The following is a 72,089-nucleotide window of genomic DNA, read 5'->3' on the forward strand; positions in this document are numbered from 1 at the left end:
GGGTATATAAGTTGTGGGAATTGAATTGGAGGTGTGGGACAAATTTGGTTAAGTTTTGGCTGGGTTCAGTTGAAGAGAAACCCATAAATTTCTGGGTTGGTGGTGGTGAGCCGCGGCTCTTTTGAGCCAGCAGGGCTCAGATGCAGGGGCAGGCCGCGGCGCCTCAGGGGCGCGCCACAGCGCACGTTGGAGTCTCTGGATTTAGAGGCGGGTCGCGGCTCGGGTGTGAGGGGCCGCGGCTCTTAAGGGGAAATTTGTCTTAAATGGGATTTTTAGATTGGGAACTTAACCATTTGGGCTCGGGATCGATTTTACTTCCTTGTTAAGTGGAATTCGATGTCCCGGAGGCTAGGAGTTGCTCTGGAAGTTGTTATTTACATGTTATTGATGGGAACTTCTTTATCGCGGTTGTGACTAGGTTTTCGCTAAGGGCTTGAATCGGGGATCGTACTCAGAGGCTTGTCACTAGTAACATGCATACAGACCAAAGGTAAGAAAACTGCACCTGTTATGCGAATGCATGATTAGAGCTTAGTTAAGGTGATGAACATGATTATAATTATGTTGCGAATGTTTGATTAGGTATGCTGTAACATGCATAATTATGATTATGGTTATGACTGTTGAGTGAATGTATTATAATGCATTGTGTGACTATTTGTTAAGTATGCTATATGGAACATGTGACTGTCTGTTATGATTGTGAGGCTTAGTTTATAAGCTAGGGTATCACTAGGATGTTAAGTGGAGATCAACTTATTAGTTGAGAATTCCAAGGCTTCAACTTATAAGTTGGAGGCACGTGGTGGCTTGACTTATAAGTCAAGGGCATAAGGACTTGGTTTATAAGCTAAGATTGGCATATTGCACGTGGAGTGCAGGCCACTATGGCTGGGCCACCTTGGGAGTGCAACATGCACTTGACTGGCTCGGATGCCAACAACTTGAAAGAAAGTGCGACATGCACTCGTGTGACTCTATGGTCCCCAATTGGGGTTAATGAATGCACTGGATTCAGCTATTACTGTTTGATGGTTGTTTTATTCACTGAACTGTTGATTAAGTTTTCTTGCTTAGTCTTCTAGCTCACGGGTGCTTTGTGGTGCAGGTAAAGGTAAAGAGAAGCTCAACCAGCCATGAGTCGGAGGGCATTAGTAGTGGTATGTACATATGCAGTCCACTCGACCACCACGGTCGAGATGCTCAGAGGAACTAGGGTTAAACCCAGCTTTTGCCACTTAGGACGGCTTAGTGTGTAATCTGAGTTTTGTAATAGACTTTTAAACTAATGTTTTTGGGATCCCGTGTAAAGAACTGGTTATTAACCAAATGGAAATGTTTATGAAATGATCAAAAGTTTTTAATACCCAAACCTTAGTGGCTTAATCACATGTTTAGTTCAAATGACTTGTTAGTAAGTCCAGCACTGGTTTCAAAACACACCTGGTAATGGACCCTAATTAGCAGGGCGTTACAGTACCCCTGCTGCAGTGTCCTTAGTGTTTAGGAACACCCTCATGAGTACTAAGTCTCCAACTTGGAATTTTCAATCTTTCACTCTTGAATTGAAGTATCTGGCCACTTTTTGTTGATGTCCTGCTACTCTGAGACTTGCCTTTTCTCATCTTTCTTCAATTAAATCGAGTGACTCTTCTATTAGTTTATTTTATGTCTCTCGTTTATGCGATGGGGGAGTGAGTTCAACTGGCAACATGGCTTCATGACCAAACGCCAAAGAAAATGGGGTATGGCCTGTCGCTGTTCAAGCCGTCTTTCGATGTGACCATAGGACCTTCGGAAGTAATTCTGGCAAGGCTCCTTTGGCTTGTTCAAGGCGTTTCTTCAGAGTGTCTTTGATAGTCTTGTTCACTGCTTCTACTTGACCATTAGCTTGGGGGTGTGCTACCGAGGAAAAGCTCTTTGTGATTCCATGCCTCGTACAAAATTCGGTGAACGTATCACTGTCGAATTGAGTCGCATTGTCCGAGACTATCTTCTTTGGTAGACCAAATCGACATATGATATTCTTCACCACAAAGTCTAAGACTTTCTTCAAGGTTATGGTGGGGAGCAGTTCTGCTTCAGTCCATTTGGTGAAGTAGTCTACAGATACAACAACAAATTGGACTCCTCCCCTTCCCGTGAATAGCTTTTTGATCAGGTCGATTCCCCATACAACGAAGGGGCGAGGGCTTTGCATTTGTGTTAATTCATTAGGTGCCACCCGAGGTATCTTGGAGAACATTTGACACTTATGGCATCTTCTGACATACTCCATCGAGTCTTCATTCATCGTTGGCCAAAACTATCCTTGTCTTAGGATTTTCTTTGATAGGCTCTGCCCCCCAGCATGATCTCCACAGAACCCCTTGAGTACCTCGATCATTAACAACTTTGACTGGTTGGGTGTAACGCACCTTAGCAGTGGTAGGGAGTACCCTTGTCAGTATAGGACCCCTTCGACTATCATATATCGTGCAACTTGTCTCACCAATTTCCTTGCTTTTTTCCGATCACTGGGTACTACTCCTTGGTTGAGATAGTTAATAATAGGGGTCATCCATGTATCTCCTAACTCAACAGGTAGTGCCTCCTGCTCGATTATGCTTATTTCAGCCAAGTATTCAACGGGAATGACATTCAGGGTGTCCGCATCTTTGGCACTAGCAAGCTTTGCTAAGGCATCAGGATTGGCATTTTGCTCCCTTGGGACTTGTATAATTGAGTATTTCTTGAACTGTGTCAACAAGTCCTTCACCTTGTTCAAGTATTGCACCATCCTAAGTCCCTTGGCTTGATACTCCCCCAGTACCTGGTACACCACTAGCTGGGAATCGCTGAATATCTCCAAGGACTGTGCATGCACATCTCGAGACAAGTGTAATCCTGCTAATAATGCCTCATACTCAGCCTCGTTGTTTTAAGCGTTGAATCCAAATCGGATAGCGCAATGGATTCGGTGATTCTCCAGGGTGATCAGTATGATTCCTGCACCTGAGTTGTGTTCATTGGATGCTCAATCAACATATAGCTTCCATACAAGAGTATCTCCTTCCTTCTTGGTATCTCTATTCTCCGATTGGTAGGAAGGGTCTTCAAGGTTGGTGCCTTCGACTATGAAGTCTGCCAATACTTGTCCTTTTATCATCGTCCTTGAATGATAAGTGATACCAAACTATCCTAGTTCCACTGCCCACTTGAGTAATCATCCCGAGGCCTCTGATGTAATGACCTAAATTTCCTAATAAGGCTTAGGGCCTTGATTAGGGGGCCAGGATGGAAAATTTTGGAATTATGTGATTATATGATATTTATGTGTATCCTTATGTGATTATGTGAGTTATATTATAATATGACTTGATATGCATGTTTATGTGTATTAAATATGCATGTGGGTCCATTTTTGTTTAATTGGGTAATTTTCATAATTTGGCCCGTTATGGGTATATTTTGCATATATGTGGTATGTGTGTGGTACTTCATTATTATTTGGTTATGCTTGGGTTACTCAGCACGATACAATCCTAGGAGGCAAGCCAGTGGGAAAGTCACAACAGGATCCATACTTGACTCGGAGTGAGTCAAGGGGTATTTAACACATTACCGGGATATTGGGTAATGGAAATAAATATTTGATGATAAATTGGGAGTTAGTGAGAATAGAGGAAATTATGAGAATTTTGACTATTTTACCCCGGGGGTCGTTTTTAGGACCCTAAGCATTAGGATTTGCTTGAGGTTACTTAAGCTTGAAATAACCTGCCCGAATTATAAAAGAACATTCTCTCTCTCTCCTATTTCCTTTTCAACACTCATTCGCATTTTCAAAGGAAACTCGAGTTTTAGGACTCAGATTCAAGCAAGGATTGAGGCATAGCGATTCTAGGGAAGATTAGAAGCTGAGGATTTAGTTGGGAAACAACATAATTGGAGGTAATCTAAGTTTTTAAAGTTTTTAAGCTTTGATTGAATTTTATGTTTTGATGAGTTTTCAGATGGATTGAGACTTGGGTTTTCATGGTTTTAGGAAATTAGGATGTTTAGGCACTTTGATTTTGGGATTTGGATATGTCTGGATAGGTTTTTGGAGGATTTTAAGTGGGAAAAATCGTAGAAAATGGCTGGTTTCGTGGTCAAGTCGCGACCTTGTTCTAACAAGTCGCAACCAGGAGCCAAGGAGGCTCTGCTTAGGGGGGTGGGGGGGCACGACCCAAGAGGGGCCAAGTTGCGGCCCGCACCCTGAAGCCCAGGCAAATGCTCTCTGACTTGGGGGAAAGTCGTGACCCTCAGGGCCAAGTCAAGACTGGCTTGTGCATTTTTGCCCAGATTTGTTTTTTAGCCGTGGGAACTTAATTCTAAGGGCCTGGGATCGATCCTACTACCCAATTGAGTAGGATTCGACATCCTAGAGGCTAGGTTTGGGTCTGGAAGTATTTATTTACTCATTTTGATGGGGTTTTATATTATGGTTGTGACTAGGTTATCGCCAGGGGCTTGGAAGCAGGATCGTGCTAGAGGATCGTTTATTGGTAACCTGTGCTTGGACTAAAGGTAAGAAAATTGCACCCAGTATATGACATGCATGGTTATTGATGAAGCATGTTGAGTGCTCTACATATGGACATTGATTGCATAGTAAAGGCATATCAACTTTGCTTATCTGTGTATGGCACTGACTTATTAGTCAGGGAACAGCAATGGTGTTTAGTATTGATCGTGAAGCTGTGACTTATCAGTCAAGTTCAGCGGTGATACTGAGCACTGGTCGTATGGTATTGGCTTAAGAGTCAAGAATGACATTAATGTGTTTAACACATGCCGAAATGATTAGATCTAATCAACATAAGCATTAAAGGATTGACTCACCCCAAGGTCGAAGAAAACTAAAGCGCTTGTCTAGTCTAAAGGCTAGCTACGTAGAGCTAGGGCCAAAAGGCTCAGTGACTGAAACATCACATGGATTAGGGAGCGGATCCCCAGAGATAGACTTATTAGTCATCTATCCAGAGATAGACTTATTAGTCATCTATTCAGAGAGTGACTTATTAGTCATCTATCTAGAGATAGACTTATTAGTCATCTATCTAGAGAACTTATTAGTCATCTATTCAGAGAGTGACTTATCAGTCATCTATACAGAGATAGAATTATCAGTCATCTACCTCAGAGAGACTTATCAGTCATCCACCTCAGAGAGAGACTTATTAGTCATCTACTCCGAGCACAGAACTCCCCAATCATTTATTTGTACCTTCCTGCATGCATGAATAGGGTTATTGCTGCTAGGCATGCTTGTTATGATTTGGCGACATGTTATTATCTACTTATAAGCATGTGTTTGAGTTTTCTTGCTGAGCTTTGGCTCACTGGTGCTATGTGGTGCAGGTAAAGGCAAAAGAAAGCTGGACCATCCTTGAGTTGGAGAGCTTAGGTGACGATGTGTACATATGCGGTTGCTCGACCACCACGACCGAGGGTTTAAAGAGGAACTAGGGTTAAACCCTATTTTTTCCGCTTAGGTCGGTTGGTTGTAAATCTTTTATTGTAATTAACCTTTAAAATATATTTTGGGATCCCAATGTATACAGTAAATGTTTTAGTGAAACGTTGTATCTTTAACCAAAATTTTTAACCCTAAACCGTTAATCGTATTTAGTTACACGATTATGGCCAAATGACTCGGTTAGCGAGTTTAACACTATTTAAAATGCACAACGTAACGGTCCTTGGGTAGTAAGGCGTTACATCTGGTTTCTGAAGAACTTGTCTCAACGGTTGATCGGTCAGGACTCGGATCGAGTGAGCTTGGAAGTATGGATGCAGCTTTCGAGAGGCGATTACTAAACAGTAGGCTAGCTTTTCAAGAGGGGGATACCTAGACTCCGCACCTACTAGCCTTTTACTGATATAGTACACAGGGTGCTGTACCCTGTTCTCTTCTTTCACCAAAGCAACGCTTATTGCATGCTTGGTGATAACCAAATAGATGAATAGTACTTCACCATCTATTAACTTTGCTAGGACGGGAGGTTGAGCGAGATGTTCCTTGGAAGGCTTTCTCATATTCCTCGGTCCATTGGATCTTCTTACTTCCCCTCAGTAAGTTAAAGAAGGGGACGCACTTGTCCGTAGACTTTGATATGAACCTACTGAGGGCAGCTACTCTCCCTGTTAAGCTTTGCACTTCTTTGATTGTGGTAGGCGACTTCATGTCGATCAATGCTTTGATATTCTCAAGGTTAGCCTCGATTCCACATGAATTGACTATGTATCTGAGAAACTTACCAGAACAAACTCCAAATGAGCACTTGAGAGGATTTAACTTCATACGATAATTTCTATGTATTGCAAAGCATTCCTCAAAGTTTTGAACGTGCCCTCCAACTTCTTTGGACTTGACCAATATGTCATCGACATATACCTCCATATTTTTGCCGATCAAGTCTCAGAACATGCCATCACTAAACGCTGGTAGGTGGCTCCTGCGTTCTTCAAGTCGAATGGTATTACCTTATAACAGTACAATCCCTTGTTTGTCCAGAAGCTGGTATGTTCCTCATCGGGAGTGTGCATACTTATTTGATTATACCCAAAATATTCATCCATGAATGAGAGTATTTCATGTCCTGCAGTTGCATCGACTAGTTGGTCTATTATGGGTAGTGGGAAACAGTCTTTAGGGCAGGCCTTGTTCAGATCTGTGAAGTCCACGCTTGTCCTCCACTTCCCGTTTGGTTTTGGGACTAGCACGAGGTTTGATACTCAATCTGGGTAGTAGGCCTCCCTTATAGAACCGTTTTCCTTGAGTCGCTCGACCTCTTCCTTCAGGGCTTGAGATCAGTCTTTGTCAAGCAGTCTCCTTTTTTGTTGCACCAGTGGGTAATTTTTGTCCACATTAAGGGCATGGCTTATTACAGACAAAGAAATTCCAACCATGTCCTTATGTGACCAGGCAAAGATGTCCTAGTTCTTTTATAAAATTTCTACCAACCGTGCATTAATTTCTACCTTTAGCTTCTTCCTAACTTTGATTACTCTAGTCGGGGCCTCCCCATCTAGTAGGACTTCGTCAAGATCTTCGACTAGTCCTACCCCCACGACGTCATCCCCAAAGCGAGGATCGATGTCGTTTCCCTCACTTTGGGAAACTTGCTATAATAACAAATCTTCATTAAAAGGAGCCCTGGCTCCAGTAGAGTGTTTCTTTCAACGTCAACTTCCATGTTGACAACCTCATCAGTTCCTTCATTCCTTTCGCAGTAGGTTACTACCATGTTGTTTACACATGGTCCTTTCTTTTCCTTGACAACTGATGCATTATAGCATTAAGTGCCTCCCTTTGGTTACCCTATACGCATCCTTGCCCTGGGCTTGTGGGGAACTTCAAAGACAAATTCCAGATAGACATTATTGCATGTGATGCCATCAGGAGGGGTCTCCTGAGCACTACATTGTAAGCCGATGAGAAATCTACCACCAGGAACTCTGTCATCACAGTCTCATGCCTAGGGGCCTTCCCCTACTGTGACCGGTAGTCTGATAGTTCCTGTTGGTGCTAGGCATTCTCCCGTGAACCCATATATCACTTGGGAACATGGTGTCAGGTCCTTAACCGTGAGCTTCATCTTCTCGAGGGATGATTTGTAGATGATGTCTACTGAGCTTCCCATATCCACCAAGCATCTCTTCACTCAGGCATCATCGATTTGAATGGTAAGGACCGGAGGGTCATCGTGGGGGTACCTCACGTGCCTGACATCATCCTTCGTAAAAGTGAGAGTTTCACTTTCATACTTCAGATTTTTTGGAGACTGCTCCTCGACTGCCATGCACTGGGAAGGCTCCCCTACCTCATGTCTTAGGGTCCTTGCATATCGCTCACGAGCATTGTTATTGTTGCCTGCTATGTGGGCCCCCCCACATATGATATCCAATGTGAAGTCTACGGCCGCTGGCTCTAATGGTGGACTCATTTGCCTTCGGAACTCTGGATTCCTGCTAGAGGTTTCGGTCTTGAATCGGTACCTCGAGAGTTTTCTAGATCAAAGGAGAAACTCTATCTCATCCTTCAATTGTTTGCACTTATTTGTGTCATGCCCATAATCATTATGGAAACGACAAAACTTATTCTTGTCCCTCTTTCCTTCTGAACGCAAGGGTGGTGGCTTTCGATATGGTACCTCCCGGTATGTTGCCAAGTAATTCTCGGCCCTTGATGTAGTCAAGACAGTATAATTGGTGAACCTAGGCTGGTAGGGCTGATCCTTAGACTGTTTGTCAGTTGGTGTTAACTTAGCCTTCTTTTCTCCACCCTGCTCGGCCCCTGAGGTACTTCTCTTTTTACCGTTGCCCCCATTGCTGCCCTGAGGGTTTGCGCCGTTCTTGTTTGCCTTGATAGTGGTCGAATGGTTTATGCCTTTTTGTTCCTTCATGATAGCGTCATCTAGCTTCATGTATTTGTCTGCTCGGTCTAGGAACTCCTGTAAGGTGTTGATGGGGTTCCTGTGTATGCTATCCCACAAGGGACTACGATAGATTATTGCCTCCGAGATGGCAACGAACTTCCTTTCATCTCCTACTGTGGGTGCTCAGTTTGCCTCTCTCATGAATCTTTGGATGTAGTCCTTTAGGGATTCATCCTTCCCTTACTTGATGTCAGCTAGTTGGTTGGCATAAACTGGTTGAATCTGTCCGACACTGAAGACTTTGCAAAATTCCTTCCTGAACTGCTCCCAGGAAGTGATGAATCCATGTTTTAATTTCCAATACCATTTCTGAGCTGAGTCAGTGAGAGTGGTAGGGAATACCCTGCACCTATAATCATGCTCTACACCGAGTAACTCCATCTGATCCTCAAACTTTCAAATGTGTCGTAGTGGGTCCTCCTTCCCACTGTATGTTGGAAGTTTCAGGGTCTTGTATTTCGATGGTGGTTGAGAAGCTTGGATCTTAGCACTGAAAGGACTCCCACTTCTATGAGCTAGCTCGATATCGGAAGGTTTCTTTATCAGACCTTGGACAACCATGACAAGTGCATCTATTTGAGCCTGCACTACTGGTGGGATCACTGCTCCAGGTGGGGTAGACGTCCCTGTGACGCCCCACTTCACTATGGCTGCTTTCTGGAATGACGACTGGCCCTACAAACCAACACAAATCTTTTCAGCGTGCTTTGTACTCACTCACATGCTTCCAAGGAAAACTTCCCAGGAGGTCACCCATCCCTAGATTACCCCAGGTCAAGCATGCTTAACTTTGGAGTTCTCAAGTGATGGGCTACCGAAAAGAAGATGCATCTTGTTGATATAGGTAGTACCCATCAATCCATTTAAGCCATCTTCAACTGTGTAGTCCCATACCTACACAGTCTTAGAATTATCACACTTGACCTTTCCCAGGCGGTGTGGGATTGCACAGCTTACCCGGTCTTTCCCCTTACGGATCACGGGATTCTGACTATCACAATCACCCCCCCCCTTACGGGCCCGACGTCCCCGTCGGCCACACTTCTGGCTGGGTCAAGGCTCTGATACAATTTCTGACGCCCCACTTCACTATGGCTGCTTTCTGGAATGACGACTGGCCCTACAAACCAACACAAGTCTTTTCAGCGTGCTTTGTACTCACTCACATGCTTCCAAGGAAAACTTCCCAGGAGGTCACCCATCCCTAGATTACCCCAGGTCAAGCACGCTTAACTTTGGAGTTCTCAAGTGATGGGCTACTGAAAAGAAGATGCATCTTGTTGATATAAGTAGTACCCATCAATCCATTTAAGCCATCTTCAACTATGTAGTCCCATACCTACACAGTCTTAGAATCATCACACTTGACCTTCCCCAGGCGGTGTGGGATTGCACAGCTTACCCGGTCTTTCCCCTTACGGATCATGGGATTCTGACTGTCACAGTCCCTGGTACCCCCTCCTCAGCGTTGGCCCTCCTGTTGATGACCTCCCTCAAATCCTTAGGTTGTGCATCTTTCCTGAGCCCATCGAACACGATATTGGTGTTGTTCATCGGTTCCTTTCCCTTGTGAGACTAAGGGTGTAGGGGTGGTAGGTCTGCCTTGCCCTTGTCAGTGCGACCCTGCCCCCAAGCCTCTCCTCCTACATGACTTTGAGACTTTGAGCGGCCCTTTCCATTCCTGTCATGCCTCTCAGATGTTTGACCCTCATCTCCTACGTTGTTTCGTTTGTCCCCCTAGGAGGGGGCCTTTTGGGTTGGTAAAACTCTTACTTCGAGATGAAGTGTTATTCTTCTTAGTCATGGAGGAGGCAGTCTTGGACTGTGCCTCTTCATCCTGTCTCTGGGAAAGTGGCTCTGAGAGTGTCCTTGGGGTTCGACTCCTCCCCTGGGACTCCCTGTTACTGGTGTCTCACATTCCTGCTGCTTTGGTCTGAGCCTCCCTCACTGCTTGAGCAGTGGCTCGGGCAAACTGGGTAGCTGCCTTAAGCGACACAACAACCTCCTGCTGCCTCCAGTCAGTTTCATGCTCCCTCTGGACCTGCTCATCTATCTCCCATCGTTGCTGTTACATAGTCACCCTCTGGAGGGAAATTTCCGCAGCAAAGGCCTCAAGCCTCGCCAGAAATTGCACCATCTCCTCCTGGTGAGCATCCTGTGGATCTTCTGCATCAGGTTGGTCTCCAACCTCCACCCGAGGTTCGTTAACGGGATCGATGGGATCCTGAGTGGTGGAATCCCTAGGAGTCGTCTTCTTTGTCTGACTGAATTTTGGAGGCATCGTAAAAATGATGAAAGTGTGTTTCTTGATTTTGCACTCTCAATGAAAGCACCAAAATGTTGATCTGTGAAATTGGCCAATGGTCGTATGTACAATATAAGACACCTTTTGAACGGAATGAATCTAATATACGACAAAGTACAAATATCTTAAATAAACAAACATAAATTTTATAGTGGTTCAGCCCTGTTCTTATGAACAGTAATAACCTAATCCACTTAGTATTTAGTATTGAATCACTCGATAGACAATTACGAAGATCAACTCAGAGTTCACTCCTCCCAAGTTCCTCCAAAAGATCGATAAAAAAAGTCCTTTGAAACAAAGCCCTGGGTTCTTTATTTATAGTACCCAAGGGTTGTTACATGATCAATAAGAGTGGGATCGTGGTTTGGTACACGGTCATTGGGAGTGGAGATACGTGTCTACCCATGATTATGAGAGTGTGGGTCTTCCCATTGTCTTCTTTGGATCGTGGTCAATAATGCACGATTGATACCTTCGAGAAAACATTAAGTCTTGATTGGTCTATGAGACTTAGGTGCTAGGCTCGATGACCCTTTAGAGCTTGGGTGCTAGACCCGTTGGTCCTCTGGGTGCTAGACCTGTGATCTTCTGGGTGCTATGACTGTTGATCTGTTGGGTGCTAGGCCTGTTGATCTTAGTTTGAACGAGTGTGAGTTTTACCCAGTGAAGTGTCTTTGGGGGTGTAGGCCGACCACCCTATGAAGGATTGGGTGGGTCGACCACCCTAAGGGGTTCTTGTGCATGCTTAGGCTGACCACCCCTAGGGGGCCAATGCCAGGCCAACCACCCCTAGGGGGTTTAGGCCATGTTGACTTTCTATAAGTCTCGGACCTATCTTTTTTGCTCATCGGTCTTTTTTCAATACTTCATCATTTTTCCTTGATTTGTGATGCCACATGCCGCTTTCTCATTTTCCATGTCATCTCTGGATTTTTGAGGGATAATAGGGAGGTTCATACTGATGGAGCTTTAAGCAATCATGTCCATATGACATTTCGCCATGAAATTCCCAACCGACACAAGAGTAGGGTGTGCCTTTGGAAATCAAAGGGAATCTCAAGAGTGTTACAACTCTTCAATTACTAAAGCAAAGAAGGGTGGCGAGCAAGTCATCATCTATTGGTCTCTCACCTCTCCACTAGTCTTGCATGAATATCTCAGAAGAAGAAGGAGAAATGAGAATCTAATTTGACCAATAGAGTATATTTTTTTTATATGATTAAATGTATGATGGTCGAGGATAAACCTTATAGTTTATCTGAACAACGATGATTAAGGACAAATAAGATCATTCATGCGACCAGTAGAGCTTTTGATTAAAATGTACGCAAAATGTGGGGTTTTCAGAGATGGGCTCAAGGTATTTGATGAATTGACTGACATAAACCTTGTTTCTTGGACTTTGATGATCTCAGGCGCGGTTCAAAATGGAGAGCATGAGTTGGGTTTTAAGTTTTATGTGAAATTGGTAAGAAGTGGGTTCAAACCAAATGAATTCAATCTCGGAAGTGTATTGAAGGCATGTGCTACAGTGGGAGCCTATGAATTTGGTTTATGTGTTCATTGTTTAGCTGTGAAAGTGGGTATTGAACAAAACTTATATATGGGTGGTTCTATTTTAAACATGTATGCTAAGTTGGAAGACATTCAATCGGCTGAAAAGTGTGTTTGGGTCTATGCCCAATCTTGTTGTTGGTTGTTGGAATGCTATGATTGGAGGATACATGCATTGCAGACAGGGAATTGAAGCCTTAAACATTCTTTCTTTAATGCTACATAGAGGTATAAGCATCGATTGCTTTACCTTTGTCAGTGCTCTCAAGAGTTGTTCTGTTATGGGAAATGTGGATTTTGGAAAACACATTCACGGATTGATAATCAAAAGTGATGTAGAATATAGTAGTTTATTAGTGAATTGTCTCATGGAAATGTATTTTCAGGAATGATAGGCAGGACTTTGCTTTGAAGGCTTTAAATATGATAAGAAATAAGGATGTTATATCATGGAATACTATGTTTTCATTCCTCGCTTAAGGTAAGAATGGTGGAAAAGATATTGCGAGCTTGTTCCACTCTTTTTCTGCTAGAAGGAATGAACCCTAATCACGGAACTTTCTCGGTCCTGTTCCGACTATGTGGAGAGGTGTTTGGCATTGATCTTGGACTTCAATTCTACTGCTTTGCTATAAAATATGGACTTCAAGATAGAGTGAACATTACAAATTCGCTTATCAATATGTTTTCTAGACGTCAGGCTATGGAGAAGGCACGTCTATTATTTGAAAATATGCTTTCTAAGGACATAACCATGTGGAATCAGTTGATTTTGGGGTATTTTTAAATCATTGTTACGAGGAAAGCCTAAAGATTTTTGATAAATTATGGAGCTTAGGAGTTGAATAAAATGAATATACCTTCTCAAGCATATTAGAAGCTTACTTTAAAAGTGAAAACCAATGGAATTTTAGGCATATTCATTGTGCCATTATTAAGTGTGGTTTCTCTTCCTATGGATACTTGTGCAGTTTACTAATTAAGGGGTATGTTGATTTTGGGTTATTAGATGATTCCTTTCAATTTTTTAACGAGTGTGATAGACTAGATTATGTGTCTTGGGGGACTATGATATCTGCATTGGTGCATCAATAACATATTTGTGAAGCTATAAAACTGTTAAACACTCTAATGAAAGATGGTGGAAAGCTTGATGAGTTTATTTTGGGCAACATTCCGAATTATTGCATGAGTTTATTTTGGGCAACATTCCGATTTATTGCGCTACTTTTTCTGGTTATAACCTAACGAAAACTATCGATTCTCGTCATCAAAATTGGATTTGAAACACATGTATTTTTTGCTAGTGGCCTTATAGATGCTTATGCAAAATATGGGGACATTGGTAGTGCAAAAATGACATATAGCAAGTTGTTTGGACTCAATGATGTGGTTGTATTCAATACCGTGATCATGGCTTATGCTCATCATGGTCTTACAACAGAAGCCATGAAAATCTTTAAGACAATGAAGTCAGCTAACCTACAACCTAGCCAAGCTACATTTGTCTCAGTTATATCTGCTTGTAGTCACATGGGTCTTGTTGACAAAGGCCTTGTCTTGTTTGAGTCTATGCTCTTAGATTATAAGATGGAACCATTTCAAGATGTTTATGGTTACGTAGTTGATTTTCTCTCAAGAAATGGATACCTCGAAAATGCTAGACACATAATCAAAGAAATGCCCTATGATCCATGCCCTACAATATTGAGATCCTTGCTTAGTGGTTGTAGGATACATGGGAACAAAGAGCTAGGTGAATGGTATGTTGAGAAGTTAATTAAGTTGCAGAGGATGATGCGTCATACAAACTATTGTCGAATGTTTATTCTGAAATGGGTCTTTGGGAAGATGCTAGAAAATCAAGGAGTATGGTTGAAAGGGGTGTTTCAAAAGAGAGAGGAAGTAGTTGGATTGAGATATAGCAAATGAATTAGATGAAATTTTGACATGTTCATATCTTTTTCTTACATGATTCTTTAGTGTAGATCCTTAAATAGAATAAGAATGTTTATATATTAATATACACATAACCAAATAAAAGCATAATTCTTAGCAACATAATTCTATTGTTTGCATAGATATAAGAATACACAACGCATGCATGGGAAGAGTATACATGTTAAAGTAATAATACATTTTTAAAATATGGGGTAATTAAAATGAAATACCATGAATCTTAATATAGGAAATATATTTCATCCCTATTTAAAATTTAAACATAAAAATAATTCAAAGCATAGTCTTCATAATTTTAATGTAAAATTTAGATTCAAAATGATCTTCACTAATAAAAAAATAACTATATTTTTCTTATTTAATTTATTTAGTAAACAATGAGTGGGAAGTGAATATGCTTATAATGGTTTAAAATTACCAAGTAGGATAAATTTTGTTGTTTTATAATAACAATAATTACCGGTCATAGTATAATATATAGTAATACATTTCTTCTTACAAATAGGAAGTTCAAGATCAAAATTTCCACTCCCAATATCCAAAAAAATAAAAACCCCAAAAACAAAAAGTCAATTTGCCCTTCAGTATAAGTTGTATGGAGCCTATATTATCCCATCACATTTTGTCTTCAAATATTTTTTTAATTATCAAAATCATTTTTCTTTTAACCGGAATTAATTATATTAGTTTGAATTTATTCTCCAAACTTTTTCATCAATAAGGTTGTCTAAATAATTTAAATTATTTGGTGAATAATTGGTGAATGAGATGTTACATAATTTAGTATTGAAAATACAATAAACTCCTAGTGAAAATGATGTGGGTATACAAGTAGGGTTGACAATTTATGGAAACGTGTCAGATTCGTGTCGACACGATTATGACACGACATGATTAAGGTAAACACGAACACGACACGATTATTAAATGTGTCAAAAATACGAACACGAACACGACACGATTATTAAACGAGTCACGACACGAACACGATAACACGATTATGACACGATTAATCATAATTATATGAAAAAAATCATAAAACCTATGCAAATTATTCATGTTATCGTGTCTGACACGATTATGACACGACACGATTATTAAACGGTTCAACACGATTATGACATGACACGATTATTAAACGTGTCAAAAACTCAAACTCAAACACGAACACGACACGATTATTAAACGTGTTGTGTTCATATTTACCTTAATCGTGTCGTGTCGTGACCCAAATTACCACCCCTATATACAAGTTAGATAAGCAAGATGCCATAATGAACTTTAGTACATGTAAGAAAATTAAAAAACTCATGACTTGATTTGTTAGTGACATTAAATTTTTTTATTGTGACACTGTGAAAGTTTAATTGTTATTATTATTAGGAAAATTTGTTGTATAAATTAGTAAGTTGTTTAAAAAGGTTTTTGCGACAAAAATTAGTAAGTAGTATAAAATGTTGTACTTAAGTAATTTTTTTTTGTGGCAAAAGTCAATAAGCAATCTAAAATGAAATGTTGCACTTAAATCACTAAGTAATTTTTTTATCTTACAAAAGTCATATTTTATACCAATTTTATCTTAATTTTAATTAATTAATAAAAATCTAAAAAGTACATTTCTAATTGAAAAAATATTTGAAATAAAAAAATTCTAACATTATTTAATTTTATTTAGGCTAAGTTTTAGAAAATTATACAACTTAAATTGAATTAAAACTTAGTTTAATTAAAATTAAATAATTTTTTCATGTTAACACATTTAAAATGATTTTTTTATTTTAAAATAGATTTTAAATCATTTTTATTATTTTTTTTTATCAAGAAGGAAAAAAAACTTCATTGAACAAAACAGACATATACAAACAAGGCCATAGCCCAAACCGAAACCAACTAACAGTCAAGAACCCACTCTCACATTACATATAATTGGAGCTTCTTCAAGAAGAGCTTGAAAAGAGGGGCATCTTTCCTAGTATGAACCATATACAATCTATACTTCACTAAGGTAATAATTTCTTTGGCTATACTATAAGTTGTCAATGAAAAACCATCATATAAGCACCTATTCCTATTCCTCCAAATACTATATACCACAACAGCAAGAATCATGTTCAAAGTGAGACTAAAACGGTTATAAATCTCAGCACCTAAACTGACTGTCCAGGCCGAGTACATAGAAGACCAGGCAGGAAAACCAATCTAGGTGAAGATGAAACCCAACACCTTCAAGGATAAGCAACAGTCGAAAAAAAGATGCTGGTGGCTCTCCAAATGCTCATTACAGACCGGACACAGCAAGCTAGATATCTGCAGATTAGCTTTAGCAAGATTATCTCTGGTTAACAAAAATGAATTGACCACCATCCATAGCACAAATCTATGCTTAGGAAGAATAGATCGATTCCAAATAGTTCTTTTATAGGCTACTATTTGCTGGTTTAAACTACTGATATACAGCAAGGCAGGTTTAAAATTCCCAGAAAAACCAGCTGCCATCACCTCATCTTTGCTGAATTTATTTCTCAAATGGCATAGTTTTTGCCAATACCAGCTAGTGTCCGACTTCAACCCATAGCTCCAAAAGTCAGCCCCCTTCAAATAGACATGTTGAATCCATTTGACCCACAATGTATCCTGTTTATTCGTGACTGCCCAGACATACTTAGCCAGCAAAGCTCTATTCCATCTAGACCCATCTCTAAGACCAAGACCTCCAAATGCCTTGGGAAGACAAACCTGCTGCCAAGAAGCAAAGTGCAGCTTACTGCGAGTCCCCGAAGCCCCCCAAAGGAATTTTCTACACAGTTTGTCGACCTCCTTGATAATGCTCTGAGGAAGAATGAACACGTTCATCCAGAAATTTCGCAAACCAAACAGAACAGAGTGGATGAGAAGCAGCCGGCCAGCATAAGAGAGGTGCTTACTAGACCAGGTGAAAAGTTTAGTTCTCATTTTTTGAACAATGATCTCACAGTCCGAGTGCTTCCATTTAGTAGGCCTAAGAGGGACCCCAAGATAATGAAGAGGAAAGAACCCTTCAGAAAGAGTCAATAGCTGACAAATCTCTCTTTTATCCTCTATAGGAACTCCTCCAAAATAGACCATAGACTTCAAGGAATTTATTTGTAACCCAGAAGCCTCACTAAACAATCCAAGAGTACCCTTAAGAACGCTAACAGCCCCAATAGTGCCTTTGCAAAATAGAATTATGTCATCAGCAAAACACAAGTTAATCAAATTTATGCTCTTACACAATGGATGAAACCGGAAATGAGGGGACCTGGATGCCCATTGAATGCTTCTAGTCAAATATTCCATAATGATCACAAAAAGGAGCGGTGACATAGGATCCCCTTGATGTAAACCTCTTTTCCCCATAAAACTGCCCTGAACCCGGCCATTTAACAGCAAGAAATAATTGGTATTTCTGATACAGTTCATCACCCAACCTATAAACTTCATAGGAAAACAAAACGACTTCAAGAGGTTTTCCAAAAATAACCAATCAACAGTATCGTACGCCTTGCTTATGTCTATCTTTATAGCACAGCGAGGGGAAGTTATCGCTCTACCATAATTCTTAATAAGATCTTGAAGAATCATGATATTATGAGCAATAGTCCTACCACGAACAAAAGCACCTTGGTTTGACTGTATAAGAGAAGGGAGCACCAAAGCCAACCGAGAACAAAGTAATTTAGCCATGACCTTATAAAGAGTTGAACAACAGGCAATGGGCCTGAAATCAGACGCCTTAGCTGGACTTGAGACCTTAGGGATCAAAGAGATAGTCGTTTCATCCAGCTCCTTAGGAACCTTTCCTGTAGTAAATCCATGCTTGACAACTGAGCAGATGTCTTGACCAATTTCCTTCCAAAGCAGCTTGAAAAAACCTGATCCATATCCATCAGGACCGGGAGATTTAGTGCTAGGAATACTGAAAAAAGCGTTCTTTATTTCCCTGTTAGAGAAGGGAGACAAAAGAGACAGCTGTTGATCAACAGACAACTTGGGACCCAAATCAACACAGCACAGGTCCACTGAACCAGAGGCCGGTCTGGAGGAGCCTAAATGATTCTTAAAGTGCTCAACAAAATGGTCCACTACCATCTTAAAGTCATCAATTAGAACACCATGATCATTTATGTAAGAAACGATAGTGTTCTCTGTCTTACGTTTCTTTAGAAAAGCATGGAAAAAAGATGAGTTCATATCCCCCTTCCTAATCCAGTTAATCTTACTCCGTTGAGCAAGAAAACTATGATACATCTGTTCTTGTTTATGGAACTCAGCAGCCTTCTCCTTTACCACCTCCTGTAATCTGATATCAAGCGGATTAGCTTGGGCCTGAAATTGGGGATCTTGGAAATCCATCGAAGCTAACTGGTAGCCATACCCCACATCACCAATACAGTCCCTATTGAACCTCTTAAGTCTGTGCTTCAGCCTAACAAGACGAATAAAAATAGCTCTCAAACCTGCTGCTTGAACAGGGACCTCCCAGCTACTTAATACTACCTGTTTTAAATCATCATGGTTAGACCAGAAGTTATAGTATTTAAACAGCTTGCTTCCCATAGTCACCAAAGGTATATTAGATACAATACAAGAGCAGTGATCCGACACAACCTCCCACCGAAACTTAGCCAAAGTCTGAGGGAAAATGTCTAACCAATCCTCAGTAATGAAAACATGATCAATTTTTGGAAAAATCCTGGCTGTTCCTTCCTGATTATTAGTCCAGGTGAAAAATGACCCTGTAGATTTGAGAGTTTCAACATTAGCATTCACTTTCCAACCAAGAGCATCGGCCAGCTCAATACTAGTAATAGCATTACCCCCAGATCTATCACCACCAGCAAAGGGAGCATTAAAATCTCCAAGAACAATCCAAGCCTTAACTGACAGCGAGATACGAGTTAGATCCGTCCAAAGGCTTCTTCTCTTCTCTACTGTGTTGTAACCGTAAATAAAAGTAACAAAGAAACATCTCCTGTCGCCCACCATATAAACTTGACAATGAACTAACTGAGGCGAATCTTCCAACACAGTCAATCTAGCTAGCCCCTTTCTCCACAAAATTAACAATCGCCCTTCTATTATCGGACTGGAGTAGAACTCCCAATTAGGAAATTTAAGATCCATAATGTTGACGCCGTTTTTCGTCAACAGTGAAAGAAGAGAACGTAAACAATGAACAGTAATGGCCAATATAAATATGATAATACAAAACACGATTTTTACGTGGTTCAGCAGTTAAATCTACCTAGTCCACGAGTCTTTTTTTATTAAGCTCAAGATGATCTCTGAAAATTCTTCAAGGATGAATTCTTCAGAGTTTTCTCTCAAGATTCAGAAATTCGGTCCTTTACAATGGTGCATGATCTCTCTATTTATAGAGAAGATTGCAGAATACTATCCCACATACTTCGGGTAGTTACTCTTTTTGTGCAAATAAATTAAATGGCTTTAAATGCCTGTAATCCGATATAAAAGGAAACGTCCCCTGAAGACCAGGGGGCGTATAACTAATCAAATAATATCCCATGATTTTAGGGGATTTACCGTAATAAATGTAGACCACGTCTCTTATGGACAACACTTGTAGATGTTCAAGATTATTATCATATATCTCCAAGGCCTTATTCTCCCAGGTCTTACATCAACTTTCGAGCTAATGACATCTCCCGAGGTCACATGGCTTTCGAGATCGTACTCGCGTCAGGCTCGGAACCCCTGATCCGAGTTCATCCCTGAGGGTAGAACCATCTCGGGAGCTCCCCTTCGAGATTGTGTGGATTTCGAGGCCAATATATTCAAAGTCGTCTCAACTTTGCAGGCTCGATGTCTAGTCTTGAAACATACTTCAGACTTTACGAGTTCATTCGCTGTGAATCCAGCTTTTGAGGTCACATTTAACATGGCTTGAAATCTGGGTATAACATTTTGCCCCCTCAAAAGTATTTGTTCAAATCCTAAGAGAAGGAAACTTTTGAACTACTTTCTTCGGGAACCGTACCGTCATATACTTGAAAATGGACACGCGTCATTTGGGTATTGCTCATTTACGGTACTTGAGTACCTTGGAAACCTGCCCACGATCATTCGTTTGCCACCTTTTCGGTTCCATCATGTCATTGACCCCTGACCGTCGGATTTCATTAGGATTCTGGCCAATGGCCCAGATTAACCCTTTTTATCACTTTTCTCCCTTTATATATTCAAGGTCTTCTTCTTCCTCTTATTTTACACGCATCAGAAACAAAAAAGGGAAGGGACGAAACCAGAGACCAACCCAGAGAACCTCTTTCTCATGCATGTTCTCCCAGCCGAGAAAACAAAAGACCTCCGGTTTGTTCGAGTCCGTGAGCTCATATTTGCAGCCTCTCCTTCAGTCAACAATTTCTCTGCAATCGCCATTATTGTGTAAGTGTAAAGAACGCCCTAGACTAATACTTACAAAACATTCGCATAACATAGTTTATAAAAGAATACCATTCATTATCAAAGTCTCAGGGGGACTTGTTTAAAACCATGCAAGTTGGCGCCACAAGTTTTAAAATAAAACATAGATTTTTATGCAAAGTTCAAAGAAACCAAAAATTAAATAACTGAGTCCCACTGATAATTTAGGAAAAGTTTCTTAAAAACAAAACATAATTTAAATGGCGTTCTACGTTGATCGTTTTTCCGTCCATAGGATTACCCCACGCCATACACCCCATGATGAAAGAACTCCTCACGTCACCACGCGTGCCATAAAGAAATCCTATTTGCTACCTGGAAGGAAAGTAAGGGGGTGAGCTAAAAGCCCAGTAAGGAAGTACAAACAAATAAGCAAGTAAGAATACAACAAAAACAAACACTAACGTTCATCTAAATACGCCCCCTGAAGACCAGGGGGCGTATAACTAATCAAATAATATCCCATGATTTTAGGGGATTTACCGTAATAAATGTAGACCACGTCTCTTATGGACAACACTTGTAGATGTTCAAGATTATTATCATATATCTCCAAGGCCTTATTCTCCCAGGTCTTACATCAACTTTCGAGCTAATGACATCTCCCGAGGTCACATGGCTTTCGAGATCGTACTCGCGTCAGGCTCGGAACCCCTGATCCGAGTTCATCCCTGAGGGTTGAACCATCTCAGGAGCTCCCCTTCGAGATCGTGTGGATTTCGAGGCCAATATATTCAAAGTCGTCTCAACTTTGCAGGCTCGATGTCTAGTCTTGAAACATACTTCAGACTTTACGAGTTCATTCGCTGTGAATCCAGCTTTCGAGGTCACATTTAACATGGCTCGAAATCTGGGTATAACACATAAAATCCCTAATTTTATTCCCACGCAATTTAGTTTCCAATAAACCACCAATTCCAATCTTATTTCTTCTAACTATTTCTTGAACTAAATTCTGTTTATTGACACTATTCAGTCCCCTTATATTCCAACTAAGGAAAGAACACTTATCCATTAGCTAAGTTTCCTCCAGAATAGTCACCCATCCTACCGTGCACCTATTCTTGAAGTACACCATATTGATTATTCCTGTTGTGTTGCTCAGCAGCCAGTTTAGAAAAACCATTAGCACCTTGTCCTTGTTTGTTCAGGGACGCAGTACGTCTAGGGGTATGCCAGGTATCTTCCTTTTCCCTTTCCTTAGACTGATCCATGTTAGCCTCCCCTGGACTAGAAACATCATTAGGGTCAATGACTGAGTTATCTACTCCTTTCCCTCTACCCAACTCTTGAACTGGTTGCTCTGCAGACTTATTCTCAGATGTGTTTCCCTGCTCCAAAGTAGTCTCTGCCTTAGACCCCACTCCTTTTTCCACCCACATAGGCTTAACATTCTTGCGGCAATCTGCCATAGTATGTCCAAAACCAGAACAAGTCTTGCATTTGGTAGGCAACCACTCATACTCGATCCCCTGCTCATAAATCTGCCCATGTTCGTTGACAAACTGTAAGCTTCAGGGAGGGTCATCTGTTATTTCCATCTCCACTAAGACCCTCGCAAACTGAACCCGAGATCGTTCCCTAGTGAATTTATCAACTAATAAGGGTTTGCCAATCGTGCTCACCAAAGCGCTAATACACTTGCTGCCCCAATACTGCAATCCCAGGTCATGAAGACAGACCCAAAGTGGCACCAACCGGATCAGTCTAATAGTACTCAAATCTGTTGTCCATGGCCTGATAATGACAGGTTTCCTATCGAATTGCAAGATTCCATTCTCTAAGACATGATCTCTAGTCGCTTCATCATTAAACTTCACCAAAGTTAACCCCATAGTCATTCTAGAAATTTGGGCAATCCCTAGATGGCCCCAAACTCTCTTTATGAAACCCTCAAATACTGCCATTGGAAATTCGCTCCCATCACCATGCAAATGACAGTAGAAGTTCAGTTAGCAGACTGAACCTTAACCTCTTCTATGTCTACTTGCGCCAGAATCTGTCCATTCTTGAAAATTGGTTCAGTGAACTCCAACTTCGGTTCAGAGTAGGAGAGCTTACTAGACCTGAATTGTTGCCAATGTTGCTGAGATTCAGACTGAAAATCCTCGTCCCTGCCTTTATCATTATCTTCACTCCCAATCGCCCAAGACTTAGGCCTAACATCTGGTTCAAAACCAATACCCTCCACTCCGATCTCCTGGGCACTCTTGCCCCTATGACTCAAATCACCTTTCTGCCGAGTCCCAAACCCAGGTATATCGGACACCTTCAGACTATCGTGCTCTGTCTCAGAACCTGCAAAACCCTCTGGCTCGCATACAACCGCCGCGTGGGTCACCAGAGGTAACATCTCGACTGGATCTTCATCATGAATGACTGGCTTACGAATCGTCTTTTTCCTCTTCGCCATGGGAGAGAAAAACCCGAACCTTTAGCCTGCTTAAATTTTATATTACATCATCATTTTTATTATGCGAGCCAGAGGAAAAAAACAATACATCATCATCATCATCATCATTTTTATTAAATCATCCTCGTCGTCATCATCATCATCATTTTATTAAATTTTATATTACATCATCATCATTTTTAATCATTTTTATTATTAAAAATATATATTTTAGAGTTTTTATTAATTATTTAAAATTAAGACAAAATTGATATAAAATGTAATTTTTGTAATAAAAAAACTATTTAGTAATGCAACATGTTACTGACTTACTATTTTGTTACTAACTGATATAAGTACAAATTTTTAACCTACTTACTAATTTTTGTGGCACAAAAAGGAGGTACTGACTTAAGTATAACTTTTTACACTTGTTCATTTTTGTGGCAAATTTTCCAAATTATTATTATTAAAATATGTATTATATTTTTCTGACAAAAAAAAACGTATATCTTTTCGAAACTAAAATAAGAATTAAAAAGTAAAAACAATACTAATAAATAAAAAATTAAAAAGGTTCACCATTTTATCTTCTTCGCTGCTGTAGTTCAGTTAAGCAGGAACTAGGAAGCTCATAGTTTCTTCAGCTAAATCATCAGTATTCACCATTGGCAGCTATTAAAAGCTTCACTGAAGCAAACAAATTGCACCCTTTTTACAAACTCTAGTAGCCCTCACTTGGGTCCAATCCAAGCTTTTTCCTCATTCGGTGAAGGTATTTTTCTTTCTATATCCCTTTCATAACCTAAACTGTTTTCTATTATAATGTTTTAGTTTTCTCATCTGAGGTTGGAACTAAGAAATGATATTGAAAATAGATATGGGTTTTGAGCATTACATGAAACAAGTGTTATTACTCAGGCTTTGTAAGAGAGTCTGTTTATGTTATAGAAAGACTTGCAATTTGGTAGTGGTTGATGATGTTCTCTTAGGACTGTTCTAAAGAACTGTCCGCACCATTCTAATCCACGAAGATTTACAATAAATTTTTAGATTATGGATGATGATATTAATTTTTTGCAACTTAGGCAGAACAGGCAGCATGTTCACTATAGTTATGTGTGGCCAAGTACAACATTGTTCTGTTATAGGATTGAGTATTTTTCTTTACTTTTTTTTACATGTTAAAGGAGAATTATAGCTGTGTACATACATTGCATATAGTTAGAGATTATTTATTTCTTCTTAATTATCTGAGATTACAACCATGGTTCTTCTACAGATATGTTTAATTAATTTCTGGAGTAGAAAAGCGAAAATGAAATTTTGTTGTTATTATTCTTCTCCTGCAAGCTCACATCTCTTAGTCACCAACTTTTCTCAGCAATCTAAGAGTCTAAAGCTTCCCGGTGAGGTATATTCCCTTGTTTAATTACTTTCTTTAATTTGAGTAATTTTTTTCAAGTGATTTTTCTCCTAACCGAAGTTTGTATTATTCTAACTGGCAAGAAATCTTAGTACTTGCAATACATTGTCTGTTAGTTATGTTTCATCGATTTATGATATTGTCTAAGTGCATCAGAATTTTCACGACTACATTTGAATGTCCATTTCAATTGTATATCTCTTTATTAGTTCTGGTAAAATGTAGCTCACATGTAAAATTTCCTCTAGCGAGATTGTTGAAGAAGCTTAAGTTGTGTGTTTGATTTTCAATTGTTTTTTGTCATTGCTATTTTATATGATTACTCTTTGTAACAGAACTAACATCTTAGTTTTTGTATATGTTAGATATCTTTCTGATATCTTTGAGACTTTGACATAACTGCATGTTAATGAATTTGACATATACTTGGTGTGTGGTGCAGAAAAGATGGCCTAATGAATCTTGTAGAGCTTCCAAAGTTTATGCTTATCACGGCTTAAAGACACCGCCATATAAGCTTGTAAGTAACTGCAGTATATGTATTACTTATCAGGACAAAATAAAAGGGAGCATAATAACTTATTCAAAGGTACTGCATAGAAACAAAAGTCAATAAAGCAGCTGGAAAGCTGCTATTTGTGTTGGTCAATTGCTAAACTACTAGTAGGAACATTATACCATGTTAACATAATTCATAACCTGCTTGTAGGCTCTTCTACGAATAAGTCCACCGATAATATCTGCAATGTCTTCTGAAGAGATTCATGATGTTTAATTTGTTTTTTTCATGTCATGTATGGGATATATGACATGATTTATCTTGTGACCCATTTCACTACTATCCTATGACCAATTTCAATACATGTCATATTAGTCACCCTGTATACCTTTTTGCTTTTATTAAAAAAAAAGAAGAGGAAATTTTGTATTAAATGATGCATGTACTGAAATTGGACAAGATTGATACAAAAGACTGCAAATATGAGCATATGAAAGATAAAGTTGTATTTGCTAGTTGGGTTGTTGTATTAGAAGAAATAAGGAAACAAATAATTTAAGGAGGAAAGACAGTTAGTGACTTAACTAAGAGTATTAAAGATTGTATGTTTTTGTGTTTGAAATATGTCCTTAGACACCAATAATTGAATAGAAAAATGAAGTTAAAATAAATATTATCAAAGGAATCAAAGGTTTGGCCTGAGCTTTGATGATTTATACACAATTAAATGATAAAATGGAAAAAAGGATTAAAGAAAGAAAATCCTTTACTGATTTGACTGCAATAATCATATTATACATGTAGACTGATGTATACTTTTGTTATAGAACTTATTACACTTGTAGCTGATTTTGAGTTCTTAACTTAAAAGTTGTAAGATTGACGATTTTACTTTTATCTGTAGAATGCTTTAGAACCCTATATGAGCCAAAAGACACTGGAGGTGCACTGGGGTGCACACCATCGTAATTACGTGGATGGTTTGAACAAACAACTGGAGAAGAATGACATGCTGTACGGTTGCACCTTGGATGAACTTGTCAAACTAACATATAATAATGGAAACCCTTTACCTGAATTTAACAATGCTGCCCAGGTATTACAATTTTGCTCAATATTTACTTCCATGACTTTATATTAAAATCTGTTTGTGTGAGCTTGTTCAAGTACATGTAGAATAGTGGTTTAATACTAAGGAAACAAAAACAAACAACAGTTCTTGTCCTTCCATATCTCTCTCCTACAAGGCCTTGAATCCCATCTTTAAGGTCATGTCTCAAAATCTGATTGTCGAATAGGGGCTTGACAAAGTTCATACTGATTTGAGTTTAGCCCATGGGATGGTAGTAACCAAGAGGTTGGGCAAACAACGAAAGAAATTCCTTTCTCTATGTGGGAGAGTAAAGATGAGAAGCCACATTCAGTATCTTGTTTTTGATGAGATGTAGTGATGATAAAAGATGAATTAAATAATCTTAACTGCACTAGGTTTGAATCCCTCTTGGGCACCTATATAGCGATTGCTATATTTTTGTAATCCCATATCCTCTTCTATGTCATTGAAATTCTACAATTTCTTTCCAACCAAACTGCCCAAAGAATAACAAGAATGACGACATTCCACAATAGCTTCTTCCTTCGACCCTTTGCTTCCCCATAGCCCTTCCTAAAACGACCACATTTTCCAAGATATCTTGACATGGGTAAGGCCAACCTCAATTATTCCTCATCTATTGAATAATCTTGACCCAAATGGCTTTTATTCCTCATCTATTGAATAATCTTTACCCAAATGGCTTGTGTGAAGGAGCAATGAAGGAACAAATGATTACTACTCAAACACCTTGTTTGGATTTGGATGGAGCGAGGTGGAGAGAGAGGAGTGGAAGGAGAGATAAAATCTTTTGTTTGGTAGGGATGATAGAAGGGAGAGTCTATCCCTCCAAATCCATAATTTTCAATTCTTCTATTTTGGAAGGAAAGGAGGAAGAGAGAGAAGCTTTAGTAGAAAAGTTACATATATACCCCTACTAAAATATAGTAAGAGAGAGAAGCTTCAAAAGAGTTTTTTTTGAATAAAATTACTTTTATATTTTGAGATTTTCTCTTTTTTACACTTTATTATACATATAGTAATATATTTTATTTGTTAAAAAGGTTTTTTTTTGAATAAAATTACTTTTATATTTTGAGATTTTCTCTTTTTTACACTTTCTTATACATGTAGTAATATATTTTATTTCTTAAAAAAGTTTTTTTTGAATAAAATTACTTTTATATTTTGAGATTTTCTCTTTTTTACACTTTATTATACATATAGTTTTTTTTAAAAAAAAAAATTAAATACAACTTGTTCAAAACCAAAATCACTAATATTGAAATTAGATTATCATTTTATATGAAAAAAATGACATTTTAAAATTTTTTAACTAATATTTTTTGAAATAAATTAACTAATAATATTGTTATCTTATAATAAATATTAATATATATATATTGGTGTAATAAAAAAATAAATTAAAAATAAAAGATTAAAATCTTATACAATTGACAATATAGTAATTTCATAACCAAAACTCTCTCCATCCCTTTCATTTTCCTTTTAATACAAAAAAAAAAAATGGAAAATTACCTTCTCTCCTTCCCAATTTATCAAACAACACGAAGGGCTCTCACCTTCCTCTCCATTCTTCTTCTTCACCCTTCTTATGTAATCTACATCCCTCCTTTCCATCTCTCTTACCAAACATAGCCTAAGATTGTTGTTTGCACATGAAACACCAATTGGGGGATACCTGGCAAAAATTGCTCCTCTCTAGGTTCTCACAAATATTTAACTTGTCCAGTGTTAGACCTCTGGTCAGGTACGTATATGTTAGGCATGGAAGGCAACAATAGAATATTTTTATTTTAATTGTTGTCTTTGCCCGAAATGAGAACGGGGAAGGATCAAGTGTTGAAAGTGTGTTTTCTAATTGAGTTGTCTTTTCTATGGTTTCCTATTGGTAGGCTAAGTAGGAGTCATGTTAGTCTTATCCTTTAAATAAAAGAGACTTTGACTATGAATAAGCATTGATGAATTTTGTAATGGTTTAGAGTAAAAAGATTACTCTGAGAAATTTCTCCAAGTTATCTCTAAATAACTTGGAAATTGTACAAACTTTTGGCTGTTATCAATAAGATTTTTCTATACATAGTTCTTTCAAGAACTGAACTGTGTACTAGTGTTTATCAAATTGGTATAGCTTAGACGACTTGGGAGAGAGAAGATGCTGTCGAAGAAGGGTGCAAAAAGAGGTTTCGATAAGGAAGAATGCTTTGAGGAGATGGAAGATACTGCGGCACCAAAATTGGGCACTGGAGGAGAGATTGACAAAGTTGTTTCAAGGAGGATATGTTGTCAGCAATGGAAAATCTTCTCAAGAATCATCAAGAACTCTTCAAGACCTCAAGGATTGATGTTCCAACAACACCTACCAGTCTGCCTTCTCGCAAGTTGATAGTGAGTCTGCTGTCGCAACCTGTTGAGATGTCTACTTCCGGCGACAGCATGGAGTACCAGCAAGATTTTTGCCTAAGAAGAATAGAGATGCCATCCTTTGATCGTATGAATCCAGACGAGTGGTTTTGAAGGCAAAATTGTATTTCTCCCTTCAACGATTTACTAATGAAGAAAAAATTAGAGCGACAATGATTGAGTTTTATAAACTTGGTGAAAATGATTGTGCTTTTCATTTTGTATATTATTTACAACCTAAAGCTATGAATACATAGGGGGTTTCGTATCATTCCCTCTTTAATATAAATTATATACAATAAATGGAATTCCTATAAAATAGGAAACTAAATAATAACGGGATATCAAATAAATAGGATTTGATTTCTTGGCTGTCAACACTCCCCTCAAGCTGGACCGTAGATATTGATGAGTCCAAGCTTGTTTACTAGGAAATCAAATTCTTGCTCAGATAACCCCTTTGTGAGAATGTCAGCTAGCTGTTGATCTGTATGAATATATTTAATGCTGACAATTTTCCTCCATCAATCTTCTCTTTAATAAAGTGACAATCCATTTCCACGTATTTAGTTCTGTCATGATGTATAAGGTTATGTGCAATACTGATGGTAGACTAATTATCACAGTAAAGCAAAATGAGGGCTTCATATTCAATCTTCAATTCCCCTAACAAGTGTTTGGTCCAAATTGCTTCGCACACTTCATGGGCCATGGCTCTATACTCAGCTTTTGCCCTGCTTCTTGCAACCACTGTTTGCTTTTTACTTCGCCGTGTTACCACATTTCCCCATACAATTGTACAATACCCAAATGTAGACTTTATATCATCAATTGGCCCATCCCAATCTGCATTAGTGAATACTTCAACCTTCCTCTCGGTCGTCTTTCTGAAGAAAAGATCCTTTCCTGGTGTTTGCTTTAGGTACCTCATAATTTTATATACTGCATTGAGATGTCCTTGACATGGATCATGCATATATTGACTGACCAGACTTACCGCAAAGGCAATATCTGGTCTGGCATGTGAGAGGTAGATAAGCTTCCCTACTAGTTGTTGGTACCTCCCTTTATCAACTGGACTTCCTTCAAACATTTTTCTCTTGTCTCCAAGCTCAATTGGGGTTTTGCTAAGTTTACTGTCGAGCATTCTTGTCTTATTTATGAGATCAAGAGTGTATTTTCTTTGGGATACAGAAATCCCTCTTTTGTTTCTAGCAAATTCCATTCCCAAAAAATACTTGAGTGCACTGAGATCCTTTACTTCAAACTCTTTTGCCAACATTTCTTTGATCAGAATTATCTCTTCAGTATGGTTGCCAGTGACAATGATATCATCAACATACACAATTAGTACTGTTATTTTCCCTCTTTCTGAGTGTTTGTTTAGCTTGCAAACTTTGGTTGTATTGGAAGATTCTTCAAAACCCGGAGGCTGAATCATGTACACTTCTTCCAGCCCACCATTTAAGAATGCATTTTTTTACATCAAGTTGATTTAATTCCCAATTCAAGTTGACTTCTAGCGAGAGCAATACTCTGATGGTATTGAGTTTAGCAACCAGAGCGAATGTTTCAGTGTAGTCAATTCCGTAGGTCTGAGTAAAACCCTTGGCAACTTTCCATGCTTTGTACCTCTCAATAGATCCATTTGAATTATATTTATCGTGAACACCCATTTGCACCCTATTACTTTCTTGTCCGGTGGTAACTCCACTAGTCTCCAAGTTCCATTTTGCTCAAGTGTTTTTGTCTCTTCGAGAACTACTGTCTTCCATTGAGGAGTACCAAGTACTTCATCAATGTTCCTGGGAATCACAACATCTGATAGACTAGAGGTAAAAACGTTAAATGGAGATGATAATTTTGCACAAGAGATGAATTTTGAAATAGGGTGTTGGGTGCAAGATCTAGTTCCATTTCTTATTGCAATAGGAATATCTAGATCTGACTGAGTGTTTGAAGGAAGAGTACCTGAATCATTTGAGAGAGCTGGTTCCATCATCGTATCGGGCTCTTGACTGTGATGAAGATTCGTTACTTGTTTATTTCTTTCTCTTTTGGTATACACTCGAATTTCTTTATGCATGTTTTGATCTTGAGAAGCAGGAGAACATGGAGTAGAGGATGGAGGAGAAGATTGATGATTTTTTGGTTCAGGAATGATTTCTAGCTTTGGAGGAAAGGACGTGTTGAGGGGTAATTCTAAACCCCACGACCACTGAGCTTCTTGCTCGTGATGGATGTGCTCCCATTGAAGCGAGGTGGGAGTGAAGTATGGAGAATTTTCGAAAAAGGTTACATCACTAGAAATGTAGAATTTCTTGGATATAGGACAGTAACAATGATAGCCTTTCTGTGTAAAAGACTATCCTAGGAAAACTGTTTTTATGTCTCTAGGATCAAGTTTACTCTGGTGTTGGGAGTGCATGTGGACAAAAGCAGTGCAACCAAATCCCATTCTTTAGAAGATAGGGACTTAGAGTGGTATTGAAGTATTCAATATCGTAATCAGTACGAAGTGTCCAAATAGATGTGTGGTACTGTGTTTGGATCATTTTGTGGAAGTCTTAGAAGACCTGACAGGTTTCAGATTTGTGCCTAAGGAAATAAACCCAAGTAATTCGTGTATGGTCATCAATGAATATAATAAACCAACGCTTATCATGAGAGGTAGTGACCTTTGATGGGCCCCATATGTCACTATGAACAAGAGAGAAAGGGCTAGAGGATGTATATAGTTTGTGAGGAAACGAAACACGAGTATATTTAGCAAGTTGACAAATATCACATTAAAAATCAACAATCTTTTTATTGATAAGCAAATAAAGAAACAAATGTTTTAAATATAAAACTTGGACGTCCAAGTCGACAATTCCACAACATAATTGTTCGAGTTGAGTTTTATGGAGGATTGACTAAGGAGCATTTATAAACGTTCAAGTTGTTCCTTATTGAATGAAGGGGCAGCAGTATCGCTCTGACTAGTGCTATTCTCAGTCTGAGTTTGGTAGGCCTTTGTGTCATTATGATGACGAGGAGTCCAGTTCGGTAGTTTGACATGAATTTCCCAACAAGTTGAGCGAGTGTGACCATGATGTTGACAGTGATCACATCAAGATCGGTCACCCTTGCGATTAGGTCGAGGGTCAGGATTGGATCTGCCAAATGGTGGTGGGCTGGACTTTGAGACAAGTGCTGAGCTCTCTATGGGCTGCAATTCTGGAGTGGTGAGCATGACGCGACGATGCGCTTCTTCACGTCTGACCTCAGAGAAAGCTTCTTCAGTGTCAGAAAGTGGGGAACGACCATCCAGACGCCCTATGACTTCATCAAGATTACTGTTTAATCCAGTAAGAAACTCAAAAACATTATTTTTCCAACTACTGTTGCTGAATCGTAGTGTAGTTAGCACACATAGGTGTGGTATCTAGATATAGATCGAGTTCCTGCCACAGATATTGTAAGTCCGAAAAATATTGGGTAACAGTTTGATTACCTTGTGTTATCCTTGTTTTTCACCTGTGACATGTGGCATGACCCAATGAGTCCGTGGGCCCTCTTAAGAGGTTTGGGCCCATCCTGAACTTGGTGAACAGGGAAGGAGGAAACCCCAGATAGCACAAGCACCATCGAGCCCAACAACATTCAATGGGTGCGAGCATAACAAAGGAACTGGGACTAAGATGCAGGCCCGACTCATCTTCCCAGCCCCGACCAACCTACATTCTCTGGGATGCCAATTGAGGTGGTAGACTAACTGGTCGATGGAGACGGACCTTATCAAAATCCAAGGGAGATGCTCAGTGTCACGATATCCATTTTGGCAAATGAACCCAAGCCCTGGTGAACGAACTAGGACTCTGGTAAGTGAATCGGGACATTAGTAAACGAACCTGGACCAGACGTCCGGGTAGGGCAAGCCTAGCTTTCCCCGATGCTAACCTGTCCCCATGAAATCCAGCAGTTGGTCTTCTCAAATAACCTGCAGAAGAGGGTACGCACAGAACGTACACTGTTCCTAGGAAACAGTATTGCCACCGCTCTGACAGATCCTGTCCCCAAGATCCCCTTAGAAGCCCACACGGACCAGTCCGTGCCAACATACACTGGGCAACTGTAAGGCTTGGCCACGCCTAAGCCAGCCCAATGGGCCCAGATTAGCTACATTTAATTATATGACATTCTTTGTATTATGGCTCCATTAGCGAGCAAACTATAATTACATCCCTATTGGGCCTGGATTAGTCCGACCCAGTGTGCTTGACTGCCTATAAATAGAGTCAGTTGTGCACTGTAGCGAAGAAAGAGTCTTTATTTATAGAGGGAGAAAAGGACTAAAAAGAAATTAAACTACAAAATGGGGCTTACAAAATAAATCTGAAATATTAATAATAAAATATGATTTTGAAAAATCAAATCTTATTATTAATATTAACGCCCCAACCATGTAAAAATTGTGATCGTTTATCTTTAATTATTTCTTTTCAGTTCTTACTTCTTAATATATTTCTAGTTTCCGAAATACTCGGTAAACACCTTGCTTGATTTCTTTGAGCTTGGTACGAACTTCAAAAATTTGAGAAGCATTACCAAGATCAGAATACATTTTTCAGACAACATCCCACACCTCCGTAACAGTCTTAGAGAATAAATATCTGCGGTTGATTTTTGAGTCCATTGAACTAATTAGCCACACTAAAACAATAAAATTTTTAGCATGCCGCACTTTGTACGTAGGATCATTAGAAGGAGGTGCATGAAGATTACCAGTAATGTACCGAAATTTCCCATGACCACAGATGGCAAGTTTGATTGATTGGGCTCACTGCAAATAATTTTTTCCATTAAGTTTATGAGATGTGATGTGAAGGGAGCCACTGTCAGAGCTATAAAAGGAGCCCATAGAACCACTGAGCTGAGTTTGGGCGGAATGGGGACCTTCATCTGTGGGTTGTGTTTGGATCGTGTAAAGCCCAATAGTTTGAGAGGAGACACTTCACTAGTGGACATCTTCACTCATGTGATTTGTGTCTGCGATTCTGGCTACGACCAACTGTGATGAATGGTCTTCTATGATTTGTGCGAGATCGAACTGGAGTTTGCGATTTGGACGATTAGGGGTTCTGCAACTCAGATTGGAGGTTGCCGAGAATTGCTGTGATCGGGGTTCTGCAACTTGGACTGGAGCTTGCCGACTGCTACGACTGCGACTGGAGCTTGCCGACAATTGTGACTCGGACTGGAGCTTGCTGAGATCGGCGACGCCGACTGGAGGAGACCGGCGACTAAGTTAGAGACCTATGCTGGAAAACAAAAGAAAAAAATGGCAGATGCTGGTTTGGACAAAGGGGTGCGGAGATGGAACCTTAGGTAGGGGTGGCAATTTGGGTCACGACACGATGACACGACACGACACGACACGATTAAAGTAAACACGAACACGACACGTTTAATAATCGTGTCGTGTTCGTGTTTGAGTTTTTGACACGTTTAATAATCGTGTCGTGTTCGTGTTTACCTTAATCGTGTCGTGTCATAATCGTGTCGACCCATTTAATAATCGTGTCGTGTCATAATCGTGTCAGACACGATAACACGAATACTTTACATAGGTTTTCTGATTTTTTTCGTATAATTATGATTAATCGTGTCATAATCGTGTTATCGTGTTCGTGTCGTGTTGACCCGTTTAATAATCGTGTCGTGTTCGTGTTCATATTTTTGACACGTTTAATAATCGTGTCGTGTTCGTGTCGACCTTAATCGTGTCGTGTCATAATCGTGTCGACACGAATCCGACACGTTTACACGAATTGCCACCCCTAACCTTAGGGCTCTGATACCATATAAACTTGGCGAAAATGAATTGTGCTTTTCATTTCTGTATATTATTTACAGCCTAAAGCTATGAATATATAGGGGGTTTCATATCAATCCCTCTTGAATGCATAATATATGCAATAAATGGAATTCTTATAAAATAGAAAACTAAATAATAACGGGAAACCAAATCAATAGGATTTGATTTCTTGGCTGTCAACAGGTTTAAAGGGAAAATCCTAATTTGGTATCAATGGGTAAGTAGGCAGAGACCCATTGTTTTATGGGAGGATATGCGTTCAAATTTAGAGGGACTCAACATGGTTCTCTTCATAAGCAATTTTTTGCTTTTCATCAAGAAGGAATGGTTGATGATTATTGCTATAAATTTTTGGAGTTGCTCACCCCCCGATGTTATTACAGATGTAGTGGCACTCAATCAATTTCTCAATGGTCTCAAGCGGGCTACACTTGAGGAACTTCAATTGTTTGAGCTCGATCGACATTTTATTTGGTACTTGGGTCATGCTAGTTTCACCAAGTTCATACCTATTTCTTCTAGCAATGAGCACACTGCAACTGTACACACCCCTTCACCAACAACAGGGCCCAACTTATGGGACAATATCGTAGATTGGCTGACTCAGAGTTGCAAGAAAAGAAGAGGGCATTTGTTATCGTTGTGATAACAAATGGGTGTTGGGGGCATAGATGACCAAAACGAGAGTTGTCTGTGTTGCTTACTCATGATGAAGAAAATGGACCCAAAACCAGGACAAGAGGAGGAAGAGGACGAACAACCAGACCAAACAATAGTGTTGGAGCTTGCTGAGATGTATAAAAATGTTGAGATTTCTTTAAATTCAGTGGCAGGACTATTTGCTCCAAAGACCGAAGATGAAGGGGTTTGTGGAAGAGCAAGAGGTGATCATCCTCATTGATTCCGAAGCAACACAATTTTATTTCAATCACTCTCATCCAGAAGCTACACATGCCATTTATGAAGACTATTATGGGTCAGGTAATGCAATTAAAGGAGAAGGCATTTGTAAGGGTGTGTTATTAGAAGTGCAAAGGTTGCATATTGTGGAAGAGTTTTTGCCTTTTAACCTAGGCAACTCAGATAGTATCTTAGGAATCGAGTGGCTTGCTACACTTGGGATGACTCACGTAAATTGGAAACTCCACATAATGAAATTTCAGTTGGGGGGAAGTACCATTACTTTGCACGGGCGATGCTTCTTTAGGGAAAACCTTGGTGTCCCTAAAGTCTATGATGAAGACACTCAAGAAGGAAGGTGCAGGGATTTTAATTGAGCTACACCAGGTGGTCATTGATGTTTTGGATCCTCCAGCAACACCTAATTTTCCTAAAGATGTGTTGGAAAATTATCAGTTCCAAGCCGCGCCATGCCTCCCACCTCCTAGATAGCAAGAGCATTCGATAATCCTACAAGAGGGTACTGCCCTAAATAATGTGCACCCCTATTGATACTCTTGATTCCAAAAAACTGAGATAGAAGATTAGTGAAGGAGATGTTGCAAGCTGGAATTATTTAGGCCAGTTAAAGCCCTTTCTCTAGTCCAGTTCTTTTAGTTAAAAAAAATAAAATAAAAGATGGGCCATGACATATTTGCATTGATTGTAGGTCCTTGAACCGAGTCACCATTATGGACAAATTTTCTATTCCAATCATTGGTGAGCTTTTGGATGAGCTCCATGGGGCGCAAATAGTTTCAAATCTGGATTTGAAGTTAGGCTACTACCAAATTCGAGTCCAAGTGGAGGATGTGCATAAGACAACGTTCCGAACACATGATGGTCACTATGAATACTTGGTGATGCCATTTGGAATCACCAATGCTAGCGCCACATTTCAGTCCCTTATGAATTAGATTTTTTGCCCCTATTTACGCAAGCTTGTCTTAGTATTTTTTAGGACATTCTTGTGTATAGCAGCGACAAAACAGCCCACAAAAACCATCTATCTCTGGTCTTTCAAACCTTACAACAACATCAGCTCTTTGTCAATCAAAAGAAATGCGATTTTGGTAAAAGACATCTTGCCTACCATATTATCTCAGGACAAGGTGTGCAAGATGAATTGGGCAGTCCCAAAGAACATAAGACGACTGCCAAGATTTTGGGGTTACGAGGTACGATGGAAAATTCATCACTGAATATGCAAATATTGCTTGGCCACTAAGGGATCAACTCAAGAAAGATAGTTTTTCTTGAAACGTAGCAGTTGCAGAAGCTTTTCACAAACTTAAAATAACTATGACTATAATTCCGGATTTAGCAATGCTTGATTTTTCACAACCTTTTATTGTAGAAACTGATGCTTCAGGATATGGTTTAGGTGCTGTATTGATGCAAGGGTCTCGGTCAATAGCATTTTACAGCCATACCTTGGGGCCAAGAGGATGACAAAGTCAGTATATGAAATAGAATTGATGGCTATTGTGCGGTCTTAAAGTAACGACCATACTTTTTGGGGAGAAAATTTAATGTGTGCACCGACCAACAAAGTCTCAAATTCATGTTGGAACAAACTGTAGTTAACAGTGAATATCAGAAATGGATGGCAAAGTTAATGTGTATGAATTTGAAATACAATATCGACCCAATGCAAGCAATAGAGTGGCAGATGCCTTGTCCTGCAAGCTTGACAATATGGAGTGTGATACCCTACAAGTGCCGCAGTGGAAACATTGGCCTAGCTTACAACTACAATTACAGAAGACATTTTCATCAAAAACATCACAACCGAGCTTCAACAAGGGCAGCAACAATATGGGTTTAGTTTAGACAATGGTGTTCTCTTTTACAAAGGCCGCATAGTTATTCCTCAACACTCCAACCTCAAACAAATTTTTTTGGCTGAGTTACATAACTCTCCAATGGGTGGCCCCTCTGGGGAAATCAAAACATACCAACGTCTAAAAGTTGAAGTGTATTGGTTGGGTGTGAGAAGGGATGTCTTGCACTATGTGAGTCACTGTAGTACTTGCCAACAACAAAAATACCAAGCCACAACTCCAGCTGCGTTATTGCAACCTATTCCTCTTCCTACAAAAGTTTGTGATGAACTTTCCATGGATTTCATATTGGAGCTGCCAAAATCAGAGGGGTGGGACACAATTCTTGTTGTCGTGGACTGTTAGACATAATATGCCCATGTTATCAGGTTGAAACACCCCTTCACAGCTGCTTCCGTTGCCAAGATATTTATACAAGAAGTGATATGCTTGCATGGCGTTCCTTAATCAATCATCTCTGATAGAGACCACACTTTTACAAGTAACTTTTGGAATGAATTGTGCAAGCTATAGGGCACTGCTCTTAAGAAGAAGAGTGCATCTTATCACCCCCGAACCGATTGCCAAACGGAAATGATATACCGCACTCTTGAGACATATTTGAGGTGTTTTGCTACCAACAAAAAGAGGCAATGGTCCAAATGGCTTCCTTGAGCAGAATATTGATACGATACCTTTACTCATTCAGCAACAAAATGTACCCCATTTCAAGCTCTTAATGGTCGTGATCCTCCTCCCTTGCTGCATTACACTACTAATGTCTCTGTCGTTTCAGCCGTGGATACCTTGTTGGAAGATAGAGATGCTATTCTTGATGACCTTCGAACGCACTTACTTCGCTCTCAACAGAAAATGTGACACTATGCAAATGTTAAATGCTCCCAGGTTGAGTTCACAGTGGGCGATATGGTGTTCCTTAATCTCAGACCGAATTGGCAACAATCCTTGGAAAAAAGGGAATATGAGAAGTTGGCTGCAAGGTTATATGACCCATTCAAAATTTTAGCAAAAGTTGGAGAAGTCACCTACCGAGAAAGCACACGAAAATGCCTTGTCTTCCGCCACACTTCCTCCCCAATTATCTCCTGACCTGAAATTGCTTGTTGAACAAGAACAAGTGTTGAATATCCGCCAAGATAATGCCAAGTGGTCAGGTGCTTGTGAAGTCCTCATCAAACGGAAATCCCTGCCAAATTTTGAAGTCACTTGGAATGATTATGAGATGATCAATACTCAGTTTCCTAAGTTCCACCTCGAGGACAAGGTGAAAGTGGAGGACAATTGGGAATGATTAAGTGTTAAAAGTGTTGTTTTTAATTGAGCTGTATTTTCTACAGTTCCCTATTGGTGGCTAAGTAGGAGTCATGTTAGTCTTAGCCTTTAAATAAGAGAGACTTTGACTAGGAATAGGTATTGATAAATTTTGTAATTGGTTAGAATAAAAAGAATACTCAGGGAGATTTCTCCAATTTTTCTGAAAATAACTTGAAAATTGTACAAAGTTTGGCTGTTATCAATAAGATTTTCCTATTCATAGTTCTTTCATGAACTGAACTGTGTAGCAGTGCCTACCATACAGAGCTATCAACCAACCAAAATCCTTAATCTTTGAAAGGGTCAAAGATTTCCAAATGAAATAATACTATTTGAACCTCACAGGACCATCTCCTCAACTAACTTCCTGAAAATGGACTTGCATGAAAAAGTCTCGGTCTCCTCAACTTTCCAAATCCTTCTATTAGCTATTATTAGCTATTGTCATGCAGGACTTGTGAGAATCTAACAATAAAATTAATTTTGTGACTTGTAACAATTTTCTTTTATTAAGGATCCTAAAGAACTCGAGATCCTTACCTACTAAAGCCTTATTCAATATCTTAGAATGTTGTAATGTTTGTGTTGTTTTTTAAATCTGCATGCACCTGCCATGCCATCTATAGAAGAAATTTTTTGTTTCTATCCTATTCTATTTCATACTAAAATATGTATATACATAGTTTTTTTTTCTTTTCAATTCTTTCCTTATTTTGCATGCTAAGTCCATCTATGTGGATTATGTTTTGTGAACCAAATAAAGCTCCAATAACTCCTAATTATATTTTACAAGGTTTGGAATCACGACTTCTTTTGGGAATCCATGCAACCTGGAGGAGGGGACATGCCTGTACAGGGCTTGCTTGAGCAAATAGAAAATGATTTTGGTTCTTTCACAAATTTTAGAGATCAATTCACAGAAGCAGCACTTTCACTTTTTGGCTCTGGATGGGTTTGGCTTGTCTGTAAGTCTTTCACCACCACTTTATTATCAAAGTGATTTGATTTATTGTCTTTTGGAGTTTTTGACAAAAGGTTAAACATTTGACACTAACTTCAGATGAAATTTGTGTTAGTTTAATATGTTACCAATGCACCTCATTTCCTCCTCTCGTAATATGCTTTAACCAGAAATACCAATATATACTTGCATTTTATATTCATTTGGACTGGGTACCAAGATTTAAGGCATAAATAAAGGTAATTTAATGTCTACTTTTCTAGACCTTTACGAACAACTGTCTTCTTCGAGGCTACAATGGTACATACCACTAGTTATGAATTGGATGTATGGTTCTAAGCATTGCATTGCCTTGCTTGTCAATGACAAGAACCCTCTTTTACCACAAGTTATGTTTTAAGGAATCATCAGAATTGATATTTAATATCATGGGAATCTTCTATCACCAAAACCTAATATCCTGCTAGTGTTATATTGATACACATCTTTTGGTTATTATTAACATGTCCTTGTTTGTTTGATCACTTTAGTGAAGAAGAATGAGAAGCGACTTCAAATTACCAAATCATCAAATGCAATTACCCCACTTGTGTTGGATGATATAGTAGGTCAACAAAATTTTCTCTGTCTATTCCTTAAATAGCGTCGTAAAAAATTGAAAATTAAGAATCATCTTTTCATCTCTTATGCAGCCCATAATTAGTTTGGATATGTGGGAGGTATGCTATCTCTCTCTCTCTCTCTCTCTTTAAGATTACTAATTCTCTGTAGTTTTGATTGTATTGATTATATCCCGTTCCTCATGCAGCATGCATATTACCTGGATTACAAGGTAAGTGAAATGACCACACCTAACTCCTTTCCTTAACAATATTATTTTCTCTGTGGTGACCCTCTCTTTGCATCTTTTAACAGAATGACCGAGGGAAGTATGTTGATGTGTTTATGAACCACCTCGTCTCTTGGAACATGGCAATGGCTCGCATGGCCCGCGCCATGGCTTTTGTGAATTTAGGCCAGCCTCAAGTGCCTATTGCTTAGAAATATACTTTTTGAAGTAGCTCATGGCCCTTCCAAGTGATTTTGCTCTCCTATTAGTTTTTTTTGCTTGTGCAAAAACTCCGATGATGCATACATTGGTTGTCTTGAATTGCCTTTAGTGTAGCAAAGTGAGAGATTACAGTGCATCAAGCTTGTCCGTGGGAACTTAGTGAAAATAGAAACTTAAAGAAATGAAGACACCACTTTATTTAGCTAACAATATCTTAGCTGAGATATTGTAGAAGATGAAACGACAATGGTAATGGTGTGTTGTGCTGCTTCTTAGACTTCTCTTAGTTGATGCTACGTTAGGCTGGGAGTAAAGAAAATAGAATGTGTTTATGGAATTAAAATTTGTAAGTTAATTACTTTTAGTTTTATTTTTATATACATTTTTTTTAGAAATTTACATTTGGCATCATTTTTATCACTTAATACCAAAAATGCATTGACCCATCTTTGTTTGTGGCTATGAAAACTTCATTGAAAAAAAATATAATGCCATACAACCTAAAAAGACTAAATATCCCAAAGAAAGTCAAGGATATCACCTAACCAAACAAGTTGTCTCTACATCCTAAGAGTATGCGCAGCTAATCCATGTGTAGCCACATTGGTTGAACGACGAGCATGAATTAGGGACATTCATAGAAATTTGGATAACATGTTATATCATCTAGCAAGGATCCAAGGTCATTGTAAAAAGTGTGTTGCTTAGTGTAAGCAGACACAAGTGCTAAACAATCAGTCTCTATAATATGCACTGAAAGTCCTATTGATATAAGTCAATCCAACTCCACCATCAACGCTACACATTCTTCTTGGATCACTAAGAAACAACTACAAAATAAAAACATTAAGAAAACAAACCAACATTAGTAGCCTTAAATAAGCACTAGAAATTTAGACAACTAATAAAAGATCAAAGTATATATATTTAGGGAAATTTGAGTTTTAATGCAATAAGTGACACTACATTTAAAAAATATCATATCCCTATATAACTCTCATTTTGGTGCTACTAATGACGTTACTACCCAAAATACCTCTGGCATAATTTTCCCTCTCTTTTTCTCATAGTCTTCACTCTCCATCTCTTATGTTTTCTCTCTCTATCTCTCAAACTCTCGTACACACAAAAAAGGCCAGCCACCATTAATTTGCATTTCGGATCTAGGGGCAAGTTGTGAGTCCTTCAAGTCAAGAAACTTCATTTTGGATTTCAGATCTAGGGGAAAAAATCGTATGGGTAAGTATATATTTGTTATATGTAGTGAGGAAACTTGTCTGGTTACATTACTTGTCTTATTTCGAACAGATCTGTGTATGCCTTCATGTTTTATTGCAATTTTTCACTGTCGGAATGAATTTTGGATACTTCATGCGTTTTTTTCTGGATTTTTTTCCTGCCTCGATGAGTTTCGATGAAACTCGATAGGTCTCGATGTGTTGCATGCATGCTGTCTCGATGGTCCTCGATGGACCTCGACGTGCCTCGATAGTGTTAGGATGTTAATACCTCGATGGTCCTCGATTGTACTCGATAATACTCGATAGGTGTATAAGAGTTTAATTGGATTTAATAACTCAATTGTACTCGATAGGTGTACAAGAGTTTAATTGGATTGTTTGCCTCGATAGTCCTCGATTGTACTCGATAAAACTTGATAGGTGTATAAGAATTTTATTGGATTGTTTGCCTCAATAGTCCTTGTAACGACCCAAAATTACTAATAAGGCTTAAGGACCTTGCTTAGTGTGCCGGGAGGGCATAATTGGAGGTTATGTGAATCAATAGTGTGAGAATGCATGATTATGAGTATTGGGTGAGCATGCGGGCCCTGTTCGACTGGTAATGGCTTAATCGTAATTTTGGCCCGTTAGGGCATAAACGTAATTGTGTGTGATAAATTGTTGAGACCACATTATTATGTGGATAGGTAGATATATATATATATATGTGAAATATGTAAGAACCACATTATTATGTGGATAAATATGCAGCCGGTGACTTGGGGCGATCCTAGGGAGCTAGATAGCAGGAAAGTCACAACGGGGCTTAATCCTTGACTTTGGGCAAGTCATGGGTACTTTAGGTATCGTGTAGTGATTTGGAATATCGGGTGATGAAAATAAATATATGGAGATATATTTGAGGTTAGAATGTTTAGGCGGGAGTACTGGGGAATTTTACTATTTTGCCCTCGGGGACGTTTCCGGTACCCCAAGCTTTGGGATTAGTCTAACAACCTAAGGATATACTTGGAAAGACTTAGAAAATACTAGATAGAAAATGTAAACCGACCTTTCAGCCTTCTCTCCCTTCTCTCTCTTTCCTCTCCCTCTTAAGGAAGAAAAACTCTGATTTTGTAAAGGGAAACCAGCTAATTTCTGGGAATTGAAGGGGATAAGCTAGAGGATTAGCTCAAGAACTAATCAAGGACTGAGATAGAGCCAAGGTAAGCTTTGAATTTTCGTTTATGAGGTTAGGAATTTAGAGAAATGGCTGAGTTTTAAATATCTGTGATTTTGGTTTTTAAGGTGGAAATTGAGGCTTGAAACTTTGAAGATAGGTCAGGGGACTCTTGGAGAAACGATTCTACAGCTGAGGTAAGGATTAATTTGAAGTTTGATGGTTGAATTTGAGAGTTTTCATGGCTGGTTTTGAGTTCTGTGGGTTTGAAATTTCAAAGGTTGGAATTGGGATTTTGGTGAGTCTTAGATTGGATTTTAGGTTGGGTTGTGTTGTCTAAATCATTCTAATGTTGTTATTATTAATTGGTTTTGAGTTGGGGGCTTTGGGATGGCTTAAGGTGAGGTTTAGAGATTGAAAATGGTGGTTTTTTCTGGGTTCGAAGGGTCGGGCCGCGGCATGGTCCAAGCAATGCCGCGGCCCTTACCTGTTTTTGTGCCCATGGAGGGTTCTGTCAAGGGCCATGCCGCGGCATGGATGGCCCATGCCGCGGCGCTTAAGGGATTTTGGGATTTTGAGATTTTAGGCTTGGGAATTTAACCTAGGGTGCTCGGGGTTGAGTCTTTTACCATATTTGGTGAAGTTCAATGTTCCGAGAACTAGAACTTAGTTTAGAAGCTCATTTAAGATTGTTAATGGTATCCTTTATCTTGGTTGTGACTAGGTGCTAAGCTAGGGCTCGGGGATCGGATCGCGCTCAAGGAACATCGTTTTTAATTAGCTCGTTTGAAAGCCAAAGGTAAGAAAGCTGCACCTGACTATGTGGCTAGGTTGGGACTAAGTGTTCCCTATGTTTGTATGCATTGTTATGTGAATGTGTTTAACCATGTGGTCACGATGGGACTAAGAGCTCCCTACACTTGTACATCATGTCATGAGGTGGTATTATTATGCCATGGGACATGCGATAACCGGCCTAAGAGTGTCGGAATCAATATTTGCGCACAGGGCGCGGCTCGACCATTGGTAGCTGAGGCAGCTTATCTATCACTGAGCTTGGTTAAGCTGGCCGGAGTCAGTGAGTATTACACTGGGGGCGGCCCAAGAGAGCCGAAGACAGTGTATTAAATAGAGGGTGCGACTAAGGGCGCTGACCCTGAGTATCATTTGATGATGTGATAAACTGTTGATTATGATCGTGAATATTGTGTTATGAACGTGATTTGTTGGCTGTTTGGATGACAAACTGTTAATCTGTTGTGTGTTATCACTGATTGGATAAATGTTATGAAATGCTGAATTCCTGGTTGTGCATTGTGAAATATTTGATAATTGATGTTGATCTTGCTATGTTATCATGCTTTCTTGCTGGGCCTCGGCTCACGGGTGCTACGTGGTGCAGGTAAAGGCAAGGGTAGGCTGAATCAACCATGAGTTGGAGAGCTCTGGGGGCGAGGTGTACATTGTCAGCTGCTCGGCCGCCACGGTCGAGGAATTGTACAGGGACGGAAACCTAAAATGTATATTTTGCCATTAGAGTGGCTTGAATTATTTGTAACTCTTGGAATTTGTTGTAACTAAGACGTCTAAATCCTGTTTTGGGTTTCCATGTATTAAACTGTCATTTTTAATGAAAATAGCCTGTTTGAGACCAAAATCTTTTATTCCTAATCTGTTGACGACATTGAATTCAGACTTTGTTTAAATGACTTGATTAGCAAGTTTTGCACTATTTTAAACACACAGTGTAACGGTCTTGGTTATCCAGGGCGTTACACAGCAAAGCGACATCAATATGCTGAAAAAACATGAAAATTCGTTAGTACCATCAATATATTTTAAGATTGAATTGAAAACATAAATGTAATTTACATACCGAATCCCAAAGCCAAGTCTGGACTGTGTGCAACTGCAAGAACCATGCCACACCGTGCGTCCCAGTATAGATGTTCCGATCTCTCTTGTTGTCGATCTTCCCGATGATCCACTTATGGAAGCTCTTCTCCTGCTGTGGGTCACACTTCCTCAATGGTTCAGCAACTAGCCCCTGTTTATCATATCTGATCTTCTTCGTTGGGTCGGTGAAGTCATCAAAACGCTTGGGCCTGCGTTTCTTCCTAACAACTTCAAGGGCAGCTGCCTCCCCGGGCTGCAGTACTCGTACACTGGGACTGTCAGCATCACTGACAATTACAGATGTCTGGGCCTGTGGAGTGGAGGGTTGATCACCGCGCTCGTAGTCTGCAGGCAAGATATCAGACTCTGTATCTGATTTTACGTCGGTGGATCGACCTGAGACCACTGAAAGCAGCTGTGCCAACTGAGCCATGACCATAGTCTGATTTTGTAGTAAGGTTGCCTGACCCTCCTCAAACCTCTTGAGCCTCTGCATCAATTGCTCATAATCAGGCTGGGCAACTTGACTGGATGAAGCTGCACAGGGTTGTGAAGTGCCCTCCTCAACCCTCAGGACATCCTCGTAAAAAAAGGAGGCTTCCTTTGCAACTTTTGCCAGCTTCTCTGCCTCATTCTCAGGTACTACTACTTCCTCCACTACAGTCCCAGCCTCCCCCACAGTTGATTCCAACTCACGGAATAACCTGGAATCAACTTCTTGGAGGCTATTGTAGTAGACTACCTCACTAGGACGTGGCTTCAGCATGTGAAATACCACTAACTGCATGGTTGAATAACATGTGCCAGGAAAACTTTAATAAAATAAATCGTTAATCAATTAATCTGTGACATTTAACAAGATAAAATGGAATTTACTCGACGGTTGGCGAATATAGGAACCAACAGAGCTGTCGAAATAGTGATATAAGTTTTCGTAGCCCAGCTAAGCATCCTCATAATTTGATTCCCACTGTTCTCACCGAACTTACTCCCGAGAGAAGGCATGGCCTCAAAAGCCCAGTAAAGAAGCGCGGGTGCATAGCAATTGAAACTATACTTCGCCTCCTTCTGTTTTTTGCTTGACCCCTCTTTCTTCTTCTCCTCGTAGTGTTTCAATTGCTTCTTCATGTCCTTCTGAACTCCTCTGCTAACCTTCTTAAATGACAACTTCCCCCATGGATACTTGAAAAATTAATCAAGATCCTCAACCATCCTCAAGGAATCTCCCCATATCGTCGTTGTCTTCTCTGGGGCATTCAGTACCGCCTCTATCAAATAGCACAAACCCAGCTTAAATGCATCTTCTGGGTTTGTGGAGGCCTTCAAAGCATCTTCCAATTGACCAAAACTAACCTTCGAATCACCATTAAAATATTCTTGGATGATCCAATCACTTGAAAGATGCTCTTTCAACTCATCTGGGGACGGTGATTTCCCAAAATTTAGCCCGATAACTAGGGCAAGCTCTGCAATACCAAATCTACACAGAGTGTTGCCCATGTAGAACTGACCCTCTTCAGGCTTCTTGCTTTCTACCTTACGTAACATTAGTTGATGCAGTAGAACCCCAAAAAAACTAAACGGCTTCGCCTTAAAGAACTGTCCCAACGGGCATGCCTGTGCCCTTTCAATAAGACCATGCCTCTGAAACTGCTCTATAAGGGTATCCAAGTAGGCACTACCCCTATAAGTGACACGGCCAGGAAAGTGCTTCTCCAACGATACAATAAGGTCAGGCATCTGGAAAAAAAAAACAAAAAAAAAAAAGTTAAAAATGTAAAACAATCTGGTCACTATCGAGGCCTATCGAGTCCCATCGAGGCAGAAGCTATCGAGTCCTATCGAGGTGGATTCTAAAAATCACAAAGAATAATATCATCGGGTTACTATCGAGTCTTATCGAGGCCTATCGAGGTAAGGCCTAAAAAATCCCAAAGTCTCGTAGTATCGAGTCCTATCGAGGCCTATCGATTCCTATCGAGGTAGGTCCTAAAAATCCCAAAGCCCAGTATCATCGAGTCCTATCGAGGTAAGTCCTAAAAATCCCAAAACCTCGTATCACCGAGTCCTATTGATTCCTATCGAGATATATGCTAAAATTTCATCGAGTCTTATCGAGTCCCATCGAGGCCTATCGAGGCACAGTCAAATCCAGTCCCTATCATGCACTATTGAGTCCTATCGATTTCTATCGAGTTGCATGAAAAATATCGAAAAAAAATTTCTTCATTCCCCAGCCCCGATTTATCCTATGAACAAAAATCAACAAAAAAAACCAGGCACATACACATATTGCAGATTAAAAAAGAAATCTCTCACCTTCTCTTTCTTTGGGGTTGTTTCCTATTAGTTTGGTCAGCTTGCTCGACGTTTTCTCCTTCCCCTTCTCCGATCGTCAACTTCGACCCTTTGGGAGCCCTTGTTCGTGGTCGTGGAAGACAATGAAGGTTGGGTTCTACGGATTCAATCGAGGCTTATCGATTTCAAAGTTTGCTTGGTTCGGGAATTTGGGAGAGAATACAGAGAGTTTGAGAAAATTATGCAAGGGGTATTTTGGATAGTAACATCATTAGTAGCACCAAAACGAGTCATATAGGGATAGGGTATTTTTTAAATATAGTGTCACTTATTGCATTAAAACTCAAATTTCCCTATATAAATTATAGTACTCATAGTATTAATATAAAACAGTAAAATAAAATAACATTTAAATAATTTTTTTTTTGTAGTATTTGTACCAATAAATATAGTCAATTGATAACTCTATATTTTAGAGTTATTAATTGAGCTTTTGAACTTAAAAATTTAAGTGAAATAGAGTGTTTGTGTTATTATTGTGTGGTTTTAGTCATTTTGTCTTTTAATTTTGTTTGTGTATTCTGTTTTAATTAATGATAACTCTTGTGGAAAATAATGAGATTATATTCTAAAAATGTGGTATCTATTTTGAAGGCAAAAAGATAGGATGCTTGGAAAGCTTAGTGAAACATGTGCAAGGAAATCATCTTGGAGCTGAAATTTTGGCATTTTGTTGCAGCATCAGTCAACTTTGCTGCAGCAAAGTGTGTACAGTCAGCAACATAAAGTTTGCACACTTGGCAAGTGATTAAATGAGGGGGAGAGACTTGAATAGTGTGAGGATGAGGTGGAAAGGAGCTGAAAATTTATGAAGAGAAGAGTGGTCCCCACGTGTAGAAGAAAAAGAAAGGGTTTATACCCAATTTTGGAGCCCTAGAGAGTAAATTTTTATCTTCTTCAACCTTGGAGCAGCCACCATTTTGGAGAGAGAGCTGCCATTGTAGAGAGAAAAACACCCAGAAAAATGAAGAAAAAGAAAAAGAAATAAATATTTTATTTGAGTGTTAGTTTTAGGTTTGGTATTTTCCTCTAGTAATTTTATTTAGAGATTTGGCAAAAATCAAGAGGAAGAAGAAGAGGATTTTGGGGGAAAAGCTTGGAGTCTTGTGACAAACTCCATATGGGTTTTTCTTTTTATCTTTCTCTAATTTAGAATTTTGTATTTTTGCACATCTATTTATGAGTTAATTTGTATTTTGCTAGTATTATTTTCTTGACTTGAAATTGTGATTTGGTACTTTGTTGCATGAATGTTTTGGTGGATGAGATTTGTTCATTCAAGTGTGTATATTGCCTAATGCTTACTTTTGTTTGATCACCAATTGTGGTTGATGAATTAATATTAATTCTGGAAAGGTTAATGTTAATGGACACAAACTTGAATGATGCAAGTTCTTAATTTCTTAGATTTGGATTTGTGATTGTATAGGGATATATTATCACCTTGCATGACTTAGAGGAATTGTACTTATATTGGTGTTCTTGAAATTAATTGGGCATAGGAATATGTTAATTAATTAAAGAACCAAACCATAAACACTTTGGAAAAAGGATTATGAAATTTAAATTCCTAGTCAACTTTGCCCAGTTGCTATAGCATTCCTCTGCAACGTTGTTACCATAATTGCATTTTTAGGACAATTTAATAATTCTAGCTTGTTTTTTCTCTTAGTTTTTGTTTGTTAATTTTATTTGTTTTTCATTAATTTAGTTTTATCTTATTGTTTTACTTTTATTTGAAACCAATTTGTGAGTAATTAATTTTGTGAATTAATTTCCAATTTTCAATCCCTGTGGAAACGATACTTGACTTATCACTTTATTACTTGTTTGACGACTGTGTATACTTGCACACACTATTAATTTCGCAACACCAATCTAGTCAAAGATTAACATATACACTAATCAAAATACAACACTCTCCAAATGAGAAGAAAAATGTAAAGAAGAGATGAAGTATAGTGAATTAGAAACTAGACTAAAAGGTAAAATGCTAATAGAAGAGCCTATGCAAAATATTAAGGAATCAAGTAACCATAAAATATTATAATAAACAAGATACAATCAAGAGCTATGTTATGAGTAGAAATGCACCTAAAAAATAAATTGGAATATGGATAGGATTTGACCCATCTTAATTAAAGATATATCGCTCTTCCTACCATTTTTGCAAACAATATAAAATTATATTACTTCTTTCTTTTTCTCTTTTTTCACTCTTCATCACAACTTTAAAATAAAATTTCAGCCACACCGCTAGTCGTTCGGGCTCAAGAGTAGTACTATCGCGACCTACTTTTCAAAGTGATCATTTTGATATGTGGGAAGCATATGTTTTCTCATCGTCATCGAAATCAAAAGCAACCATTTGGTTTTTTACGAAACCAATTAAATACTCCTTAGTCACCTTTTTATAAAAAAAAAACATTATTTTAGTTAATTAATTCAGCTTGTTTTTGGAAATTGGTTGACAATTTCTATTATGTATGAAAAGTAACTTTGTAGATGTTTTTCAATTTATTTAATTAAAAGTTAAATCAAAGAGTTCAAAAAATGTGCATTATTTTTGTTGGGATGGGTTTCATGCCATCGCCGGAGAAGATGGTTGGGCTGGGTCCTTTTTTGTTGTGTTTGAAAAGTTACTATAAAATGTATTCATATTTTACATTTACAAGATACTATATGGTAATCTAAATAACTTTATAGTTATTTTATAAACATTTCAAGTAATTTTTTTAAAGTAGATGCTTTAGGATACTGTTTGATAACTCACTAAGTTAGTTAGTTGCTTTAAATTTGTGTCATACACAAAAATTTAGTCATATTATCAAAGGTAACCAATGAGTATCTTAAATGATTTTAAAAGCAATAAAAATGTAGCTTTTAAAGATAACTATGTAGTATACTAATTAGTACATTTTCTAGTAAGTTATTAATGGTAACTTGGATTTATATGAGTTACTTTTTATACTAAATAATAACTAATTAGTTTCTAAAATATACTTGAATGTAGTATAAAAGTATCTTAAATAATTGGATATGTAAACTACACGAGTGACTAAAAAAGTCTATTAAAAGTTACTGTGTAGTATACTATATGACAACTCATTAGTTTCTGAAATAAGATTGAAGGTTACCAAAATATACTTAAATAATAAGATATCGTAATATAACCTAAAAATAACTAATTGATATATTAAGATGTCTACAAATAGGTTTTGGAAGCAACCAAATGAATATGAAATAATATGATCTAAAACTAAAGTTTTTTATATATAAAAAAAAAAAACAATCGGTATCTTATATGTATTATAAGCAACCAAGAGGTAACTTTTACAACGAAGAAAAAAAAATCGAGAAGCGGGATTTCTCAAAAAAATTTTCGAATTCTGGTATACCCTACTAATGTGGCATAATATGTGTAAATAAGTTGCTTTAAAGTATTTTTGGAATTAATTTACATTTTTAAGGTATCTGTGTAAATTCCAGCCCCCCTCCCGCCTTTTTTTTCTTCCAAAATAAGGCTTCTAAGTTTTTTATTTAAAAAAAATACAATTTTGTATTTGATACTAAACAAATACTCATTGTATGTCTAATATATATTAAACATATGTCAAACATTTATTTATCATACTTTAAAAGTTGTAAAAAAAAGATATTTTTAAAAATATGGTATTTTAAAAGTCAAAATATATATTAAATTTTAAAAAATCATAATTTATTATGGTTTTTTACGTAATTATATTTCATAATGTCCCATAAATATATATATATATATATATATAATTAGGGAAATTCTCCGCGCTTCACTTTAAGCTCTACTTTTATGACCGTGTAAATTGTAGCTATTTAGAGTATCCGCAAATTTTAGAAAATTTCGAATAGTTTACAGTACTGAAAACTAAGTTCAAACATGTTGCACGCGTGACTAATTTTTTTTTATGCGCGTGGAAATCAACATGTTTGAAGCTAGTTTTTGGTATTGTAAACTATTCGGAATTTTTGAAAATTTGCAGTATGCTCTAAATAACTACAATATACACGGTCATAAAAAAAAATCATGCCGAAAACTGTTCACGGATCAAGAAACACTGAGAGTCCAACCAGTAAAACTTAAGGAGAAGTTCTTATTGAAGAATTGTCCAATATATTTATATAAATTCTAATTTTTTTAGAGACCATTCTTCTTTCCTTGACCACGACAGCGACAGAGTTCAAGATAGCTTCAATGGTAGATCATTGCTGCACCTTTAGGGTGGTTTCACACGACTTGGGTAGCGGCTTCACGTGACGCCTGCCACAACTTCAATGGCGAATGATGACAAAGAATTCCAAAGTTGCTCGGTTTCGATGTTCCAATAGGTTGAAAGTCGTTCCAAAGCTTAGGTTTGGGGGTTACTTTGTTACTGGGTTTGTGGGACTTGGTGTTACGACAGGATGTGTGGCCTTGGTAACGGAAGCCATTGTCATACAAATGGAATATACGATGACCAAAATGAAATTTTTAATGTGTAATTTTTTTTTCTCTACTGTAGTATCTCATATCAGCATCATTATCCTTTAATAGTTAATTAATTGTTTAATCTCTCACTTTTTTTTCTTAATGTTTTTCTTTGGTTGGTTTAGTATTTTGATTGATTATTCTGAAACATATGCGTTATACTTTTTAGATCTTTGATTAATCGTGTTTGCTATATGATTGATTATTAATTATATACAAAGGGAAATTCTATGGCAGCGGCAATTTTTTGTCCCTACTATTTTTAGCACTTAAGAAATTATAACTCAAATTTTTTTATGACCGTGTACATAGTAGTCATAACAAATATTTTACTAATTTTAAAAAAATTAATAATAATTTAAGATATTGAAATCAGATTCAAACAATCAATTTTAGACACATATAATAAAAATTAAACACGCGTGCAATTGGCTGTTTGAACCTGATTTCGGCACTATAAATTATTATAAATTTCTCAAAAACTGGTGGAATGCTTGCTATAACTACAATGCATACTATCATATAAAAAAATTTGGATTACACTTTCTCCATGCCTCAAAAACTAAAAAAACCCTACTAAAAGTAATGCCCCTACCAAAAAAATTTATATATTTATCTAAATGACTAGTCTTTATTCTATCTTATAAAACTTGTTTCTATTTCATTTGGGAATAACAGATATACCAAATTCCAGTAGACTCGTAATTGATGAGAAGCCCCCATGATTTTTATAAATAACAATGACCTCATTGTGAACCCAAAAAAGTGCATTAGCTGAAGCACAAGAACACTACTATAAATCTTACTTCCCTTATCATTGCATCCTATCTATCAAAGAGATAGACGTTATAACCCCATTCCTATGAGTTATTTGAAAAAAAAATCACCATGTTTATAATTAACTTGTTTTGTAGTGGTTTTACTTTGATATTTTAAAGTGTTCTGTTGTCTCTTATTATATATATATATATATTTATATATTTATGAGAATTCTTCTATAGGGGTTTCACTTTAAGTCCTACCTGTGGGACTCTTAGTGTTCTCAACCCGTGAACAGTTTTTGGCACGATTTTTTTTATGACCGTGTATAATGTACCTATTTAGAGCATCCTGCAAATTTTCAGAAAATTCCGAATAGTTTACAGTACTGAAAACTAAGTTCAAACATGTTGCACGCGTGACTAATTTTGTTTATGCGCGTGGAAAACAACATGTTTGAACCTAATTTTCGGTACTGTAAACTATTCGGAATTTTCTGAAAATTTACAAGATGCTCTAAATAGCTACAATATAAACGGTCATAAAAAAATTGCGCCGAAACCTGTTCACGGGTTGAGAAACACCAAGAGTCCCACCGGTAGAGCTTAAAGTGAAGCTCCTGTAGAAAAATTGTCCTCTTTATATATATATATATTTATTTATAAATACCCTTTATACAAAAATTAAAAATAAGAACGAATCATTTAACTTAATTCTTCACATAAAATAACACACTAGAGTACTCATAATATTACATATATATATTATTTGAACAATAAATTTTTGGGTGTTGAATCTTAGATTTTAATTTTTTTTCTTTTTGAAATATGCAAAATCGTATTATTGTAATCAGATACGACTTTCTCAATTTTACAATGATAACCAATTAACAAATTTTAGTTTGAAGTGGTAACTGGTTACAACTCTGAAATTAAAAAGAAAAAGAAAACTTCACAGACTTGTAAGTTGTAACTAGTTATAGTTCTCAAACTAAAAAAAGGTTGTAACTCAGTTTCATAGTGGTAATCGATTACATCATTTCTTAATTTAAGAGTAGTAACCAATTCCAACTTTGAAACGAAAAAGGAAAAAAATTCTCAAACTTGTAACTAGCTATAGTTATCAAACAAAAAAAAGGTTGTAACGAGTTACCCTTTCTTCTACTGTAACTAGTTACAACTCTAAAACCAAAAAGAAAAAAAATAACAGACTTGTAACTAGTTATAGTTCTCAAACTAACTCATCATCCGTGCTAGTTATTGTTGTAACTAGCTCTTACACTTGTTGATCCTGAGTTTACACTTTACGAGCCTACATTTCGAGGCTACTTATTTATTCTCGAAATATGGGTGTAACATTTGGCCCCCTAAAAAATGTTGTTCGAATCCTATGAGAAAGAAACTTTTGAACTTCACATTTGAAAAATATGCCCACCAGCCACACTCGAGTGTGGACACGTGTCACTACGAGATTGCATATCAAGAGCACTCAAGTACTCTCTTCTGGATGTCTTTTCACATACTACTTTTTTTCGCCAATCTTTGAGATTAAATGTGGTCCATCAGATCTCTTTAATTCCCTTTTCACGATTCAGATATATTTGAAATTCACCACTTTCTAAGCCTATATAAGCCCTCCCTTCTCTCTCAGTTGTCACCTCCACCCCATTTCAAGAGCTATATGTTTTCTCAGAAGAAAAGAAAATAAATTTCAAGGCTCCCTCAATTTCCCACTCAATCCTCTTTCGAAGACGAGTTTCCGAGGATTTCTTAGCACAAATACTACCAATCTACTCTCCGATTCTTCCATCAACTTCCAACGTGTACGTTTTCTGATCGACTTCTTGTTGTAGTTTTATAGAGAACCTGTAGCATTCCAAATTTGCTAATAAGGCTTAGGGCCTTGATTAGCGTGCCAGGAGGGTAATATTTGATTTAATGACATTAATATGTGAATTTGATGATTATGTGATTAGAAATGCATGTTTAGGTGAATTAAAATATGCATGTGGGCCCCATTTGGCTATTAGGGGCGTAATTGTAATTTTAGCCCGTTGAGGGCATAAATGTAATATTTGTGTATATTGTGATTGATACCAGGAGTGAGTGGTGATATATTTGTGATGTGCGATCTGAGATAGTCCTAGGGAGCAGTTTAGCTAAATAGTCACAACGGGGCCAAATACCCGGCTCGAGAGGAGCCCAGGGGTATTTTGGGAACATAGTTGATGTTCGGGATTTATCGGGTAACATGTAGTAATTTAGCAATTATTTGGACATGTCAGGATTAAGTGAGGATTTATAGGAACACTCAAGGAATTAGCGGGACATGGCAAATGACGGAATTGCCCTTGGTGGCACTTGAGGATTTAGATAAGCTTAAGGGGTATTTTGGACTTTTTGACTAGGGAGGGGGGTTGTGATCACTTAGGCAGCTGAGATTCTAGGGTTATTTAGAAGAAAACAGAAGGAAAGGAAAAAAAATGAATTCCCAGCTCTCTCTCTCTCTATCTCACAGTTCTCTCTCCCTCTCTTGGAGCTTGGAAGTTTTGATCACCTTGTGGATTTTAGGCTAAAGTCTTTGAAGAATTGGCAGCTTGTTGTTTTGGGAAGTGGTTCAGGGTCAAATTAAGTTCTGAGGTAAGCTCCTAAACTTAATTTTGCTGTTGAATTCTTCCATGGATGGGAATTTTGCATGAGAGTTGAATTTTGATTTGATTTTGTGTGTAGGTGAGGGTTAAGGAGTTGTTTTTAAGTGGTTATGATGTCTAGGCTGTATGGATAAGGAGTCTAGGCTCAATTTTTGGTTTAATTGGTGTTTGGGGTGAGAATTAAGGGTTTAGGTTGGAGGAAATATGTAGAGAAAATGATGGTTTCTGGGTTTTGGAGGCCCGAGCTGCGACCCTGTTCTTCAGGTGCCGTGGCCCGTGTGTTTGAAGAGGCTGGAGAAGCCTTTGGTTTGCCCAGGTGCCGCGACATGGGGGAGCACGCCACAGCCCATGTCCTCCAGTAGGGAGGGCCTGGCCCTCTGACCAAGTAGCGGGTCGTGGCCCTAAGGGGCATGCTGCGACCCTAAATGGGAAAATAAGGGAAGTTAAGGTTTTTAGCTCGGGAACTCAAATGTTAAGGCTCGGGAAGGATTTTACTACCCGGATTAGTAGAATCCAAGGTCCTGAAGGCTAGATTAATATTCTGAAGTTATTCATTGGTTTAGAACTTGATGGATGGTTATTATGAATGCGTTGTGACTAGGTTTTCAATGAGACTCGGGATAGAGGACACAGGTAAGAAAATTGTTGTACTCGTAGAGCAGGGCATAGCCTTATTGTTTGTATTGCAGGGACTGGTCCTAATAATTGTGTTTAATATGTGTTTAAATATTTGTGATTATTATGCCATGTGATACATGTTTGTGAATGAACGACGAAGGCCAGGAAAAGGCAAGAAGCCGAGTACGGCAAAGGGCCGGAAATGACGTTGAGCACACTGACTGCAGGCTGTTAAGGTGAGACCCTCCTAGGGTGCTGGAACCATCGTCTCGGTGAAGACCGCGAACCCAGGGCCTAGTAAAGCGCCTGGGACGGCGTTGGCCGCTATGTGTTTAGCCCATTGGCTTTTTTGTTGTATGTTGTGGATAGTTATGCATATGTTATATGTTTTGTGTTGAGTATTCTTGCTGGGCTTCGGCTCACGGGTGCTCTATGGTGCAGGTAAGAGCAAGGGAAAGGTCAACCAACCATGAGTACAAAGAGCGTGGAGCGACGGGTACATGTTCGGCCTGCCTGGCTGCCACGACCAGGGTTATTTTTGGGGAAATGTACTTTAATAGTTGTTTTGTCGCCTAAGTCGACCATGTGTATATTTTGATCTGTAATGTATTTTCTAAACTGTATTTTGGGATCCCAATTGTAAAACTTTCTAAGATTTCAATGAATAACCAAATATTTTATACTTAATGTCTTTAAATGAGTTTAACTTCAGTTTAGTCACACTTTTAACCTAAAACCTCGATTAGTGAGCTAATGACACATTTTTAACTCACTTAGTAATGGCTCTAAGGAAGTAGGGCGTTACAACTTTGTATCAGAGCGAGCCAAGGTTTATGGTTCCTGGAGATTGACCGAACATGTACGCTCGCTGCCAGTGACAAGCTCGACTCAGGTTTGATTGGTAATTAATGAATTACATGCTTAATTCTTGTTTAAGTGCTTTGTGTGCCTGAATATATAAGTAGAGCATGATGAATGTGTTGATATATACATGATGTTAGGGCATGGCCCCTTGATTGTTGTATGTTATTTGTGATTTGTGGACTTGTTGGTTGTGGTTGGTTGATGAAATTGGGAGGTGGTTTTGGATGTTGTTATCATGCCTGATGTGGTGTCATTGGTTACAGGCATATTGTAGTGATGCCTCCGCGATCAATCAGACTTCGTGGCAATAGGGCCGAGGATGACAACCAGGGTCAGGACCGTCCATCTGCCCCATCGAATTGGCAACAATTACTTGCCAAAATGGAAGCTAGACTTCACCGAACTGAAGAAGAGCTTTGACAGTTGAGGTAGCGGGCCCCTCCTTAGGACAATGGGTTACAGGTTCCATAGGTTGTAGCACTAGTGCCAGCCCTGCCTGTAATGGAGAATAGATGGGAACTTTTGTATGAGAGGTTCAGGAAGCAGCATCCTCCCACCTTCGTGGGTGGCCCAGACTCACTACGGGCAGAGCAGTGGATGAACATGATCTCTTCCATCTTGGATTTTATGAGGGTGGAAGGAAATGAGAGAGTAGCTTGCGCTAGCTACATGTTGAGAGAAGATGCTCGTATCTGGTGGGATGTTGTGTCGTAGAGAAGGAATATTGCAGTCATGACCTGAGAAGAGTTTAGGAATATATTCAATGAGAAGTATTATAGTGTCGCAATCCGAGCTGCGAAGGTGGATGAGTTTACCAACCTGACTTAGAATCAGATGACGGTTACTGAGTATGCTTTGAAGTTTGACCGGTTAGCGAAGTTCGCGCCGAATTTGGTGCCGACTGACATGGCACGAAGAGATAGGTTTGTGCGAGGATTGAATGTCATGATCGCCCGTGACGTCAAGATAACTTTGGATCCGAGGACTACCACTTATGCACAGGTAGTGGACAAGGCCCTTACAGCGGAGGGGGCCGAAGATCAGATATGGAGAGAGGGCGCTGCTAGGTGCGATGCTCGGAGGACAGTGCCTCCTTTTACTGGATCTAGCCGGGGTAGTGACCCCAGTGAGCAGAAGAGGAAGGCCCCAGACTCTTTTTATTCCTCCTGGCTCTGATAGGAGGGCACGGGGTGCTTTCGGTGGCCGTCAGGGCGGGGCAGACAACTAGAGGAGTTTCGTCGTGTGTTCTTGGTGTAGACAACGACATCATGGAGAGTACGGGATCATGGCCTACTTTACTTGTGGGAGCATCAATCATTTGAAGAAGGACTGTCCACAAGCCAAGAAGGAAGAGCCGAAACAGAGCGACAGTCTCACTCCTGCCAGAGTATTTACCTTGACCCAGACTGAGGCTAAGGCTAGCCCCTCGGTCGTGACAAGTCAAATTTCTAGTGTTGGCTCTTCTTTTACTGCATTGATTGACTTAGGGGCTACTCATTCTTTTGTTTATGCTAGAGTGATAGATCAACTTTGTAGACCTAGTGATTTGTATGCTAGTGGATTTCAAACTTTGTTTCCGACTAGGGAACTGGTAGTTTTTAGGAGATGGGTTAGAGCATTGCTAGTAGAGATAGACAGTAGGGAATTGTCTGTGGACCTGATTGAGTTGGCAGTAGATGACTTTGATATGATCCTAGGGATGGATTGGTTATCAAAGTATGGGGCGACGATTGACTGCAAGCGTAGAATGGTGACTTTTGCATCGGAAGGGGAGGTACCCTTTGTATTCGTGGGGACGGTGAGTGGACCGCAAGTACCTATGATTTCGGCACTAAAGGCGAGAGACCTAATGCAAGAAGGTTGCATAGGATTCCTAGCAAACATTGTGGATACTTCTAGAGTTGCTTCGGTTAGACCGGGTGAGACTAGATTAGTATGTGAGTTCCCAGATTTGTTCCGCAGAGATTTTCTAGGGTTTCTGCCACACCGAGAGATCGAGTTCGTCATTGTATTGGTGCCAAGGGCGGAGCCAATATCTAGGAGACCTTATAGAATGGCTCCGGCAGAGTTGAAGGAACTGAAGATTCAGTTGCAAGAGTTACTGGATTTGGGATTCATCAGACTGAGTTTTTCGCCATGGGGTCCTCCAGTGTTGTTTGTCAAGAAGAAGGATGGATCCTTAAGGATGTGCAGTGACTATAGAGAATTGAACAAGTTGACCATTAAGAACAAGTACCCACTACCTAGGATCAACGAATTGTTTGATCAGCTACAAGGGAAGACAATGTTCTCTAAGATTGACCTTCGGCCAGGCTACCACCAATTAAGGATTAAAGAGGAGGACATACCAAAGACCGTTTTCCGCACGAGGTATGGACACTATGAATTCCTAGTTATGTCCTTTGGATTAACCAACTGTTAGGAACAAGTTTTCAAATACGCAGCGAAAAGGTGGTGGGGTTGGCCCAATGTACAACAAAAATTTTGTAACATATTTAAACTACCTTTAAATATGTGGATCCATTAATATACATACATTAATTATAAGCAAGTTAAGGATATAATTCATACCTCTTGAAGCCTATCAAGTGTCATTGCTATCTTTTCGTATTTAGAACGATCTTCCTATCCAAGCCGCTCCCACGTACTCACACCAAGATCTTCCAAAGCGTTCTCTACACCTCAAGAAGTGTGTGGGCACTTAGAGAATGAAGGATAATTTATTTGTGATTCTACTTGATGTACTCAACACACGAGATCAAGAGAATAGGCCTGAGAAATGGTTCTTTATTTTTCAGGGAGAGAAAACTATCGTTCTATTTTTCACAGAGCGAATCTTCAAAGTTATCTCAGATCTCTGAATATTTTCTGATTAGGCACACTTAAAAGAAAATATTCAAATTCAAAAAATAAATCTGTAACCAACTTACAATTTACTTTTTAATTAATTAATTATTCTATTAATAAAAAAATTCAAAAACCAAATTTTGAATTATCCATTAATTAATTAATTAAATAAATAAAAATAAAAATCCTATCCCTTAAAATTAGCCCTACACGCCACACATAGTCCACTGTGTGTGCACATGTAGCATCTCTATTTTTAGGGATGTTGGTTTTTTTCAATTTTTATTTAATTATTTATTCAAACTACTTTGTCAGATAAGATCTAACAACCTGATAACTAATTCAAATTTAAATTCAAGTTTAAATTAATTATCTTTTTAATTAATTATCAAATATAATTAATTATTTGAATAAATATTAAACTTTTAAATTCAAATCCAATTTGAATTTATTAGATTATTATCTCCCACTCAAATAAAGATATTTAATTAATTCTACCAATTAATTAAATCCAATATTTTCGAAAATAAATATTTAATTTATTATAATTTCAAAAATTATAATTAATTAATTATTTAATTAAGTTTCGAAATTAATTTAATTATTTAATATAATTTCAAAAATTATACAATAATTAAATATTAATGAATTTTGTTAACTACAACTAATTTGTAATTAATTAATTAATCATTATTATCATATAATTGCATATTTGGCTTGAAGAACAAATTTCTTCTTAAATATGTCTTTAAACTATTTTTCCCTTCATATCAACTCTTACCTTGAATAATGTTGATAGAGCCGCTATGGGGACCCATGGACCTATAATTCCAAGCTCCAATAAATTTGAGATTATTAATTAAACTCTTTAATTAAATAATCTTAATTTATTAATTTCATGATTATTCAACTATAAATATGAGACTGCACTCTTGTAATTATAGACATTTCATTTACTGAGTACTTTATAAGTATAAAACGTCCATTGATATAATCATTGCATACAAATTGACCCTCTAATAATGGTTCATAATTTATTGGAAATAAAATTACCGTTTTACCCTTTTAATTATCTCTTGTTTCCTTAAGTGCCATTGACTTTACTAGTGAAGGTTAATTCATAACTAAATTATGAATTTGAGCTCAATAACCTTTCAGTCCTAAAAGTCAACCCTTAAGAGAACCATCATTCAATCTCTTGTGAGAAGGCATAGATTCCATATCTGTATACTATGTCCCGAACCATCTACATTAATGAGTTCCCAAAACAAAAGTTTCTAGCCTGATCATTCTGACAGACCCTAACAAGTGAATCAAAGAACTCATATAACATAAACAGGAGTTCATAGAAACTTTAGGATTAAGATCTATTTGTATATGATAATCAGTTGATATATTTAATTAATACTTCGAATCGGCATTTAACTAAGTATTAATAAACATATCTGGTCCAGTTCTATATATTCTCTAATATATAAAGCACCTCCACTAAAGTGTCCCACCACACTAGTGATCCGGATCTAGATCACATGTATTCATAATACTAGTGGACCGTACTTGCAGTAATTAATCTAAAGATTCCACAACTTTATTTTACTGCGAACTATTCAAGTTCATTTATCTCAAACACAATCCTCCTGTACCTATACGTGTTTGAGATCACATATATGAACTTGAGAATTTTCCTGATATTTACATAATATTATCACAGAATAATATAGTCCATAAAATATATGCATAACAAATTCAATTCATTTATTTATTTCATAAAACAATGTCTACTACATATGCTTTCAGGGCACAATTTCCAACAATCTTCCACTTGCCCTAAAGCAAATGATGCATCTCTCTCATTCCCATGTTTCTTACATGCTCCTTAAAATATTTTATGGATAAAGTCTTTGTGAAATGATCTGCAAGATTATGCTCTGAAGCTATCTTCATAACTGCAACATGTCCTCGATGAACTATCTCTCTTAGCAAGTGATATTTCCTCTCGATGTGCTTTCCCCTCTTGTGACTCCGTGGTTCCTTTGAGTTAGCTACTGCCCCACTGTTGTCACAGTATATGACTAGTGGCTTATCCACATTTGGTACAACTTCCAGATCAGAATAGAACCTTTTGAGCCACACAGCCTCCTTAGCTGCTTCATAAGCTGCTATATACTCGGCTTCCATGGTGGAGTCTGCAATGCTGGTTTGTTTAACACTTCGCCAGACTACCGCTCCTCCTCTAAGAGTAAACACTGAACTAGAAGTCGATTTCCAACTATCTCTGTCTGATTGAAAATCAGAATCAGTGTAACCAGTGGGGTTCAAGTCTCCACTTGAATATACAAGCATATAATCTCTAGTATTTCTAAGATACTTGAGAATATTCTTTACTGCAGTCAAATGACTCAATCCAGGATTGGATTGATAACGGCTGACTATCCCTACTGCATAACAAATGTCAGGTCTTGTACACAACATGGCGTACATTAGACTGTCTACTGCTAAGGCATAGGGATATTGTCTCATGTCTTCCTCTTCTTGAGGTGTTTTAGGACACTGCTTCTTGGAAAGGAATACTCCAGAACAGGTTGGCATATCACCCTTTTTGGAGTTTTGCATATTAAAGCGTTCTAGCACCTTATTAATATAAGTTGCTTGAGACAATGCCAAAGTTTTGTTCTGTCTATCTCTAAGAATATTAATGCCCAGAACATACTTGGCTTCTCCCAATTCTTTCATTTGGAATTGTTCAGCTAACCAGTTCTTTACTTTTGATAATAATGTTACGTCATTTCCAATCAGTAATATATCATCAACATAAAGAACGAGGAATACTACTACACCGTCTTTGATTTGTTTATAGACACAAGGTTCATCAACGTTTTGTTCAAAACCAAACGTTTTAATTGTGTCATCAAATCTAAGATTCCAAGATCTAGAAGCTTGTTTGAGTCCATAAATGGACCTAAGAAGCTTGCAAACCTTTTGCTCTTGACCTTTTAACTCGAACCCTTCTGGTTGAGACATGTAAATGGTTTCGTCAAGGTAGCCATTCAGAAAAGCTGTTTTGACATCCATTTGCCAAATCTCATAATCCATGCACGCAGCTATGGACAAGAGTATACGAATGGATTTTAGCATGGCTACAGAAGAAAAAATTTCTTCATAGTCAACCCCTTCTTTCTGTGTGTAACCTTTGGCTACAAGCCTTGCTTTGAAAGTCTTTAATTTCCCATCCACTCCTCTTTTCTTCTTGAATATCCACTTGCAACCAATGGGTTTGATATTCTCAGGGATCTTCAAGAACCCAGACAGAATTGGAATACATTGATTCCATTTCTTGGTTCATGTCTTCTTGCCATTTGTCCTTGTCAAAATCATTCATTGCATCTTTAAATGTAAATGGATCGTCTTTGTTTGTGTCAGCCACAAGCATTTGAACTTCATGTTCATAGCGTGTGGGTTGCTTACTAACCCTCCCACTACGACGAGGTTCACTACTATTCTGACTAGAACTAGCAGTTTCCTCTTGCCGTTTTTCATTGGTTGTTGCCGGTGACTTTGCAACTTTATTCGAGACCATCTCCTCCAGAATAACCTTACTGCGATGTTTGTGGTTATTAGCATAGTCATGTTCAAGAAAAGTTGCATTCGTCGATACAAATGTTTTATTTTCTTTTGGACTATAGAAAATTCCACCTCTGGTCTCTTTGGAATATCCCACAAACATGCACACTTCAAAGCGTGATTCCAACTTCCTGGTCTTTCCTTTAAGCATGTGTGCAGGACACCCCCAAATTCAAAAATGGTGTAAACTAGGTTTACAACCATTCCATAATTCTATGGGTGTCTTTTGGATAGACTTATATGGAACAACATTTAATATGTATAGAGCACATTGAATCGCATAGCCCCAGAATGACAGTGGTAATGATGAGAAACTCATCATTGATCTAACCATATCTAATAACGTTCTGTTTCGTCTTTCTGAAACACCATTTTGCTATGGCATTCTAGGTGCTGTGAGTTGGGATTGAATACCATGCTCACACAAATGGTCCTTGAATTCAAAATCCAAGTACTCTCCTCCTCGATCAGATCGAAGAGCTTTTAGTGACTTACCTAATTGGTTTTCAGCTTCTGCTTGAAATTCTTTGAACTTTCCAAAACTTTCAGATTTTCTTTGCATTAAGTATAGGTAACCATATCTTGAATAATCGTCAATAAAAGTGACGAAGTATTCATAACCTCCTCTTGCTTGTACATTAAGTGAACCGCAAACATCCGTATGTACTAGCTGAAGTGGTTCTGTGGCTCTTGAACCTTTAGCAGAGAAAGGTCTTTTGGTCATTTTGCCTTCTAGACAAGATTCACAAACAGGGAGAGATCCAATAGATAGTTCTCTTAAAGGACCATCCTTTACAAGCCTATTTATTATGTCTAGACCAATATGGCCCAATCTCAAGTGCCACAGATATGTATCACTATCGGAATCAGTCTTTTGTCGTTTAATAGATCTAGGATTAGCTGTTTTAAATAATTTAAAATTATTAACAGATTTCTCTTTAGCTTGCAGTTTATAAAGCCCATCGATAGATTTTTCAGAACATATCTTAAAACCATATCTTGAAATAACAATCGAATTGTTATTAAAAGAGATTTTAAAATTTTGTTCATGCAACATAGAAACATAAATTAAGTTTCTAGAAAATCCAGGAATATAATAAACGTTTTCTAAAACAATAAATTTATTATTCTCAAATTCCAAACGGGCTGTTCCAACTGCTGCTGCAGAGACAATCTGACCACTGCCTACTCTCATAGTCACCTCTCCATCAGCAAGCTTCCTCGTTGAACTAAGAATCGGAAGAGAAAAGCAGACATGGTTAGTGGCTCCTGAATCTACTATCCTAGATGAGGAATTATCTTCCACTAAACAAGCTTCTAACACAAGTAAATCAAATTTACCTGTCTTTTTCTCTTTGAGGTCAGCGAGATACTTTGGACAATTTCTCATCCAGTGACCATTTTCTCCACAATGAAAGCAAGTCCCTTTTAGGGTCTTCCTTTTGGAGGTTTTAGTGTTCTTGTTCTCTTTGCTTTTGGATGACTTTTTAGGCTTCTCACATATTAATGCAATGTTCAAGTTTGATTTCCATTTCATGTAGTTTTCACCAGTCAACTTTTCATTAGCAAGTAAAGAAGATACATGATTTGAGCTATACATAATTGCTGAAAATAAATAAATAAAAAAAATGAATTTATGCATATAATAAATATCAGTTATTTTCAGAATAGTAAATGTGATGCATGAATGCAACAATTAAATACCACATAAAAAATAATTACTAATTCCATGATTAATTAATTTTAACATTAATGGACCAGCCTTAGGGTAGGTCAGACTAATTCCAAATTAATTTTGAGACAAGTTCTCAAATTTATAAGTTAAAATTTAAATCAATATTTCTCTTTTGACTTATAAACAATCTCTTGTTTGGTCAAGAATACACTAGTCCGCTCGAAAGCCTAATGTACCTTGTGAGTGTAACCAATTATTTTAGATCAATGACTTAACTCAAGAGTGTGCCTTAGGGTCAGTCAAAGTTGAAATACATCATTAAATCCTATTCTTGAAAAAGAAGTTTTCCTTGAGAATAACACAGTCGGAAGCCTTCCTTAGGGGGACAAGCAATGGTGCCGCGAGGCCCTCTCCATTTTACCTCGGTGCTAACTAATAATGGAAACCATGTGACTTATTGTCATAACTCCCTCTCCCACTCAATATTTTAGAATATGTGTTTTCTCAAAACATCCTATGGTTTTTAATTGGTTGTAAAAATAAAGTGATCTATTTTTACCAAATGATATTCTAATAATTACTAATCAAATTAAGCAAAATTAAAATTATAGAACTATGCCCTAATTAGTTCAATTTTATTTTGCTATAATTACTAAGAATATCATTTATAATTTAATAAAACAATTTTATTAAATACTAGAAATTAAACAACTTTTAAAATATATTTCCGCTCTTGAACTAGTTAAAAACTAGATTTATTATTATATGGACCAATATATAATCAATAGGACAATCCTAAGGCATGTTTCTACTCATATGAGATGCATGCACAATTTTAAATACTGTGTGGGTTATATGTATGGCATGTCAAAAAATGCATGATAAAGTATTAAACAATTTAATCACATTCAAACATTTAAATAAATAAATGCGGGCCGGGTGTCTTGGGTATTTCTAGAAAAATTACAACACTTGCAAAAATATACACAAAAATTTAAGAAACTAAATAAGACCTAAAGAGATCTCTATCTTTAACTTTCGGTCTTCACAAGTAGTCTTGATCCATTAAGCCACGTATCCATTTAATTTTGAATTAAAATAACTTTTAATTATCTTAAACAAATTTTAAGAATAATTAAGTTGGGCTTCAATGCCCGATAAGTTATTAGGCCCAGTTTTGAATTTGGGCTCATACAATTTATTCAAAATAAAATAATTTTAATTTTGGGTTAACTTAATTAAGCCCATAATTTAAATGGATAATTTTTGGATGCAAGCCCTAGGGTTTAAAACCCTAGGGGCGGCTGCATAGGATGGCTCGGCATGGGACACGGCTGGGGCGCACAGTGGCTGCTGGGTGTGGCACACAGGGGCGCGCGGCTGGGTGCAGCAACAGCAGGCGCAGGGGCGCGCATGTGTGCGGCTGGGTGAGGCGTAGGGGCGCGCTGCCGAGGTGTGCAGGGACGCGCAGGGGCGCGCAGGCGAGGTGCATAGGGGCGCGCCCATTCGGCTGGGCATGGTGCGCATGGCGCGCTGGGCAGGCAGCACATAGGGGCTGGGCGCGCATGCGGCTGGGTGAGGCTCGGGCTTCGGGGCTCGGAACTTGGGGCTCGGGCCTTACATAATTTTTCAAATAATTTTAACACAGAAAATTAAAATTAAAAAAATTCCTATGCCCCAAAATTGGCTTACTTTTTTATCTAGAATTTTAAGAACATTTCCTAAACCCAAAACACCATATAATTAACGACCCTTAAGAATTAACTATAATCATACATACATCCATCCATTCACATATATTACAATAACATAAGAATGCATATTATGCCCACACAATAATTAATGTATGCACAGATTAATGACCGCTCTGGTACCAATTGTTAGGAACGAGTTTCCAAATACGCTGCGGAAATGTGGTGGGGTTGGCCCAATGTACAACAAAATTTTTGTAACATATTTAAACTACCTTTAAATATGAGGATCCATTAATATACATACATTAATCATAAGCAAGTTAAGGATAGAATTCATACCTCTTGAAGCCTATCAAGCGTCCTTGCTATCTTTTCGTATTTAGAACGACCTTCCTATCCAAGCCGCTCCCACGTACTCACACCAAGATCTTCCAAAGCGTTCTCTACACCTCAAGAAGTGTGTGGGAACTTAGAGAATGAATGATAGTTTATTTGTGATTCTACTTGATGTACTCAACACATGAGATCAAGAGAATAGGCCTGAGAATTGGTTCTTTATTTTTCAGGGAGAGAAAACTATCGTTCTATTTTTCAGAGAGCGAATATTCTAAGTTGTCTCAGATCTCTGAATATTTTCTGATTAGTCAGACTTAAAAGAAAATATTCAAATTTAAAAAATAAATCTGTAACCAACTTACAATTTACTTTTTAATTAATTAATTATTCTATTAATGAAAAAAATCCAAAAACCAATTTTTGTATTATCCATTAATTAATTAATTAAATAAATAAAAATGAAAATCCTATCCCTTAAAATTAGCCCTACACGCCAAACACAGTCCATGGACTGTGCGTGCACGTGTAGCATCCCTATTTTTAGGGATGTTGGTTTTTTCAATTTTTATTTAATTATTTATTCAAACTACTTTGACAGATAAGATCTAACAACTTGATAACTAATTCAAATTTGAATTCAAGTTTAAATTAATTATCAAATATAATTAATTATTTGAAAAATATTAATCTTTTAAATTCAAATCCAATTTGAACTTATTAGATTATTATCTCCCACTCAAATAAAGATATTTAATTAATTCTACCAATTAATTAAATCCAATATTTTCGAAAATAAATATTTAATTTATTATAATTTCAAAAATTATAATTAATTAATTATTTAATCAAAATTTGAAATTAATTTAATTATTTAATATAATTTCAAAAATTATATAATAATTAAATATTAATTAATTTTGTTAACTACAACTAATTTTTAATTAATTAATTAATCACTATTATCATATAATTGCATATTTGGCCTAAAGAACAAATTTCTTCTTAAATATGTCTTTAAATTGTTTTTCCCTTCATATCAACTCTTACCTTGAATAGTGTTCATAGAGCCGCTATGGGGACCCATGGACCTACAATTCCAAGCTCCAATAAATTTGAGATTATTAATTAAATAATCTTAATTTATTAATTTCATGATTATTCAACTATAAATATGAGACTGCACTCTTATAATTATAGACATTTTATTTACTGAGTACTTTATAAGTATAAAATGTCCATTGATATAATCATTGCATACAAATTGACCCTCTAATAATGGTTCATAATTTATTGGAAATAAAATTACCGTTTTACCCTTTTAATTATCTCTTGTTTCCTTAAGTGCCATTGACTTTACTAGTGAAGGTTAATTCATAACTAAATTATGAATTTGAGCTCAATAACCTTTCAGTCCTAAAAGTCAACCCTTAAGAGAACCATCATTCAGTCTCTTGTGAGAAGGCATAGATTCCATATCTGTATACTATGTCCCCAGCCATCTACATTAATGAGTTCCCAAAACAAAAGTTTCTAGCCTAATCATTCTGACAGACCCTAACAAGTGAATCAAAGAACTCATATAACATAAACATGAGTTCATAGTAACTGTAGGATTAAGATCTATTTGTATATGATAATAAGTTGATATATTTAATTAATACTTCGAAACAACATTTAACTAAGTATAAATAAACATATCTGGTCCAGTTCTATATATTCTCTAATATATAAAGCACCCCCACCAAAGTGTCCTACCACACTAGTGATCCGGATCTAGATCACATGTATTCATAATACTAGTGGACCGTACTTGCAATAATTAGTCTAAAGATTCCATAACTTTATTTTACTGCGAACTATTCAAGTTCATTTATCTCAAACACAATCCTCCCGTATAAATACGTGTTTGAGATCACATATATGAACTTAGGAATTTTCCTGATATTTACATAATATTATCACAGAATAATATAGTCCATAAAATATATGCATAACAAATTCAATTCATTTATTTATTTCATAAAACAATGCCTACTACATATGCTTTCAGGGCACAATTTCCATCACCAACACCCCAACAACCTTTATGGACTTGATGAATAGGGTCTTCAAGGATTATTTGGACAAGTTTGTGATTGTATTCATTGACGACATATTGGTGTACTCTCAGTCAGAGACAGAGCACGAGCAACATCTACACATGGTATTACAGTGGTTGAGGGAGCATAGGTTATATGCTAAGTTTAGCAAGTTTGAGTTTTGGCTACCCCAAGTAACATTTCTGGGTCATATTGTTAGTAAGGAGGGGATTCTAGTGGACCCACGTAAGTTTGAGGAAGTGAGGGATTGGCCTAGGCCGAGCAATGTACCAGAGGTTAGGAGCTTTTTGGGATTGGCAGCTACTATCGGTAGTTCGTCGAGCGATTCTCCAGAATATCCACACCATTGACCGAAATGACACGTAAGAAGACTAAGTATGTATGAACAGACAGGTGTGAGAAGAGTTTCAAGGAGCTGAAGCAGCTATTGATCACCGCTCCAGTATTGAGTGTGCCGTCAGAAAATGAGAAGTTTGTACTCTACTGTGATGCTTCCAGATATGGTTTGGGGTGTGTATTGATGCAAGCCGGAAAGGTAATAGCCTACGCTTCGAGATAGTTGAAGGAGTATGAGCAGAGGTATCCCACACATGATCTGGAATTGGCAGCGGTGGTATTTGTACTGAAGGTTTGGAGACACTACTTATATAGTGAGAAGTGAGAAATATACACCGACCATAAGAGTTTGAATTACTTCTTTACTCAGAAGGATCTAAATATGCGCCAGAGGTGGTAAAGGATTATGATTGTGATATTCTATACCATCCTGGGAAGGCCAATGTGGTGGCTGACGCGCTGAGTTGGAAGGGCCCAGGACAGTTGTTTAGTTTGAGGCATATATCAGATAAGTTAGCTGAAGAGATGACTAGAGAAAGTATAGAGTTGGTGGTTGTTCAGTTAGCCAACATCACTCTTCAATCTACGCTCCTTGAAAGGATTAAGGAGGCAAAAAGGGAGGATCCCTAATTGAGAGAGTACAAAGAGGGCGTCTTAGCCGGAGCGGCTAAAGACTTTTCTATTTCGAAGATGGGATTGCTGAAGTACAAAGGCCAGATTTGCGTTCCAATAGATTCTAGAATTCGGCAGGACATTTTAGATGAGTCTCATACCACTCCCTATTCTTTACATCTGGGTACGGCGAAGATGTACCAAGATTTGAGAACTTTGTACTGGTGGCCGAGAATGAAGAGGGATGTGGTGGATTATGAGGCTAAGTGTTTGACTTGTCAGCAAGTAAAGGCTGAGCATCAGAGGCAAGCAGGGTTATTGCAGCCTCTAGGTATTTCAGAGTGGAAATGGGAGGATATCACCATGGACTTCGTGGTTGGATTACCGAAGACTGTGGGACAACATGATTCAGTGTGGGTGATTGTGGATAGGTATACCAAGTCTGCCCACTTTTTGCTTGTTAGGACAACTTATACCGCGGAGTAGTATGCTGAACTGTATGTGAAGGAAATCGTGCGACTACATGGGGCTCCGAGTTTGATAGTATCTGACAGGGCCCCACTTTCACCTCCAAGTTTTGGGAGAGCCTGTAGAAGGCTATGGGCACACAGTTTAGGTTTAGTACCGCTTGTCATCCTCAGACGAACGGACAGTCTGAGAGGACGATTCAGATATTGGAGGATATGTTGCGAGCCTGCGTACTGGATTTTGGGGGATCTTGGAGTAAGTATCCCCCTTTGATTGAGTTTTTGTATGATAACAGTTATCAGGCGACTATCGAAGTGGCTTCGTATGAGATGTTATATGAGAGGAAGTGCAGATCACCCATCCATTGGGATGAGAAGGGTGAGAGGAGGTATCTAGGTCCTGAGGTTGTTCAGAGGACCAATGAGGCAATTGAGAGAATTAGAGCTCGAATGCTTGCCTCCCAGAGTCGACAGAAGAGTTACTCAAACTTGAGACGTAGGAGCTTAGACTTTCAAGGCGATGAGCATGTGTTTCTCAGAGTTTCTCCCTTGAGAGGGGTGAAGCGGTTCGGAGTACGGGGCAAGTTGAGCCCTAGATTTTTTGGGCCCTTTGAGATTATGGAACAAGTTGGAGAGGCAGCTTACAGATTGGCGATGCCTCCAGCTCTATCAGGGGTACATAATGTGTTTCATGTATCCATGCTTTGAAAGTATGTATCAGATTCTACGCATGTGCTGAGTTATGAGAACTTGGAGCTGGATCAGGATTTATCGTATGAAGAAAAGCAGGTTTAGATTCTCGACCGAAAAAATAAAGTCTTGCGGAGCAAGACCATCGCCTTAGTGAAAGTTTTGTGGAGGAACAACAAAGTGGATGAGGCGACTCAGGAACTTGAGACAGATTTGCGGGATCGGTACACCGAGTTATTCAGGTAATTTCGAGGGAGAAATTTATGTAAGGAGGGGATAGTTGTAGCGTCCCAAATTTGCTAATAAGACTTAGGGCCTTGATTATCATGCTGGGACAACAATAATTGATTTAATTACGTTAATATGTAAATTTGATGATTATGTGATTATAAATGCATGTTTAGGTGAATTAAATATGCACGCGGGCCCCATTTGGCTATTAGGGGTGTATTTGTAATTTTAGCCCGTTGAGGGCATAAATGTAATATTTGTGTATATTGTGATTGATACCACGAGTGGTGGTGATATATTTGTGATATGAGATCCGAGATAGTCCTAGGGAGCAGTTTAGCTAAATAGTCACAACAGGGTCAAATACCCGGCTCAGGAGGAGCCTAGGGATATTTTGGGAACACAGTTGGTGTTCGGTATTTATCGATAACCAATAGTAATTTAGCAATTATTTGTACATGTTGGGATTAAGTGAGGATTTATAGGAACACTTGAGGAATTAGCGGGTCATGGAAAATGACAGAATTACCCTTGGTGGCACTTGAGGATTTAGATAAGCTTAAGAGGTATTTTGGACTTTTCGACTAGGGGGGGGGGTTTGATCACTTAGGTAGCTGAGATTCTAGGGTCATTTAGAAGAAAATAGAAGGAAAGGAAAAAAAGGAATTCCCAGCTTTCTCTCTCTATCTCATGGTTCTCTCTCCCTTTCTTGGAGCTTAGAAGTTTTGATCACCTTGTGGATTTTAGGCTAAAGGATTTGAAGAATTGGTAGCTTGTTGTGCTGGGAAGTGGTTCAGGGTCAAATTAAGTTCTGAGGTAAGCTCCTAAAATTAATTTTCCTGTTGAATTTTGCCATGGATGGGAAGTTTGCATGAGAG

General features: G+C 38.1%; 1 protein-coding gene and 1 pseudogene across 1 annotated transcript; both read left to right on the forward strand.

The window, feature by feature from the left end:
- The first annotated feature begins 12,067 nt into the window (after positions 1-12,067).
- Positions 12,068-14,252, forward strand: LOC133815072 (pentatricopeptide repeat-containing protein At4g39530-like; annotated as a pseudogene).
- A 9,452-nt stretch (positions 14,253-23,704) lies between these two features.
- LOC133818871 (superoxide dismutase [Fe] 3, chloroplastic) lies at positions 23,705-40,953 on the forward strand. Its single transcript, XM_062251974.1, has 9 exons — positions 23,705-23,918; positions 24,426-24,557; positions 25,012-25,089; positions 25,973-26,164; positions 39,336-39,507; positions 40,034-40,107; positions 40,196-40,222; positions 40,312-40,335; positions 40,419-40,953. Exons 2-9 carry the CDS (start codon positions 24,462-24,464, stop codon positions 40,542-40,544), a joined length of 789 nt encoding a protein of 262 aa, XP_062107958.1. The 5' UTR covers positions 23,705-23,918; positions 24,426-24,461; the 3' UTR covers positions 40,545-40,953.
- Positions 40,954-72,089: the final 31,136 nt, after the last annotated feature.

Source organism: Humulus lupulus, chromosome 2 (genome assembly GCF_963169125.1).
Source record: "Humulus lupulus chromosome 2, drHumLupu1.1, whole genome shotgun sequence".
Classification (NCBI taxonomy): Eukaryota; Viridiplantae; Streptophyta; class Magnoliopsida; order Rosales; family Cannabaceae; genus Humulus; species Humulus lupulus.

Bases quoted from the DNA above. Each gene is read 5' to 3' on its own strand.
- LOC133818871 (XM_062251974.1), top strand. From the start codon at position 24,462: ATGAAATTTTGTTGTTATTATTCTTCTCCTGCAAGCTCACATCTCTTA. The intron at 24,558-25,011 runs GTATATTCCCTT...TGTGTGGTGCAG, and splicing joins GTCTAAAGCTTCCCGGTGAG to AAAAGATGGCCTAATGAATC. The intron at 40,223-40,311 runs GTATGCTATCTC...TTCCTCATGCAG, and splicing joins TTAGTTTGGATATGTGGGAG to CATGCATATTACCTGGATTA.